The following is a 72089-nucleotide window of genomic DNA, read 5'->3' as shown; positions in this document are numbered from 1 at the left end:
GTATAATTTCCTAAAACAGTGAGGTATGTAATACGGGTTTGATTCCATTATGTGATTTAACATATGTAAATGAAAACTGTTGAATTAAACCTGACACTCTGGCTGGAACTTTTTTCCCCTGCACATTATTTTATTTCATATTCAGCATGCTGGATTAATCCTACAGCAAAAACAACAACAACAACAACAACAAAACAAAAACAAAACAAAAAAAACCTGCATCACTATCCTCATTTCTGGATTTCCTGAAACAATCTGTTTTAATAAGTTTCATTTATGATCATGAACACAACTTACTAGGCAAGACACAGCAAAATCTCCAGTGTTCAGCTCCTTAAAGTGTGTTGACTAAACTTTAATACAGTCCATTTGTCTCCTGTTGGACATTTGTATAAACACTGTAGGTCAGCAAGTGAGTGACGGAGGAATGGTTTTTATATATATTATATATATATATATATAATATTATATATTGGTTTACATCAATAATTTTTCACATCACAGCTCTTCTTCTGATAAACAAAATAGAATGAATACATTTAACAAAACCACTGCTTCGAACAAATGTATGAAATTTAATTGTTTAGTGTTGAACAAAGATGAGCGGAGTAATACACAAAATGAATGTCTCAGTCTTACAGTAAACATACACACTGCTGGAATGCCACTTGGGCAATTATTTTCATTAAACAATTTATTATAAAATACAAAAATAATTTTCTAACTTAAAAAAACAGTCTACTTGTAAGAATGTGAGCTGTCCAATGTATAGCAAAAACTGATTGTTATATCAGTTATTTAAAAATTATCCAGGCGAAGTGTCTTGCCTTATGAACTAACTGCATGTATTCTAAAACATCTGTTTTATTGTTGTTGCCTACATCCGCCGCTGCTTTGAAACACGTGGTAACTTTAAAGCGAAATCCAGCTGCTGCAGCGGTGTAGTGGCTTCTATATTTGGAAACAGTCGTAATACGCGTCGCCCTAACCGGTACAGACTGGTTTGGGAGGGGATGACATTATCAAGATAGAAGCCGTTTGTCTAGGGACAAATGAACTCCTTCCGAACAGGAATATATCTAGAAATTAGAGGATATCCATAAAATTACTGCCGGCTTTTTATTGAGCTTCCCCACAAATGAACAGGCTACCGGGCTAGTGATTCTGAATCAGCAATATTTATAACTGCAGGCATATTTGCTAGATTTTTCAAGCGCATCGTAATTTGTTGAATTGTCGTATATGCTATAATATAGGCTGCAACCTGTGATGAATCGTGCTTGAGCCAAAACATGCCAAATTTACGGATCGATTGTCATTGCTGAAGGTCACCGAGCGCTTTTTGTGAACTCAGGTAAGCTAGCTGTGTGGGAAGGAGAGATAAATACAAATGCGCGACCTAGGGGACTCTCCTTGAAGTTTGTGAGGATGAGAAGAGATGAGCAGATGAGAGGAAGAGTAGAGGGAGACTGGCGGGAGAAGGCGGAACAAACCGGTGCCCGGATACACGCTATAACCGCTCTCCCGCACTGCAGATTAACTCTTGACTCGCCGAGGATGCTCAGTATTGGTAAGTAAAAAAAACAAAACACATCACATCCTCGATTTTACATCTGTGATTGTGGACAGGTGTCTTTTTTGCGTAGCGTTTTTAGTTACTGAGAGTTCAGGTAGACGCAAAGCGGCCGGGGGACGCATGTGTACACTGGGATACGGATAATTGTGGAGGTGAGAGGACTGGTAGCCATCAGTCGGTCTTATTATACAAAACAATATACAAAATGCACTGTGTCAGTCAAAGACTTCCGGATATCATTACGCGCTAAATCCTCGGGAACATGCGGTCCACTTCAGCACCAGCGTTTGGACAGCTCCTGTTATGTCAATCGAAGCGTGACGCGCTACCTGCTCTTCATTCTCATTTTAATTAAATGGTTAAATTTGTTTTCCTGGACAGTGTATGTTCTAGCATGACAACATTGCTCTGAACAACACATCACAAGTTTAGAAATATTAGTGCTTTTAAGCCTATATATTCCTACATTTAATAACACTATACTAACGTTTGGTAATGTTTATTGTTATACTAAATGAACAGGACTAAACTTCTGTGTCTGTAATTATTTTAGATATCTTAATAAAAAGTTACTAATACCAACCAGGGCTAAGTGACAAAACCAGACCAAGAATCCATTCCAGTAGTTTCTGCAGATGTTTTTTTGAGTAATTATAAAACATTTTTAGAAACACAACAATGTTTTTTTAGTGTGTGTGTATGTGTGTGTGTGTGTGTGGGGGGGTGTTTATAAGTTTATATGTGTAGGTATAACAAAAAAAAACATAGAATTAAGATTTGGAAGATAGATAAAAGACAGGTTGTGGCATATGGCATGGTTTCCACCAAAAGTTCTCTAGCTTCATCCCGCCTCCAAAAACATGCCAGTAGGTGGATTGTCTATGTTAAGTTGTGCACACGCATCATGGATGCCTTGCACCCAGTCATTCACAGAATCTACTGTGATACTGTAGTCATGTTTAATTAATAGTAAATACACCTTACTGGGAACTTATTGAAGTAAAATAATGACTAAAGTAAGTGATGTTTAACTACTAGATAGATACTGTGTAACAAGGTATTTGAAACTAGACTTTATGTAAGTTGAAGATCAAAATGTTTATATTAAATAAACACATTTCAATCCCTTAACTACACTATTAAAATGTAGATAAAATGTAGGCATCTAGCTGAAACAGCCTTACCAACACTGTGCAAGTTTAAACTGTGCAACAAGCAGCTAGTTATCTGAGTATCTAATGAAATTTGTCAGCAACAAACATGCAGAAAACTATTGTCAGTTCATAGATCCAGGGTCCTAGTTTGATCCTGAGCCCAGGTTAATGTCTTATGTGATCTTTCCACCTTCCTCTCCCCTATCCAACAAACATCCAAGTAGGTGGAGTGTCTAAGATAACTTGCCTGTGTGTTTGTGTGCTTTGTGCACTATGATGAACTGGCCTCCCTTTTAAGGTGTATTCCCACTTCATGTCCAGTTTTCCTTGTATAGACTCTGGATCCACTGTGACCAGGATAAAGAAGGTACATACATCTGAATAAACATTAAAAACAGTAATATTTGGACACACAATTACACGTCAGAACAGTTATATCTGTTTCTGTCTGTCTTAGACGATAAAGGACAAATTTCCTCTTACCATTTAATCTGTGTGTTCTGTCTTTTACAGATGGAATGTGAGGTGAAGTGACCAAAGGAAACCCAACACAAACTTACACGTGATTTTATGTCATTCTACATGGATTAAGAGCAGCACTGAACATGCATCACGGACAGTATATTTGACCAATACAATGGTTCTACTGTGACTGTGTCCGTATAATAATATACAGCCCTCACGTAACATAACCCTTTAGATTGTGATGGACAAGAGCCTATAAGGTGGCAGTTTTGAGGTTAAACTGGTTAACTGTTCAGCCAGGTGTATCGTGGATTTAGCTGTGGGTGGGTTCCAGTTTCCGGATGCAGAACCTCTTTGAGCAGAACTTAGACATGGCCACCGCTCTGCTTGCTGGGGAAAAGCTGAAGGAGTTGATTCTGCCGGGTTCCACGCAGGATGAGAAGGGTGGTGCACTAGCTGGACTCATGGTGCAGCTCAAACTGGAGCTGCCCTTTGACCGAGTTGTCACCATAGGAACGGTCATCATCCCCATCTTATTAGTTACTCTCGTCTTTACACGGAACTTTGCAGGTTGGTGCTTTGAGCACAACTCAAGTTGTAGGCAATGTCAGCCTGGACGACTGAAATGTAGTATACAGTAACTGAATATGAATAAATCATTCAGAATGAATAAGTTTTTAAATATAGATATAGATATCGTAAACTGGGACTGGGATTTGGCCACACACTAAAAATTATTAAAAATAAGAAATGGAGATTTTTATTTCATGCGATTGAGCGGATAGTTATGAAGTTAACAGTACAAAGTCAGACCAAATTTATTAAACACATACCAGGTTCTAGTAACTGCCTGATCTTTATCATGGTGGTTTAAATAAAAATATAAATATCTTGATATAGATTAAAAAAAGCTTCGGTTGTTTTGTAAATAGCACCAAATAAATTCCTAGGAAACGTTGGAGGCAGGTACACACAAAAATAATAGATATGCAAGTAGGATTTAAAAGAAAAGCATTACTATGCCCATCTCTAGTAGAACTCAAATGTTGTGGCTGACAGAGGTAGTGTCAGAGACAGAAATCACAAACCATTCTGAGAGTGTTGACATTGCTAAATAAAACACTTCTGGTTTAGTCCATGCTCACTTCAAGTTTAAATCCAAATCCAATTTAAGACTCAAGATTCAAACTTTATTTTTTTACATACAAAGAGTAAAGTCAAAAAGTTACTCAGGTGTCTTCTTTGTGAAATACACATTAGAATAAGATATATACTTAACAAGATATGTTCGTGTTATAAGTATAAAGTAATATATATTTGAAAATTTTATATATATATATATATATATATATATATATATATATATATATATATATATATATATATATATATATATATATATGAAGACAAGAAAAGAACAATTTTCTAGACACATGCAAGATACACAATTTTTTTTTTTGAAATATTCTAAGATTGTACAGTGGGAGGTGTAATTATTGCAAGATGTGTAGCATGTGTATGTACAGTATGAGTATGTTCTTCCTTATTTGAAGATATTTAGAGATAGATACATACACAGATACAGTGTCATTGTTTTACACCCCTAGTACAGTAGATATGCAAAGACATAATGTACTTCTTTCACATGGAACTAAACAAAATTTTGCTTATTAATACTCACAGATTTACTGTTTCACCTGATAGGGACACCTGCTGGACAGCACTGGAGGGGTTAAGTACGCAGTGCTGATTTTTGTGTGTTAGAAATCAGCAGCGAGATTTTTTTTAAATGGGGAGGGTAAGAGATGGAGCAAGAGCGTGTGTAAAGAATGTGAGGGAGAGCACAGCAGAAATAGGGACTTTAAGCTAAATGCTGAGTCAGTTTGACTGCATAGCAGTAGAAACCTGCTGTGAGGTAGCACAGAGGCCTGAGAAGAGCATAGATGATTAAATAATCTGAACAGACCTTTGTAATAGTTTAAGATGGCTCCTGCAGTTGTGAAGATTAAAATGACTTTATAATGCGTAAGCTTTAGACTTTAAATTTAAAATATGAAACCTAAAGTTAAATGGCAGATAAAGAAATTACTATACTGGAACCATATAATCTGTAAACACAGGAAAATGTTTTGCTGCTAATGTGGAAATCTTTTCACATTTATTGCATTGAATTGCAAGTATTCTGAATGTCAGGATTGGTTTTCAGATTATCTGCAGCACAATTTAACATTTTAACAAGAAACTCATGGCAAGATACTCCTGGAGATGAATCTGACTGACATAGGATCATTCTGTTAGGATATGATACATTCCAAAAAGCTGCCTATAATACCGTTTTTCTCATATGATTCTGTTTCAGAGGAGTCAATATACTGTTACACGCCACACAATTTCACACGTGACCAGGCCCTCTATGCTAGAGGCTACTGCTGGACAGAGCTGCGTGATGCTATTCCCGGCATCGATCCTGAGCTCAGACCCTCTCTGTTTGAGCATAAGTTTCTGCCCTATGCTCTGCTAGCATTTGCTGGCATCATGTATATTCCAGCACTAGGCTGGGAGTTCCTTGCATCCACACGCCTTACCTCTGAACTCAACTTTCTCCTACAAGAGATTGACAACTGCTACCACCGTGCTGCTGAGGGCAGAGCACCCAAAATTGAGAAGCAGATCCAGTCCAAAGGGCCTGGGATCAGTGAACGTGAGCGGCGAGAAATCATTGAGAATGCTGAGAAGGAGAAAAGCCCGGAGCAGAATCTTTTTGAAAAATACCTAGAGCGGCGAGGGCAAAGTAATTTTTTAGCCAAACTTTATCTAGCCAGACATTTAGCCATCATCTGTCTCAGTTCCATTCCCATCACTTACCTAAGCGCATACTATGCTCGGCAACGACAAAATGAGTTCACATGCATGCTGGGTGAGCCACCTGACATCAGCAGCATCCCTGAGCTGCGCCTTAGTGTGAACTGCAAGCTGTCTGCTGTGCAGCTCCAGCGCATCATGGCTGCTGTAGACATTGCACTGCTCTGCACCATGAACTTCATCATTTTAATTAATCTACTGCATCTGTTTGTGGTGCGCAAATCTAACTTTGTATTCGACAAGTTGCACAAAGTCGGCATTAAGACACGGCGCCGTTGGCAGAAGTCTCAATTTTGTGACATTAACATCCTGGCCATGTTCTGTAATGAAAACAGGGACCACATCAAGTCTCTGAACAGGCTGGACTTCATCACCAATGAGAGTGACCTGATGTATGACAATGTGGTGCGACAGTTATTGGCTGCATTAGCGCAGTCCAACCATGATGCCACACCGACTGTTAGAGACTCTGGAATACAGACAGTTGACCCCAGCATGGATCCGTCTGTTCTGGGGGTTGGAGAAATGGGAGTAGAGACAGTTATCAAAAGACCACGGAAAAAGATGAAGTGGATCCCTTCATCTAACCCTCTACCACAGCCATTTAAAGTAAGCATAATTTTTTTTTTACCTTGCCAATGCTTGCTTTTGACCAAAAATAATGATTTAATTATGCACACGGGAAGATATATTACACTAGATACATCTAAGAATACAAATTTATGTTGTTCCCCCTTGTTCTAGTAAAAGGAAAGATTGCAACACCTCAATAATATGCAGACATTATTTTAATGGTAATGCTCCTGCTTAATTTTCAAGTTTTATTGTAAGCAGTTTTGCACTGCGGACCCAGTGCAGAACTTATCAGAAATAATTTATTAGAAAGGTTTTCAATTACAATGCATAAGCTTAGTCGAAAAATCGTGCTATATTTTTTTCTGTGTCTGGATCTCACTGAATTAAAATTCTGATAATAATATCCATGTTTCTACTTTGACTATAACAAATAAACTGTCTGCTAAATATTTAAATTCAATATTTTTTTTTTGTTTGTTTGTTTGAATGCTTATCCAGGAACCTCTAACTCTGACCCGGTTGGAGAACAGCATGAAAGCAGAAAAACCTAAACCTATGCGAAGGAAAACAGTAGCTGATACCATCATTGCTCCTCTACTGGATACCAAGAGCACACAGCATCCTCCCAGAGGTAAAATGCAAGTAATTAGATGAAACCAGACAAAAGAATGATTATAATAATATTTTACTTTTTTTAAAGATAGAACCCCCCAAAAAAGACACTTACTTGACCAGTTTCTGCTTATTCAATGCAGCCCTTCAAAGCAAAGTAAATTGAATGATGGTTTAATTCAATTTAGATTTATTTGTATAATCATTTATATGGATGTTAATTTAAATGAATGAATATTAATTTATTTATTTGTACAATGGACATTGTCACAAAGCAGTTTTAAAGAAAAGTATAAAAATGTAAAATTTTCATGTTGAATTTATCCCTAAATAAATTTAGGTTTACATGGTTAGTAGTTACTGTTTGGGTTGTTTTAATGTGATATTCTGTTTAATATATGTGAGTCAGCCTGGGAAAACCCATTGTATGCCGAATACAGAAAATACAGCCAAAAAAAGGTTAGGAATCTGAATTTCTACCATAAATGTAGTCAGTATATACATCTAACTAAATATTTCATCGAAAGAAGGTGAAAATGTTGTAAAATGTGAAGAATGTGAAAATGTAATAAACACTGTCGTAGGGTTTTACATGGAACATAGATTCATTATGAGTTCTAGATGTGACTTTTTATTACAGTATTAGGTACTAGTAATGGATAACTGAACTAATTTTCATCTTGTTTGTCATAACTTCTGAAATCCACAGAAACTAACAATGGAACATTGAAAAAGCACACTCGTAATTTCTCCCTGGATGTCCATCCATACATGTCGACCATTCAGAAGAATAAAACCGAAATGAATAATCCACAACCCCCAGCTGCTGACCATCCTCTGGACACTACATACATAGAGGGCACACACACTGTAGTCCATGTCTCTTCAACAATTACTGGTAATTCTATTCTTAGTTAAGTAAAGAATAAAACACAATAAAGCTGCATTCACACATACAGTGATTTTATCACTGCAAGTCTCTGGGCTATAATGTCTCCAGTTGTATAGTAATAATGTTTATCAGTGGATGGTGCAACTAGCCACCAGTGTATATACTGTACTGTATGCCTCATATCATACAAGATGTAGGAGAATCTGAGCGATTTTTTGCCACAGAATCACATTTGCTCTACTGTCTTTAAATCCATTTGTTGTCACTGCACTCATATTTCCATAAAGTTTCCATAAAGTCTTTTCTTAACTTTTTCACCAATGATAGCTGTGACACATGTCAACAGAAGTCACTAGGTCTCACTGAAAATGAATGTTCTCTGTCATTGTATATGTGAATGCAGCATAAGGCATGCTGTGTAAGCAATGTTTAAGAAAATAATCAGCTTCCAAACTAATCAAGTTGATTATTATCTAATGATTGAACGGCCCAAAGAGTTTTTTCCTATTATACAAGAGAATATTCCAATAATTACAGTTTTTATTCACTGAATGATGAAACCTCATACTTGTAATTTGTTTATACTTATGGAATATATCTCTCTCTCTCTCTCTGTTCTGGAAATTAATAAATAAAAAATGCTGCATTGTAATCTGTACAGCATCCACCATGCAAATCCCTGTTTAAGTTGTTTCTGTAGAAGATGTACAAGCACATTATTATCTAGAATCCTTGCACACAGCATTATTGTCACTATTGTTTAGAAAATGAATCAACACCTTTTGACAATTAAGCTTTGAACATTCAAAAACACTATTGAGTAAGAGTGCAAAGCATCAGGGTTACATAAATCACTCATCTAAACACCATTCTATTTATTAGAAATTAGATTATCCTTTGATTTTAAGTCTGTTATTGAAGGCTGTTCTTAAAAATGCAATGGCAGGTCTTGCTGTTAGCATTTAGGACTAAGGTTATGTACATTCAAAGCTATTAATAATATATTTTCTTCTGGTTTCACTCTTTTCTTAACCCCTTTAGAAAAGCCCGACCCTCCTCCTCAATCCACCACCAGTGCATTTTCCACCGTGACCCTAACCACCACCTCTTACATGAATGGAGGAACCTCTAGTCTGCCTCCTTCTGAATCACCCAAAACCAATGAGCCTCTCAAAGCAAACCCAGAACCTGTGAGTCAGTCTGCAGCATACAGCTGTAACCCCTCACATCCTCTGCTCAGCATCCACCATACTCTCTATGAGGAGGAGGAAGAACAAGGCCACAGGGACAAGTTGGTGGAAAGACCTGGTGAGCTCATCGCAGCCGGAGAGTGCTGAAGATGCACACAATAAGACAAGCATATATTCACAACTCTTATTGTTTTACCTCAGCACCAAGACATCAAATGGTAAAATTGTTCTAACCACCTCACATGGAACAGCAACCACACTGTATCACCCACCTACTGTGCTTTAGGTGGAAATGGCGAGGTCAGAGATTTATACTGTCCACCAGAAATGAATTGCACAAACAAAAGTGTTTAGACAAAATCTATAGATTTTTAGACAAAATCTTTCATTACAAGTAGACAACCAGTTACTGTAAAATGAAACATATCAATCAAAAGGTCATTTCCCTGACTAAGTACAAACACTGGTGCTCACTTGAACGGAATGTTTCCCTCTGACATTCCACGGTCATATCAATTAACATTAATCAAAGAAACATGTTGTGCTTTAGACACCTCGGTGTACGTCTTACATCCAACATAACTTTACATGATTTTGTCCTATTGATATATTGTTCTGTGGATTTCAGCAGGTATCCAATGCAATATAGCATATTTAATCCTTAAATTATGCAAATGTTCACAATCCTTGTTGCAATAATATGCATATTTAGAATCTCCATACTGTATATACAAAACATGTAGATATGTCGCATTATTTAAATCATGCCATTCTTCAACCAGAGATTGACTGATGTTTGTCATAGTGAGGTTCATAAATTCTGATCTAAAATGTGAGCATTCTCTGTATAATTAATTGAATTTGTTTTGGGAAATGGGTACTATTACATATCATATGACACAGCGGCGAATACAGCACCTTTATGTAATCTAATATAGACATTTATATGTCCTATCATTAAAAAAAACTGGAGGAAAACTGCAGCCTCTCCAGCAGAAGCACCAGCTGAACTTTCATTAAGAAGGCCACTATACCTTTATGGATAAATGTCGCACTGAATCATTCAAAATCCACTGATTCACCTCTTCCCCTGACACACAGCCCATATTCTGTATTGAACAGTAATACAGAACACTTATAAGCCACTACATTATAAAGCACATCTAATTACTAATGACACCTCACTACAGCATTTCCACAAGGCCAGTGCAATATTTTAATTGCAACTCTGGCAAGAACTCCGGAATTACCAAAATGCACAGAGACACTTTTAATGTGTAGTCTTATTACATGTTTGAATGTTGTCTGAAAAATTGTAAGACTTCATATAATGTTAAAATGTTGTACTTAGAATAGCTAAACAAATATATATGAAAATTAAGTTGCCAGTCCCTAATGAGCAGTCAGTAGTCCATGGAAATCCATTCATCACCCTCTTTGTGTTAAATATTAATCCGACAAAGAAATATTGGAATTTTTATGAAGCACACTGCTGAGTGAGGCATAGTCCCAGTATTGTCAATGATATATAGTTAGGTCCATAAATATTTAGACTTTAGCTAAGCTGTTGTTATCTACAACTCTATATATGAGTTCAGATTAGTTAATGAATTTGCTTAATTCACAGACATTCAGCTTTATTTATGTACCCCTTTTTTCTTTAAAGGGACCAAAAGTAATTAGGAAAAATTAACATAGATCTAAATTGACTATTAAAATTGTAATTTTTAACACAGACATCATCACCAGATACTGTCTGTCTTCCCTAATAATACTCTGCCAGGTTTTTACTGCAGCAGGTGAAATGTTTGCTCAGTTGAATTCAGGTCAGTTGATTGATTTTGCCACTGCACATCATTTCATTTCTTTGCCTTTCTTCTTTTAAGTATGTTTCAAGCCTTTTTTCAATTAGCATTGTGAGGCACCATCCACTCACTCACTCAATCATTTTCTACCGCTTTATCCGAACTACCTTGGGTCACGGGGAGCCTGTGCCTATCTCAGGCGTAGGCACCATCCAGTGAATTTGAAAGTGTTTGGATGAATCTGAGCAGATAATATAGCCTTATACACTTTAAAATTCATCCTGCTGGTTTTGTCAGCTGTCAAATGATCAATAAATACAATTAAATCAGTTCCACTGGTAGATTGGTACACACTATTGTTCAGTATTGTTGAGATCATGAGCAGTTCCTTACCTTCTACAAACTCTTCTTTTCCATCATTTTAGAACAAGTTTCTTTGTCTCATCTGTCCTCAGGATGTCCCGAGGATGTCTCATCTGTCCTTACAGAATTGTATGGGTTTTTTTTAAAAATGATTTTGGCAAACTAAAATCTGAGTTTTATGCTTTTTGGTGGTTAATGTTGAGGTAAACCCACTGTATGTACTCTGGTGAAGACTTCTCCTAATTGTTGACTTCGACTTGTTCTTGATCTGAATCAGAGCTTTTTCTGGCACTGAAGGTTCTGGCACTGAACATTTATGTACTTGTAAGTGAAACTAATTAAGGCATTAACACACACTTGGCCATGGAACAGCTGAGCAGCCAGTCGTCCAGTTACCTTTGGTCAATTAAAAAGGGGAGGTGACAACATAAGTGCAGTGATTCCTACACCATTCACCTGATTTGGATGTTAATACCCTCAAATTATAGCTGAAAGTATGTGTTTTAGCTAAAATCACAATACGTGTGTCAATGTCCAATTATTTATGGATCTGACTTTTTTTTTGGGTGAAGTCTGATTTGAATGTGCCAACAGCGTATCCTCATTTTGCACCTATAGATCTTAGAGAAACTCAGCTTAGCTGTTGCTCATAGTTTGCCAGTTTTTAAGCTGGTAATATTAGAAGCAAAACCAAGTTAAAATGAAATGTATGCTGCATGACATGTTGACCATATTCAGTTACATCAATCAGATATATGATTGATAAAAACCAGCTAGATTTCTTATGTACAAGTCTGCCCATTACTGTATTGAAATTAAACCCACAGACACACACAACTGTGTTTATACAGTAGTATGCATAGTATAATATGTGTTAATGGGTTTAATTGTTGCAGCCTAATTAGAATAGTGTACATAGAGATAAATTGGGTCAGATTATTGCGATTTAATGGGAAAGGTTATCACTGAGAAATGTTCTGAATGTAGCTAATCGGAGAGTTATTTAAAAAAAATAAAAATTAACCAAGTATGACTGACTCTTGATTGTTTCCCTCAGGCCTAACCAACCAAGGCTGCAGGATTGTATAACTTAAACAGACAGCTGATTTTAGTGCCACACATCCATGGTTATGATCTAATATTTAATCAAAATCTTTACAATAAAACTATTAATGCATACAATAGATCGTAATGTGTACAATAAATTGTATTGTGGGCTCTCATCTTTGGCATAATAAAAATGAGGGGCAAACTATTGCAAACACACACACACACACACACACACACACACACACACACACACACACACACACACACACACACACACACAACTGTTTGACCTTTTGTGTAATTTGAACGAAAATGTGTTGACATTATTTGTTCAATGCATTTTAGGAGGCAAATTCACCATTACTTCACGTATCTATTTCACATGTATCTTCTCAGTCACTGTTGATTATGTTTTTTCACCATGTTTATGATGTCTCTACAAAAAAATATTAATTCCAATATGATAAAAATGAAATGGAGCCACAGAAAAAAAGTTTAGCCATGGCTCTCTATATAGCAACAACAACATATTAATGGTAAGGTTAAAATAAATGTTCATTATGCCACACATCACAATGCCTTGGGTAATAAATTATGAATGATTCAACAAGCAACAAAAAAAATTCCTTCAGCCATTTCTCTTATGGGTTTATGCAAATTAATTTCAATGATTTTTAGTTTAATGTTAATTATTCCATGCATTTAACATTGTGATTACTAAACTACACATTTAGTTACCATTGGGACATTATATACATTGCCTCTCGGGCTGTGTAAAAGAAAACTAAAATGAAATATTTTATAATAAGAATAGTGAAATTTATAAATGCTTGTCACAGAGATGCACAAGCATACTATTTGTGTTAAAAAAACATTTCATAAACACACCACTGACATGAAAATATAGGTCCTGGGCAGAGGTTTAGCTAGTGAGCGGATTTTGGATTTGAACCCTGTGAAATATTTTATGAGAATCCAATGCTTACTTTTCATTCATTCATTCATTTTCTACCACTTATCCGAACTTCTCGGGTCACGGGGAGCCTGTGCCTATCTCAGGCGTCATCAGGCATCAAGGCAGGATACACCCTGGACGGAGTGCCAACCCATCGCAGGGCACACACACTCATTCACTCACACAATCACACACTACGGACAATTTTCCAGAGATGCCAATCAACCTACCTCTTTGAACTGTTGCCATCTGGTCGACACAACAGAGCTCTGAGCTCCAGAACGACCAGACATACGAACAGTTTGTTCCCTCAAGCAATCCATCTGTTGAACAATTAACATCGGGGAACACACAACACCTAATATTTGTACTATGTATACCTCAATTGCACATTTCATACTTGCACATCTGTACATACATATTGTCTAATGTTTACTGTTTACTTCAATGCACATTTCACAATTGCTCATGTGTACATACAAATTGTATATATTGTATACTTCAATTGTACATTTCTTACACTTGCAAATTTGTACATACAATTTCGTTTACACTGTATATGTCATTCTGTTACACTGTGGAGCTTATGTCACTAAAACAAATTCCTCGCATGTGAAAACATGCCTAGCAATAAAGCTGATTCTGATTCTGATTCTGATTACTGTAACAGTAATTAGGAGAACGAGCCTTCTCTGTTGCTGCTCCTAAGCTATGGAAACTTGCCTCTGTACATCAGACAGGCACCCACTGTTACATGATATAAAAACCGGTTAAAAACGCATTTCAATTCCCTGTTTTTTATTTAATTGTGATTTATTATTTTATTTTGTTACCATTTAATTATTTTATTATCTGTATTTTATGATGTACAGCACTTTGTGTTCAGCAAACAAAGTATTATTATTATTATTATTATTATTATTATTATTATTATTATTATTATTATTATTATCCTTTCCATGGTCTGTTCCCACCTAATGTCCAGTATTCCCAGTATACCCATCTATGCTCTGGATCCACTGCTTCTCTAACCATTAGGGGAGAGTGGGGTAAGATGAGCCAGATTGTACTTATGTGGATCTCTAAGGCAAGGGAAATTTAGACAGAAGTAAAACGAAGACATCTACTGTTAATTTGGGATGTTGCCCATCAATTGAAAATAAAAGAATGCACCTATGACCTAGATCCTTGAAAATATGACCTCAGAAAAAAAAGTGTTCATGTGACTCAACTTACCCCAGGCTAGGGGTAAGTTGATCCCAGTCAGTGGGTAAATTGAGCCATTTGGGGGTAAATTGACCATCCTATTTTATGCAAGTATAATACAAAAAATTTTTTTTTTAAAAGTTTAACAATACACTTACCCTTCCAAACAATGTCATTTATTAAACTCAAAACAAACCAGTTAAAGTTGAAGTCCAACCTTTCAAGGTTTAGGAAGCTTCTTCAGCACATCATTCAGTGGGATAGATCCTACATAGAGGTGGAGGTTGAAGCCATGGGTTGATCTTCTACAGAAGTAGACAGCACATCAGGGTTTGGTCTGTCTGAAACCATGGATGGTTCAAACTCTGCATCAGAGAAAATATCTCTGTTGTAAGGAAAAATCCCTGTGCACCTGAATCCAGAACAGATACTTCATGGTGTCATTGCTGACATGAAAGCCTCGTTCACACATACAGGGATGTGGTACAGTATATGCTGGCTGTAACTGGTCTTGAATGGACCATAGACACTCTTGTCCAGAAGCTGCAGGCAATGAGATGTGTGGGGTGGAATTGTGAGCATAATAATCCCCTTTCTCTTTGCTTAAATCAAGTAGTAGCACTATGAGATGGTCAGAGGAGCACTTGGTATGCTGAAACAGATGTTCAAAGAACTCTGCAAAGGTGTCTTCATTGATCCAACCACTGGTTCAATTTACCCCACATCATCTGGCTCACTTTGCCCCATAGCCACCATTTTGGTAAAAATGGCCTAGCTTAGCAATTAAAAAAAACTTTTATCTTGATTATTCACATGGTGTTATATGTTGACAAATCACCAAAATGTACCATACACTTTAGACCTAGATAAATTTGCTTTGGCACAAAAGTGTTTTTGTGAAAAAAAAAACTTATCTCTTGTCCCATGTGCTTCTCCTCTTCACAAAAAATTACAAATGATGGAGTCCTTCAGAATGTATGGTCACATTACACCAAATTTGCATAGTTGCCCAGAAACAGGGGGTGGGTCAACTTACCCACTGGGTCATCTTACCCCACTATACAATGCTGACTGAAAGTGAGTGTAGATATGAGTGTGACAGAGTTAGAATAATTCAAAATAGCAATAATAATAATTCATTGGCAGTATTTTTTCAAAAAGTCTTATTAAAATACTTTATTTATGCATCAATATGTACAGGTTTGTATGTTCACTGAGTTTTACCTGAGGTATGGCCACTGAGTTTGGCCACCTGAGCTTACCTGTTTTAGGAATATTTAGGAATAAGTTTAATTTAGGAATAGGTTTAGTAAATATTCTCCATTAAATCATGTTGTAAATCTGACTTATAAACACTACAATACCCAGAAATCACTCAATGGGCGGAACCTAAGACCTGTCTGTCGTAAGTTTATTCGTTTCTCTTTGTTGTGAGTTTATTCACGTTATTGTCACGTTTTGCAGTTTATTGTTGATACTTTCTTGCTGTCGATTTTATAATTATTGATTTACGTGGATATAAAAACTTTGCGTAAACTCTGGGCTAGTCTGATTTAGATGACGTCGGCTAGCTGGGCTGCATTGCTAGCACTTTAGCAGTTACAGCTGCTATGTCAGCACGCTAGCTGGATTATCTCCAAAAAAAAGTGTTTAAACCGAACAGCATGCTGACAGTAATGAAGTATGATGATAATCACGTTTAAATACTCCCCAAAAATTATAGACCAAATGTTCTGGAGTGAACTGACTATTTAGTTAGCTTTCTGGCTTGCTATACCCAAATGCTAGCTAGCTAGCTTAGTTAGTTAGTTAGCTAGCTAAGCTAATGAGCTCTTGTTTTTAAGTATGCAGGCTAATAAAAAGAAAACCCTGGTATGCAAATATCGGTTAAAATATACACTCTAGTCTTGTTTTTTTTCTAATCACATTTTGCCTGATAGATTCAGAAAATGTCAAAGTTGTGTTAACCAGCTAAGTTAATTCTCAGTCTGTGTTTCAAGTGTAATCTGACAGGCTGGTTATAAATGGTAGCAAAGAAAGAAATACATGCTTCTGAATTTTTTATACAAGCTGAAAGAGATGGTTATTAAACCAGACGTTTTTGGTATTGTATTGTATTGTATTTTAAGAGTAGATTTGCTGTTATATATCATGGAGCCTTGTTTGAACACTCACTCATACTTGGATATCAAATGGCTCTAATACTCCCTTGATAATTATACTACATAGTGCATGACATAATACCTCTTGCACACTAACTAGCACACCTGATCTCAAATAGTAAGTGATTTGGAATTTAGCCATCACAAAAGGTATACGTGGTCCTGGGATCCAGGTGGTAGGTTTTCATAGACACTGCTAGCTATAGCTATAAGCTCCCTGTTGCTCAGCTAATCTTATAGATAAGAATCATAGCATATTTTAAAGATATGATTTAGATATGTTTTGTAAACTGGTGACATTTTTTTTTGTTAAATAGCTACAGATTCTTTTTACGTCACCCCATGGACCAAGACAATAATTCAGAGGTAAGACTGAAGGGACATAAAGTCTAGTTTTACTCAATATGTCTTTTGAACTGTCTGTAAATGCCACATTCAATGCTACATATGCTAGAAATTTATCTCTCCTTATTAAATAGCACCACGTGAAGTTCATTAGAAATAAGGCAACAAAATGTTAACAAAATTTGTGTAGAAACGACACAGTTTTGTTCACATTTCATTCAGAACTGCATTGACGGATACCTTCTTCTATGCATTATTATTACTGATGCTGCCTCACACCAAAAACTGTAAAGGCGGTCACTTATAATGTCACTTTTGTTTTCCTGCACTTTATTTTCACTTTGGTTCTACACTGCAGTTCAAAATTCATGTTGGTGTTAATTGCTGTCGAAGGTTTCTGATTAACAAGACAACTTTAGGCATGTGAAATAGAATGATGACAAATAATTTTTATTTAGTAAATGAATGAGTTACACTGTGTCTTTAGGAGTGTTGTAATGTTAAAAATAAGTAATAATCGTTCTGTTGTCTTTATTGATATTCTTCTTTGAATATAGGAGGAATCTGTTGGTATATCAGAGGATGATGCACAGCAACGGTATTCAGTTGAACTCTGTGAGTTTTTGGTTTAAATAACCAAACAAGTTATTTAACAAAGTACTATGCAAAGCACTTGTCTAGGCCAAATACACAATTAATATTTGACTACTGTTTCCTGTACGGAAAACTTACACTTACTCCATGCTCTCTTTCTCTCTTTTGCTCTCTCTCTCTCTCTCTCTCTCTCTCTCTCTCTCTCTCTCTCTCTCTCTCTCTCTCTCTCTCTCTCTCTCTCTCTCTCTCTCTCTCTCTCTCTCTCTCTCTGTGTGTCTGTGTCTCTCTCTGTCTCTCTCTGTAGCCGACATGGAAGCGGTTGAAGTGTTGTGGCAGATGCGGGCTCAACGGAGGCAGACCAACCCTGACCTGCCCAACACTGTGACCCGGCTCTCTACTCCAGAGGGCAGCGTGGTCTACCTGGTGGGCACGGCTCACTTCAGCGATAGCAGCAAGAAAGATGTAACTACGGTGAGGGTCTTAAATCTGCTTGAAGTGTAGAGAAGATAGACTGCTATTCTGCTCTTGGAGTAACTCTTTGCTGTCTAATCAGACAAAGTGTATTTTTTTTAGAATTGTTTTAACAATTAAGCGGTTTGAATATAGTTTATTACACTTTTATTAGAAGCGCACTCAACTTTGAGTGCAAAACAATAGTTATTTTTATTAAGGAAGTTTGAAAACATATATTCACAATATCAGTCACAATAATGTTAATAAAGCAAGGTTTACTGTATTTGTCAGTGCAAATTTGTAGCACCTTGTTGTTTTTACATTTATTTAAATAGAGTTGATCACACACACTAGCAATACTGTACACAGTAATACTGTATAATGCTATTTTGTTTATCACAAGGTAGAATTCGTTTGCACAATTTATTTGCCAGCTTTAGAAAAAAGAAATTAGATATTGGGACTTGCTTGATTTCAACAATTGCAAGAGGAGTTGAAGATACACCTCACCTTCCAGTGAACTGTCCCCAATGGCAGTCAAAGCCTTCCAGTTACCTGCTGCAGAAAACTCTTTCAAAGGGTATAAAATATCAGTATGTTGCCTACTCTATTACACATTATATTGTGCTTGTTTATTTGTTTTAGACAATTCGTGCAGTGCAGCCAGATGTGGTGGTGGTGGAGCTTTGCCAGTATAGAGTGTCCATGTTAAAAATGGACGAAAAGACGCTGCTCAAGGAGGCCAAGGATATCAACCTGGAGAAAGTCCAACAGGCCATCAAACAGGTAAGGTATACAGCAGACTGTGGTGTCCTGTGACTCATAAAATGTCCCTCATTCGCATTTGCTTTCTCTTTGTTTTGCTTCATCAGAATGGCGTGATGTCAGGCCTCATGCAGATCCTGCTGCTAAAAGTCTCTGCACACATCACTGAGCAGCTGGGCATGGCGCCTGGAGGAGAGTTTAGAGAAGCCTACAAAGAGGTTTATATAGACACACTTTTCACACAGTTATAACTCATTCACACAATATAATGTTGTGCCCAAATCAAGGCAAAAAAATATCTTCCCTTACATGCAGGCAGGTAAAGTCCCTTTCTGTAAGTTTCACCTCGGGGACAGACCAATTCCAGTGACATTCAAACGTGCCATTGCTGCTCTGAGTTTGTGGCAGAAAGCTCGGCTTGCTTGGGGCCTTTGCTTCTTGTCTGACCCCATCAGGTACATGCAGCCCAACATCTCTCCTGCTTTCATATAGACAGTTTCTGGTTAAATATCTTTATTTGTGAGTAATGAGATTCTCTTGATGCCTGTTCTGGTTAAACGCCTTTGACAAAGTATTTAACTTGACTGTGTGCGGTGTGTGTTTGTGTGGTCGTTAGTAAAGAGGATGTAGAAAAGTGCAAACAGAAGGATCTGCTGGAACAGACGATGTCAGAGATGATTGGCGAGTTTCCCGCATTGCACCGCACCATTGTTGCAGAGCGAGACATCTACCTCACCCACACACTTAGACAGGCTGCTCGCTGTGTCGAGGCGCCACCTAATGGCCAGAGTAAGTAATGCAGCTTCTATCTCATGACAATTTATTCTCCCCAGAATTTTACGACCAAAAAGGTTTATGCAAAATAAAGAAACTCCGCTATATTTTAGAGAATTTTACAATTTTTTTATTTGCGCAAGAATTATATGATGTCATCAGACTGCACAGTTAAGCAAAGCTCTCTTTGATTCACATACATGGAAATAACACATGTAAAGGAAATTAAATATGCATATTTACAAGTTAAAATTATTTCTCTGATTGCAAGATTGCCAGTTCATAATTTTCCACAAAAAGGCACAAAACACTGCAAATTGCATCCCAAATTATTGCTTATCTGGATTTACTCAAGCAATTCGAGTAACCTGTATGTTAACATTTAAGAACCCAGTAGTAAATTTAACTTTGATGGGTTGTGATTTACACCACTGTAACAAGACTTAAAAATCACAGACCATTAAGCTTTATGAACCCCTGAGACCTCGTTTTGACAGCCATGGTTTAAATTTATGGACGTTTTTATGACTACTGTCATAATTTTTGAGAAGAAAAAATATCCTTGTGCAGAGCAGATAATGATCTTCTGTAATAGCAATAATCTTAGGTTGGTTGCCATATGCATAGCTGTTCATTTGTGTGCGACAAATACCAGCTAATACTCTTCAAATACTGTGCACAGTATTACGTGCCTGTTCATGGTCTGTCTTTTTCTTTTTAGGAGCCATTAAAAAAGCCCTGTGTTACAAAGTATCTTGTACCTGTTGCATATTTTTCACAGAAGTGCCTGCTGTGGTGGTGGGAGTGGTTGGAATGGGCCATGTTCCAGGAATTGAGAAAAACTGGGAAAAAGAACTTAATATTCAGGAGATCATGAGGTGTGTGTGTTTACTTCTGTCAAAACTGTTTCAGGCCTTATTGCATTTTAATATCACTTGCCTCTCACTATATCTTTCTCACAGTGTGGCGCCACCTTCTCGATTCGGCTGGGTGTTACGTACTGTATTGAAAGGGGCCTTGCTTGGTGTTCTGGGATATGCCTGTTACCGTGCTGGAGGGTGTGTAGGGAGGATGTTTCTCTCCCTACCTGCTGTCCAATTTCTGGAGAATACAAGACCGCCTCCCGCCTGACCTAGATCTTCAACAAAGACTTAAATAAACAGTATATTACGCTAAACACCAATTGCCTTAAGATGAGAGATAGGGCAGATGGTATGTTTTGAGTATGATATGGCTCATACTCTCTAAATGACACTGGGATTTTGGAACGGGGGAACTTGATGCAGCCCTCAGTAATCTCCACTGTCTTAACTCTGTGCTCCTGCAAACATGGAGCTGTACTGCCAAAAAAACACAGACAGTAATTTCTGTTCCTTTTCTTTGTTTCCCAATTTTCTTACACTTCAATACATGACAGTACTTTTTCAGTGTAACATATCTACTCCCTTCGGGTTGTGTTCTCACATTTTAAATTATAATGTGCAAAAAGAAAATTGTGAAATTACTAAATGCCTTGGAGTTGTTTAGTCCATCTACATGTTTCATTTAGTTCCATTAGCAGGGCCACATCTTGAATATGCAACATAAAATCCCAATGTTCTATAATTTAGGAGAGAATTGTACAATAATTCTAAGTAATTTTCCAATTCTGCTGTTTGTACCAATGTAATAATTTTATTGAGTACAAAGTAAAAGTAAATACACATTTAATACTGTAAAATTATTTGTATAAAGCATGCCTTAATATTTCTTTTCTTCTTCTTTTTTATTTATTAATTTTTTTATTTTATTTTTATTTTATAAAGTTCAACATATATTCAGAGAAGACTTCAATATTTAGGGGACAGACGTGGCCTAATGGTTAGAGAGTCTGGTTCGTAACCCAAAGGTTGTGGGTTCGAGTCTCGGGCCGGCCACGACTGAGGTGCCCTTGAGCAAGGCACCAACTCCCCCAACTGCTCCCCGGGCGCCGCAGCATAAATGGCTGTCCACTGCTCCGGATGTGTGTTCATGGTGTGTGTGTGTTCATGGTGTGTGTGTGTGTGTGTGTGTGTGTGTGTGTGTGTGTGTGTGTGTGTGTGTGTGTGTGTGTGTGTGTGTGTGTGTGTGTGTGTGTGTGTGCGCACTTTGGATGGGTTAAATGCAGAGAACAAATTCTGAGTATGGGTCACTGTACTTAGCTGTATGTCATGTCATTTTTTTTTTTTTTTTTAAATGAATCTGCTGTAAATGCTGTTTTATTTAAATGTAGGGTGTAAATATAGGGTGAACATCACCTCCTGTAAAGTATGCAAATAATTTTCAGTAATCACAAGATTTTCCCTTTTTCTTTTTTTATGGGAAATTGCATTCTATGTGATTACAAAGCATGCCAACATTACTGATGGAAGAGTCTCAAAAACTAGACCTGTTTGCAAAGATACTAAGGCTGGCACTACTGAAGCACTACTTCTGCAGTACCTGTAGTTATCCTTACATTGTGGTTAAACAAAAGAGGCTGGTGTTCAAGCTTGACAAAATTAAGCCCAGGTCATCTGACAAGTGCCTCCCATCATGTTACTTGAAAAAGGGCTAACAAAGAAGCTGACCAGATCGATATGATCAATGTCCATCAAATCATAATAAATGTTTGGTATTTAATCTTATATAATCTGTTTAATTGATGGTCTTGAGTCATCTGCTTATGCCTTTTGTACTGTAGTATTTCTTGACTTGCAGGCTATATGCAAAATATGACTTTCCATATTCTGTAGTGTACCAGCCTAATATTTAAACATGCTTGGTTGGGGGTTTTTTTTGCATTTGATTTACACAATTTATTCATCTGCCAATTCCCACTTACCAGCCAGCTCTCCCTACCATACAACAGAAGGTAAAGACTAACTCCTGCTTCCTCTGAGACACGTGAAGCTACGTGCAAATTTTTGTACTGCTGCTCATGCTGCATCATAAGGCAGTGTATCAATATTATCTGCATTCTTCCATGTACATCACACATGCCCATGCTTGGTTAGCGTGACTGTCACTGTGAGGAAGTGAAAGTATGTTCAATTACATTTTTTTAGTATCTTGACAGCAATTTAAACACAAGCTTCAGATGATGTGGTGAATACGTATGCAAGGCACTTCGTTACTGAAAAAGCCTTAAAGGACTTCTCATTCATCTAGTTGGAGTTTAGAAACTCTGCTGATCTCATTCTCTGGCTTATTTATTGTACCTTTAACATTAATGTATTAGAACATTATTCACCACCAATTTAAAGAAATCAACTTTTAAAAATAAAGCAATATTACTCACAAATGTGCTTGAAGTTAACTTTTATTTGATTTGATTTGAAATCCTCTTCCAGTACTTAAACCTCTGATTTGCATCACTTTAGGGAAGCAAATAAAATGCAGCAAATGTGAATGTAAACGTGAACAAGAATGTGAATTGTTGCATTGTGTTAGTAAGACCAATGCCCAATAAGAACAAAAGAGCAGCACTTTATGACCGAATTCCCACAATAAAATCGACTCTGTAACTATGGGTTTTTGTTTCTTAAGTGTTTCTTCTCGAGTCCAGGACATGTGAGTACAGCTCCAGTTTTGACTAATCCGAATCAGAAACAGGTTTATTGGCCAAGTGTGTTCACACACACAAGGAATTTGCTTCCAGCTGTTAGTGACTTTTAAAAGTACAAACATAAATAACAATACATTTAATCTTGACTAAAACACATTAAAGATGTGTATCTGTGAACAGTGAACTACTGAAAAATATATTGTGCTAAAGGGATATGGTGCTGAATCAGAATCAGAATCAGAAAGAGCTTTATTGCCAGGCATGTTTTCACATGCGACGAATTTGTTTTAGTGACAGAAATTGAGCATGATGTGGACGTTTCACACTTTCCCCAACATTTTTGAACTTTTCACTATTATTAAAAATGTATTTAAAAGAGATTGAGACACTGATGGTAAATAGTGAGGTGACTAATGTGATTTATTTGCATTTGTCGGTTTTTAGGCTAAATCGGAGTTAAGAAACATTGGTTCCTTCCAGGGGAATCAAAAACAAGACGGACCGGATTTCAGTTGCCCAAATGTCTGTTTACTCCCTTCATCAATGCACTACATCGAGCATTAAATAACAGCATCTGCGCCCTATGTAGTGCACTATGTGCTCATTAACGCATCATTGTGTTATTCAGTCTGAAGTCTGTTTTGTAAGAAGGCAGTCTGTTCATGGCTGGCAATGTTATCCATTTAATACGAGCTTACGTTTATAAATCCAGCCTGCTGAGGTTTTATTCAATGGATGGAATGGGCACGGTGGTCGCGACGCGTCGTTCCCCGTTCGAGCGGCTGGACTTCGATAACGTGGTGCTGAGAAAACTTCCCGTAGAGGAGTCGGAGACCTTCGGAGCGAGGATTGTCCGCGGCGCTTGTTTCTCCAGAGTGAAGCCGCAGCCAGTGCAGAATCCGCGCTTTGTAGCTTTATCCGGTCGCGCCATGGCGCTGCTGGGCCTCAGCGAGGAAGAAGTGATAAATGACCCGCTGGGCGCTGAGTACCTGAGCGGCTCCCGGGTGATGCCAGGCTCCGAGCCCGCTGCGCACTGCTACTGCGGACACCAGTTCGGCAGCTTCGCTGGGCAACTGGGAGACGGAGCTGCCTGCTATCTGGGTGAAGTGAAAGCTCCTGCTGATCAGAGTCCAGAGCTACTAAAGGAAAACCCCAGCAAGCGCTGGGAGATCCAGCTGAAGGGCTCTGGACTCACTCCATACTCCAGGTAGACATCATTTATTCTTTACAAACACACTTCACTAAATTTACATTTCCAGCATTATATTACATTTTATGCAACTAAGCAATTGATGGTTAAGGGCCTTGCTCAGGGGCCCAGCAGTGGCAGCCTGGTGGATGTGGGATTCAAACTCACAACCGTCTGATCGGTAGCCCAACACCTTAACCACCAGGCTACAACATCCCATGTGTTCAGGTTCTCTGTGCAATACATACTGATCCGCATTATAAGTGTTGTCACTTTATACGATGTGCAATATATTCAGTTCAATAACCAAGGCAAATTATAAATTGTATATAAAAGAGTACTCTGATTATTTATTCTTAATTCTTATTTTTTTAACTCCTTATTTGATTCCTTATATAATGTTCTTGATGCTGACTGAGAGTTGGCACATTACATTTCATTTGTATTGTATACGAATACGATAAAGGCCCTAAACTTTCCTTATTCAGTGTAAAAAGTCTCATACCAGACCGATCTTTCTTCAGGCAAGCAGATGGACGTAAAGTTCTGCGCTCCAGCATCCGTGAGTTTCTGTGCAGCGAAGCCGTTTCTGCACTTGGGATCCCTACCACACGTGCTGGCTCTGTAGTCACCTCAGATTCACGGGTCATGAGAGATGTGCTTTACAACGGCAATCCATGCATGGAGAGATGCTCAGTGGTGTTGCGCATTGCTCCCACCTTTATCAGGTCAGCACTGATATCAGGTCTTATGCTGAAAGTATTTACACCTATAAATATATAAAGATTTCTTATTATTTTAAGTGCTAGATGGTGTCCAATTTTTATTAAAATCAGAGACTTTGGTGTCTTGTTTTCCTTGTGTAGGTTTGGTTCGTTTGAGATTTTCAAAGAGGAGGACAAAGTCACCGGTCGGAAGGGACCCAGTTATGGATATAATGAGATACGAACCCAGATGCTGGATTATGTCATTGAAACTTTCTATCCAGAGATCCAACAGAGCCATTTGGACCCAGTGGAAAGGAACACTGCATTCTTTAGGGAGGTATGCTTTACCTAAAAACCTTCATCAAGAGTGGAGTAATAATAAATGCATTAGCTAGTCCACTGGACAAGTAAAAGCTCCAATCCAATTAAATATTAGACATGCTTAATTGACTAGGACTAGTAAATGGTAGCTACACAATTTTATAATTACCGTAAATATGGCAAAACATTGTCTTTCTCATTAACAAGAAGTCAGTACATGTCTTTATTTGATTATAACTTTTTTATTTATTCTCAGTATGTTTAACTGTGATGAGGTTTTTTGCATGGTGTACTAGTTAGAGAGTTAGACAGTATTGTGCAGATCTTTATGTTGCATGGTTTCAACAGTTTTTCTATATGTTCATTGTTCTTGGAAAAAAAAAACACTTACTCCATGTCCACGCTAGTTAATCCAAGTAATAATAAAAACACCTTGCCATCAACTAGATCACATCTTGGCTGAAATAGGAATGTTGTGGGCTTCAGAATGAGTAGTGTGTGCTACTTCCTGTTGTAAGTACTTATTAGTCATATAACAACGTTATTATGAATTGGTGACAATTAACATCAATTGCGGTGCGAATAAAGAAACAACGAGCATTCCTTCACTGGGGCAGCAACGTGTCTGGTATACAGTGGTTTTGTGCCCATACATTTCTCCTATTACTACCACACCAATGAGTTTGACTTAGAGCAGAGGTATTCAACTAAAATTTAAAGAGGTCCAAGTAAGAGAAAATTTCTTGAAGCAAAGGTTCGGAAGATATAATTTCTAACTAGTTAGTGTGATATATATTTCAGTAGCCTAGTGGTTGTTTCAACATCTGCAAGCAATCAATACCTGACTGTCAAATCAAATAAATTCAGTACAATTCAAAAACCTTTTGACAATATTTATTGTCACGTAACATAGAACTGAACATATGTTTGATTGTAGACATAATGTTCTCTCATTAAATAAATTAAAGTAAGGCTACATTTCAAAGTAAGAGAAAATAAATAAAATGTGAAAATTGTGTTTAAAGTGCTTTTATATCCCATTCCCCCACTAAACTTTCCATCTCACTCGTCTGTTTCTCTCCCTTTGTTTTCTACATGTATCGCTATCTTTCTTTCATATGTAACTTTACTCTAATTTTCTCTCATCTGTCTTGCACTGTTGAGTCACAATGTTTACTTCAGGAATGCACAGACTTGATTGGCTGAGTGGTATCACATGGGATGGCTTAACTCGCATGCAATTGTTCTGTGCGTTTCCGCTACCACTGCCGTAAAGATTGCAAAACCTGCGCCGGTTAAAATAGAAGCACCCCGTCAAGTTTTAAAGCATAACCTTTTGTTTTGGCTGTAGGCCCGGGTCCGTATTGGACAGCTTCTGGGTCTGGACTGCGGTCCGCCTGTCAGTGACCTATGGCTTAGACTTTAAGCCTTAGAGCTTTTAAGTGGACGGTGACTGCATTTCAGGGTGGCACAAATAAATTCAGTGCACTGGGGAATGACAGTCACTTCTGATGTGAAGGCACCATTAACTTGTTTAAATAAAAGCGATCAAATTATTATTATTATTTTTAATGGAAAATCTAAAAGGACATACTAGCAGTGCAGTTATTGTGACTCTACTGTGACTTTATTGTGTTCTCATGAAAAGCAATACAGTCTGCAGCTTGCATGTGTATGTGGTTTAACCTGTGTGATTGTGGGATTGTACAAAATCTCCTCAACAAAATCTCCTTAATAATTCATAGTAGTTTCTATATAATTTGCTTTGGAACAAAGCACATAATACTAAGCTGAGACTTTTAAGGTTTATTCTTTATTTTTAAATCTTTATTTACATTATTTTTAATGATTAGGTATTATTTGTGCTTATTCATGGTTTTCTCTCTCTTGTAGCTGATGATGAGAACAGCCAGACTTGTGGCCCAATGGCAGTGTGTGGGATTCTGTCATGGAGTTCTCAATACTGATAATATGAGTATACTGGGGCTTACACTGGACTATGGACCATTTGGCTTCATGGACCGGTACGGTCTTACACACAGTCAGTGCTATCAGTGCTACATGAAAGTCTTTGAAATCATCATTTTAAATAAACTTTTTTATTAGATAAGATTCTGAAGATTTTGTTCAGGGTTTCTGATGGCTGTTTGTCACAGAAAAAACCCTGAAAATAATCTGGTGAATTTGACAATAATTCGACTTAGTTTCCTTAAGCTTGTTCTGGGCACATGCATTCTGTTGATCGGGATCCATGCAGCCTGCAGCAGAATGTTAATGTCATTCTCTGTTTTTTCTTCTAAAGCTTTGACCCAGAGTTCATATGCAACGCCTCTGATAATTCTGGCCGTTACTCATATCAATCTCAGCCAGAAATCTGTCGCTGGAACCTGGCTCGGCTAGCAGAAGCTTTGAACCCAGATCTGCCTTCGGACCGGGCACAGGCTGTGTTGGAGGAGTACACGCCCCTCTTCAACATGTTCTACTTGTGCAACATGAGAAGGAAACTGGGCTTGCTGAGGAAAGAGGAACCAGAGGATGAAATGCTCATCACAAACCTAATGCAGACAATGCACAACACGGGTACAAGGCTTAAACTTCTTTTATCACGAGATTCCAAAAGACCTGGATGACTTTAAGCTATGTATTTTTAGAAGCAGAATATCCTGGACTGTTTTCTATACCGAACGACTTTCCGTTGTTCTGTGTAAATTTTCAGGTGCCGACTTCACCAACACCTTTCGCTGTTTGAGTCAGATCTCAAGCCCCACAGAAGGAGAGGCAGCGGGCGACGATGACGCTGTCAAACAGGCCACAGAGCTTCTCCTGCAGCAATGTGCCTCTCTAGAGGAGCTAAAGTTTGCCAGCAAACCTAGTATGGACCCACGGTAAGGCAGTTTTCATCTTCTATATTCTCTATATATTTCTGTTTTTCACCTTGTATTATGTATTGAGACATTTTCTGCCCAAAGCTTTGTTTCAATAATGACTTTTAGGAAATTACTATTGAGTAAGTAATATTTTAAAATAGTATGGTCAAAAGTTTTATTTTTGATCCTCCAGCAGAAATCGAAGCAGCACTCACTTTATAGCCAAGTGGCTAGCTGGTTAGCTAACTTATATTGATTTATATGTTACTGTTAAAGGTGCTTCAGGTAAATTGGTGTCTTCTCTTCCTTTTCATCTTCTGATGATGTCACTAACTACTAAATATTAGCACTCTTGCAATTGCTCACTGTTTGACCAATCAAATTAGTTGAACCAGAAATAAACATTATATAATTAGTTATAATTTGTACATTAGAAACATTAGAAACATTTTTAAGGAAAGTGTCAGATTTTAAGAAGAATTCTAAATCTGATTTTAACCCCGATTTACAAACCAAAGTAAACTTTTAGGCTGTATAAAAATGCATTTGCAGCAGTGATCTGAGTACAAACTGTGTTAATTTATGGATATGTGACTGATTTTACAGTTTATTTTTTCTTCTGTCACAAACTTAAGTTTTGATTCCCTAGTCTAGAGAGGGTGCTTATATTTCTGTGGAATAATTGGACTAAGTAAGTGGAGCTAGATTTATATTTAATATGGTGTTTCCTCCCTGTTTTAGAAAGGAATAGTAAGTACAAGTATAGTATGTGATCTTTGTTTGTTTTTTTCTTCTTTTGTTTACTTTTATTCATATCCTCATTTGAAGGATTCATTTTAGAAGCATTATGTGGTTTCACTTAGCTGTTATTTTCCCACAGTGAGCTCTCTATGCTGCTCTCCTTGGCTCAGAGTAACTCTGCGCTGTTCGGCATGTTGTCAGATCGGAGGACATTGGCCCGGGAGCTGGAGAAGCTGTCTAGGTTAAAGGATCTGCTGGAAAGCACAGAAACAGACCTGAAGGCAAAGCAGACAGAGGCATGGACCTGCTGGATTAAACAGTACAGGTGCGGATAGGGATGAGGCGTTCAGTATGCAATCATACAGAGCCACTGTGCTAGGCAACGACAGGTTCCTTGGAAACCTAAGTGATAAAGCACTCCGGGGTTTTATTAGGTTCAACAGATGGTAGAAAGCTAGAACAAACATGATGGAAGTGTTTGTAGTCCCTTGAGAACATTTGTCAAAACACCCTCTTAGAGACTGTATTATTATTATTATTATTATTATTATTATTATTATTATTATTATTATTATTATATTTCCCAGAAATAAGGATTTTTTTTTTGCTATAAACAGACTAGAATTTAGGAATAGCCTCTGCATTTAATAATGATGCTTTTGCTTGTCCACAGGCAGCGTCTTGCTCGTGAGTGTGAGGGAGAGTGTGATGTAAAGGCAGTGCAGGAGGAGAGAGTGCGTGTGATGGACAGCACCAATCCTCGTGTTGTGCTTCGAAATTACATCGCCCAGAATGCAATAGAAGCAGCTGAGAATGGCGACTTCTCTGAGGTTAATTTGTGACTACATTCAATTTTACACGATCAAGTCTTAAATAAGTGTATTCTTCCAAACTGAAAAAAAAATCCTCTGATGTTCTGTCATCAGGTTCAGAGAGTACTGAAAGTGCTGGAGAAGCCGTTTTGCATGCAGGAGGGCTTGGAGCTGCCAGGCCGCACGGTAGGACGACGGTCAGAGGAGGCACAAGAGAGCGATGAAGACGAGGGGCAAAGAGAGGCTGAGGGGGGTGTTACAGGAGCAGAGAGCAAAGTTATTGTGTCTTATGACAGTAAGCCCCCAGCATGGGCTACTAAAATCTGTGTCACATGATCATCCTAAAACCTTCAGGACAAGTAGCCCAGAGATTCCCTCTCTGGGTGTCTGTCTGTGAAGGCTATTTGAGGTACTAAACTCGTGTTAACCAGTTTAAGAATATATAGAATATATTTTTAAAAAAAAACAAAGGTTAATTTCCTATGAAACTGAAAATGCGATTTTGCATATTTTTATTTTCTATATATTTTACTGGTTATAAATGATGACTTAGACCACCAGTCTAAGTGACCGGTCTTAGTCGGAAAGACGGGTTTTAGTGCAGTTTAAACCAAAAATTATGTGGACTAATGTGAGAGAGATTCTATTTTCATATGTAATTTGTGTGTGCATGTGTGTGTGAGTGAGAGAGCAAGTGAGCAAAAGTCTAAACGCACAAATAAGTGAGCAGATATGATTCAAAATATAAGCGCACAATTAAGTGCAACTAATGCTTACAACAAATTACGTCTGTAGTATTCGAATGCAATCAAGTTATTAATAAATAATAATACGCAAATCATCATATGCTGGAATAAAAGGTTTGTGGTGTCATACATTAAACAAATTTAGCATATGCCAGAATGTTGTTCTTATGGTTTCAGGACTGATGGAAACTGATGAAAATGGTGTAATAAGTATGTATTATAAGTATGTAGCATTTAGATTTAATAAACTGTATTAAAAAAAATCATTTGCCAAAGACAATGGTGTTCATGTTCTTTGTATTATTTTATGAGCTATCAAATTAGTTTCATCTGTGATTCTTCAACGGTTTATACTTCTGAGGTTTACCTGATATGTGCAGGAACTACGACATTTACTAAATTGTACTAAATAAATAAAATGTCATTGTGTCACGGTCAGTGCAGTAGTGTTTTCTGCATGTTTGTAGTGTTGCTCTTTGTACATGTGTAAATTAACAGGATCATTGTACATGCATCTGTACCTCAACCGAGCATCTGAAAACATGTCCTGTTTGATTCAAATATTTCTTTTCTTAATTTATGGTATACAAAAATGTAATTTAATGATTTAAGTATTAAGTATCTTTTGTTAAAAGAAAGGAATAATATTACAGATGATGACTTTTGAACACAATCAACGTGTGAACACATTATGTTTCAGTGCAAAAAAAAAAAAAGGAATGTCTGTGCCTCAAGGTCTGCAGGTTGGAGCCTGTTACCAAAGGCCTGCTTTTTTGTACACAACCTACAAAGCTAGACAAGGAGAAAGTGCTTTAAACAGTTACAGAGAAAGAGATTTCTTCCTTTTTTTTAACTGATTGAACCGGGGTCTCCAATGACATGGGGTTATATCATTTAATAACTATTCTCCATATATTACAATGCAATGTAAAAATAAAAAAAAATATATGATAAAAAATCTACAAAAAATGAACAAAATTAAAGTTCTGCTGATCGTAAATAAATAAATACATTTCATGTCAATTATTATTATTATTATTATTATTAATTTATTTATTTATTTATTTATTTATTTATTTATTTTCCATTCAGTAAAAACTCAGTATAATTAATTTTACCTAGAAAAAGTGTAAGTAGCGCAGTTTTATGGATGAATCTAAATCTATGGTCCAATGGTACAGGACATTTTGTTGATGGCATGACACCAGAGAAAAGGAACAGTGCTGACGTAGTGTACACGTTATACACGTGCTGTGTAGGACGCCAGTGTGGATGTTGGCCACGGGGACGCGCACAGTGGGCGGGTTCCTGTACCTGCTCACGGCGCAGGCGCGGCTCGGCTTTTCCCAGGTATTCTCACTCATAGGTGTGTCGAAGAACTTGCCAATAACTGTGGCTGTATGTGAAAGAAACAATAACCTTTTTATTTTAATTATTAAAACATTTTCAGCAAACTATGACCCAACGCTCGAGACCTGGTTATTATCGTCAGGAAGTGAACAAAACCATTTGGGAAGTACCTGAAAGATACAAAGATTTAAAACCGGTTGGGACTGGGGCTTATGGTACAGTATGGTGAGTGGGTTTCAGCTTCAACATCACATTATTCGAACCCAATGTATTACCTTTATTGACCTGTTTCAAGTGTGTTCGAAGGATTGTACGCGTTAGCGCTGTTAAAGTACACAATGGCTTTGCTGTCTGGTACAACATGGTTTCAGAGTTTTCATAGCATGGTATAAAAGAGGTCCTCATTTCCTGTTTCGATACTGTGTTCAAAGCCAATCACCCACTTCTGTCCTGTCCTGTCCTGGCCTGTCCTGGCCTGTAAGAAATGCCAGTGAAATTAAATACCACACAGTCTATTAATAAAACTATTCTTTAACCTATTTTGTGTTTTACAACCTTAAAAAACCTCCCACACACCTTATATAATGTTAATATATAATTCACAGTACAGTCCTGATTGCTGACTTTGATGAGAAACAAAATGACTTGTTTGGGTTTCCAGAGAGCTCCTTATTTATTTATTTATTTATTTATTTATTTATTTATAAATAACACGCCCTTTCTTTTAAAATGCATGCACACCTTTAATTGAATGAATAAAAATGTATTTTATGATCCTAGCTCTGCTCAGGACCGCAGAACTGGGACAAAGGTAGCTATCAAGAAGCTCCTTCGGCCTTTCCAGTCAGAGCTTTTTGCTAAGAGGGCTTACCGGGAACTCAGACTTCTTAAACACATGAAACATGACAATGTGAGTAACCCAAGTATCCGTATTGTATAGTGTGCCTGTTTTGCTTTCATATGAACTCGCAACTCTGCTTTATTTTGTAGGTTATTGGACTGCTGAATGTTTTCACCGCAGACCTGTCACTGGACCGATTCCAAGACTTGTAAGCTTATTTAATCCTTCCTTCAATCTGTTTTTTTTTTTTTTTTAATCTGATGTATGATTATGAGTGCATTGTCTCATTGCTGCTTGTTTTTTTTAAATTCATTTTGTTTTGAGCTTGATTTCTCAAGAACTCATTCAAGCATTTTATTTTCCAAGTACAACTTGACGTGACATACAGCTAAGTACGGTGACCCATACTCAGAATTCGTTCTCTGCATTTGACCCATCTATGTGCACACACATAGCAGTGAACACACACACCGTGAACACACACCCGGAGCAGTGGGCAGATATTTATGCTGCGGCGCCTGGGGAGCAGTTGGGGAGTTCGGTGCCTTGCTCAAGGGCACCTCAGTCGTGGCCGGCCCGAGACTCGAACCCAAACCTTAGGATTACGAGTCAGACTCTCTAACCATTAGGCCATGACTTGCCCCCCCCCCCCCCCCTTTAAACTTTAATACAACTGTAGAAAATATCCAAATATTTGTCTGTTTCTTTCTTTCTCTTTCATGCTCAGTTACCTCGTGATGCCCTTTATGGGTACTGATCTTGGAAAACTTATGAAAACAGAGAAGCTTTCAGAAGACAGAGTTCAATATCTTGTCTACCAGATTCTGAGAGGACTAAAGGTGTGTCTTATATATATTTTTCCCTTTCTTTTACACACACCTAGACAAACAGACTTGTACATTATCTTCTCTCATTCACAGTATATCCATGCTGCTGGTATCATTCATAGGGTAAGCTGCATATATTTCCATATACTGCTACATACCAGTGAAGTAATAATGCATGGTTGCTCAATGATTATTGTTGTAACGTACAGGATCTCAAGCCAGGCAATTTAGCCATCAATGAAGAATGTGAACTCAAGGTAACACAGCATATCACATGCGCTTCGTGTCTGATCTACATTACAGCAGATGGTAATGATCCTTATATATTTCTATGCATTTTTTCATACATTAGATCCTGGATTTTGGTTTGGCGCGTCAGGCGGATATTGAGATGACAGGATATGTTGTAACTCGCTGGTACAGAGCCCCTGAGGTCATCCTCAGCTGGATGCATTACACACAGACTGGTGAGTCATGTATTTATGAAGGTATGGTGCTTTTCTTAGGTCAGCCTTTTAATTGATTTTATGATCTTCAGTCTGAGATCACAGACTTTCAGACTGGATATGAATCATGCAAACCTTATCCAAGTGCATTCAACTTACCATAGAATTGGGAAGTTGAAATGCAGAATTAAGGAATTTACATCTTCTCTGCTTTCAAGCTACAAATTAGGGGGGGAAACGTATACCCTCATATACCAAGCTTGTCAGCTAAGTATATTCTCCTCCTTAAAACAGTGTACTATGTTGTCAGTGTTGTAGCATTAACGAGTGAATATATCACATACTAGTATATACAGAAGAACTCCTTTAAAGTTAGGATGTGTTGCTTTGTTTACAGTTCATGCTGATTTGACCTTAATTGAATCCAGAGATGTTCCCATGCCAGCTGTGAGATATAATCTCTCTAGCAGGTCCTACTTGATCCTCTGGTACAGTGGGAAGTGCCAGGTACAGCAATAACAGGAGCTGAAGCACATGAAAAGCACTTGTTTATGCTCCAGCCCTTCCGGCTGTCCTTTAAACCTTAATTAAATCAGTTCTATACATCTTGATTAAATTACTGTTGGAGTCTACCAGCAAATGCTCAGACATAGTATGTCAAATTGTTTTATCAATCATACTTCACTTTATTTATATATCTTGCACCTTGTGTTTTCTTGACAGGCACACAAACAAACCAATAATTATCAAGAGTATGAGGCTCCGTAGATTACGTTTCTTCTTACATGTCACATACACACAAACACAGAGTATCTGGCATGTTAAATTTCAATCAGTTATCTAAAAGAAAATCAGGTATCTGGAACTGATTGCTTTTACACAACTAATATGGCACAAACTATGGTTGCAAGATTGTCACATTTGGACGAAACACAACAAACTTGTTTAACTACCAAGAATGGTTTCTATCAACACCTCTGCAATCAATAACAAATACATCTGTTTGTAATGAGTAAACCAAACACTTTACCTTGACATTTTACCTTGCCAATAATATAATACCTGCCAAAACAATGAAAAATGTAGGATTAAAATGTCATTTCTGAGGTTATGTTTACTTTTAGTTATATTTCAAACAATAAGGTATTGGTTTGCTGAGTTTTAGTGAAAACCAACAGGAAAAATCATGATATTTTGTAAACCGTGTTCCAGCATGAACAAATTGTACAAAGCCAATATTTGGGCCAGGACCCACCTACCATTAGCCCACAATGCATCACACTCGCTCTAATCATCTATCTGTGCTCAAGCACTACATCTTTTAGGTAATACAGAAGGCACGTATCAAGGCTCTTTTCTGTTTTGGCACCTCACTGGTGGAATGAAGACAACTGAGTCACTGCTGTCTTCATATAATGACTAAAGACTAACCTTTTCTTGTTTAGGAAATCTATGGGTGTGTTTGTTTGTTTGTTTGTTTTCCCGAAACCATACTAACATCCCTAAATTGGGATTTTAGTCTGACAGTACATAGTCTCTGACCTGGTGGAAATTTATGGAGGCTATAAATTGTTAAAGCATATCTCTTGCTTTCTTTTCAGTGGACATCTGGTCTGTTGGCTGTATCATGGCAGAGATGCTTATTGGAAAACCGCTGTTCAAAGGACATGATCGTATCCTTCCCTCCTACATACAGTACAGTGTATATACTGTAACACTGTCAGACATCACTACAGAATGCCTCTGGAAGGGCTTTATTAGATATATTACTAGAAGATACAAGTAGCTATTGTGCTTAAATGTGTTGATCCTGTGCACCATATTTCCTTGTCACATGATGTTTTATTTTTGACCCTTGACCGTGTTGCCTCAGACCTGGATCAACTGACTGAGATAATGAAAATCACTGGAACTCCTACACAAGAATTCATCTCCAAATTACAATCCCAGGATGTGAGATACATTTCATTCAGTAATTCCATGTAGGATCAGCAGAAAATGCCTTTTATTCCTGAGTTGCATATTTACAGAGAAACCCCATATTTCATATATTTTAGGCTAAAAACTACATTCAGAAGATGCCCAAACTTAGGAAGAGAGATCTTCAGATTTTAATGCCTGACACCAACCCTCAAGGTACAAGCTCTGATTTATTTATTTTTTTTACATATCCAGACACTGTTCATTTCTCCACCGCTTTTTAATAAGTAGCGTTTATTTCTGGCAAGCTAGGAACGCCTGTTTGATGTTACTGTGGTTAGATGCTGGCAAACAGACAAAAAACACAATTACTATACTTGTCTCTACTATAGAACATGTAGAATACTATGGCATCATTCCAAGCTAATAACATAGTTAAAATAAAAGATTTTAGGAATAATTCAAGGAAGATTTAAATTTTATTTGTTGTTTTCAAAAGAAAAAATGATGGATGGGTAAGACAGTCTGTAAGCTTCTGTAAACTTAGACAGTTTTTCTGCACATTTATTATTTAATAAATATATAAACATTATATTTTACATATTAAATTTAAGGCAAATTAAAGAAAGATTATTTGCCTTTGGTCACTCAATGTGTGGTTTTTGTGTGTGTGTGTGTGTGTGTATTTGGAATGTAATCTTTAAATGCTGTTTTTTACTTTTTCAGTTTGTAACCAGATTTAAAATGCTTTTCTTGTGATTTAGATATGTACTAAACATCATGGCCACCACACTTAAATTTGTATATTCTTTAAGCTCTCTAGATGAAGATTTTATTGTTGTCATAACGTAAATATATGTGATTATATTACCTGCAGCAATTGCTGTGTTAGAGTCCATGTTGTTGCTGGACCCAGAAAGCAGAGTGACAGCAGCTCAGGGTTTGGCGCTGCCCTACTTCTCTGAGTTTCGTGAGCCTGAGGAGGAGACTGAAGCTCCACCATATGATCACTCACTGGACAATGCTGAGCAGTCCCTTGAGCAATGGAAAAGTAAGTGGACTTTAATTTAATGCATGGGGTATCCTTTGTTAACAGTGAAGCCAGTTCACTGCTTACAACTTGCACAGTGCCTTTGATTTAGTATACTTTCATACTGTATAAATAATCAATTATTTATACAGCATGAAAGTAATCATTAGGACATACTGTAGGTACTTCACTATACATGAAGCATGAAAGATAAAATTCACCTTCACTGGTGACTGTTAAATCTAACTGATTTAAAAAAAATAAATAATACAGGCTCAGATCGTAGTGTCTAAAAGCAGACAGTAGAGGTGGCAGAGATGGGTTGATATAGTAGAGGTGGCAGAGATGGGACGATTCCAGAAAAAATGGTGGATCGGATATTATGGAAGACGATATGTTGAATATCGGATCGTGTAACAAATGGGAAACATTAGAATTGGATTTGGAAAAAAATTGGATTTGTTTTACTGGAAAGCAGAAATGTAAACATTCAAAGAGACTTGACTTGTTTATACTTTATTAAAATGGATTATATTTATATTGTATTATGTGATTTTGTGTTAAAGTTAAAGGTAGTTTTTCAAGTAAACAATAATGAATGGGTATCGGTATCAACTGCTACTCAAGTTTTCAGTATTGTTATTGCAAAAGAAAGAGTGGTATCATGAATTCTCTACTGTTCATTGTATGTTGGAATCATGCTATAGTTCACAGATTTTAAGGCCCATTATCAATCTTTATTCAGTAGTTTACTTTTTAAATTATAAACCTCTGTTATTGTAGATGTTAAAATTATATGTAGTAACTTACTAATACCCGATAATTCATATTACATTTTTTTTACATCTGTCTCTCTCTGATCCATTCCATCCTTCTGTTCAGGACTCACTTTTAGCGAGATTCTTACCTTCCACCCTCCGCCACTGGGGCCAGTGCCAAAAGAGACATCACTCTGAGCAGAACCTTTCCGCATTAAACATCTCAAACCAAGTGTGCCATAGCTTGATTTATGTGACCTATGGTATTGTGTGTTTGTATACAGTATATAAATTATATATAATTATTCGGTATATAAAATATACTTTATGAACTTTACATTATGTGTTTCAGTTAGTACTGCTGTGTTGGTGGTCAGTCATAAACAATTCCAATCACATGCCTTTATTAGGACACAACGTATTCATGTATATAATGGAACACGAAGATTATATATAATCATTTCTTTTAGCAAGTGTCTATAATTCTGTGGTCTGCTGTGGTCCGTGGACACATTTGAGTCCAGTGATATTTGAGTCTATGCATATGTTAAACTAAATATCTTTTTTATGAATATAATTATTTTTGAAAATACATTTGCTACAGCTGATTGTAACCAAACTTCTGCTTTTTTGCAATAAAGACAATTTGGTTTATGTAAATTATTTATTTTTTATATCCTTGTTTTGAGTTTATATGAGTGCACATCATCTTCTTTCGGCTTTTCCCTTCAGGGGTCACCAGAGCGAATCATCTTTCCCCACCTATCCCTAACTTCTGCATCCTCAACACTAGCACCCACTAGCTTCATATCCTCATTAATTACATCCATATACCTCCTCTTTGGCCTTCCTCTTTGCCTCCTGCCTGGCAGCTCCATGTCCGACATTCTCCTACTCACTCTTCCTCCTCTGAACATGTCCAAACCATCTTAATCTGGCCTCCCTAACCTTGTCCCCCAATAAATAATAAATCGTTAGTTTTAATCACGTTGATGCCACAGCTGTCCATGGCCGGGGGTCTAAAGGAGCAAAACTGGCCATAATCTGTCATAGGGAGGGGATGTTTTGCAGATACGGATATTTGGTGCACTAAACAGATACCGACTGTGTAGATCTGTTATACAGCTACAGTAGAGATGGCAGTGTAGATTTGTGGAAATAAAATCCTGTGCTGGTCTTTAAATCACCAACAGAGGGCAGCACTGGTTTTCTTTCACACAGACTTTGGACTTCTTTACATTCTTCTCTTTTAGATGGTTTTAGCAAGTAGCCACCAGTGTAATGTAAATATTCTGAAAATAACAATTAAACATGTTAATTATGAAATTCGAATTCTGAATTTCAATTTTGCACATTGCCATGTGCACTTTTTGGTTTTCATGATTTAACTTTGAAGCAATTCTTGTAATCTTCATTAGTTGTAGATTTGGATGTTTAGTTTCTTTTCTTTTTTTAAGGACTGCTCTGGCTCTTGTTGCAAATTTGCACAGTGACTAGCAGGATAGACATTTGCATGACTTCAGGATCAAAGAGGCACCCTCCCCATCTCTACTGTGTGTGTGTGTGTGTGTGTGTGTGTGTGTGTGTGTGTGTGTGTGTGTGTGTGTCCGTCCTCTATGGGACATCCGCATAGTTCATATCCATGTCAGACTGTTCTGTCCTGAGGAATACATGGGGAGGAAAATACATTTGCTATCCAATACTGAATTCAGCTCTGAAATGTCTGATGTTATACTAGAGAGAAGCAGACAGCACAGTGGTCCATTCTCTATCCTTCATCCTCAATCCTCAACCAGCTGCCGATGTGTGTACCTGTTGACTCCTAGCAGGGAAATGTTTTTCCATGCGCTCCTACAGTTTTTTTGCATGTGAAACCAGCCTGTTTACAATATTATAACAATAAGGAGTTGAAGCCCAAGTAAATCAGGATCAAGTGGATTTTTAAGAAGAAATGAATTATGTAATTAAGATGTCATTAGAGCAATTAATGAACTTGCTTTTATATTTTCTAAATATAGAAACTAAATGAGACTAAATGATCTACCAGACTGGATCAGATTTTGTTCTAGAAATACTCAACCTCTGAACATTACGTAACCAAATTACAGGTGTGCATTAATTAAGTCTATATCAGAAAACCTGTTAGAATGTATATGTATTGCTGAGTCCTCACAATTTCACATGCTAAATAACATCTGGTTCCATATTTGTGGCTTTATCATGGCTCAGTCTTCTTAGAGAACACTCTGTTCTGCGGTCAGACTGTTAAACTGCCCATTTTTCCAACATCTGCATACTGTATCCTCTATGTTGCATAACAGTCGTGAACAGTGGTAATAAATTGCTCAGGGTTTGCTCGTGTTTACATAGTTTGCATAGTGTTGAATAGTTCATGCTCCTGTACTGAAAAATAAGTTGTTGTTTTGTTTTTATTGCTGATGGGATTCAGTCTAGTGTAAAGCCTAGAGAAAAGGAAGATCTATTTTAATGTGGGAATCATGATTACAAGAGTTTAATGAGCTGTTGATAAAATTCATGTAATAATAATAAAAAAATATAATAAGGTTGCTTATAAGTAGAGAATGAAATAGAAAAACCTGTAGAAAAATAACCGACGTGATACTGCGATACTACCTGTCAACCTGTCAACCTTATCATTACAACAATCCAGACTTGTTTCATTCCTCTTATATCACAATATATATCCCAATATTCCAATTTTCATTTTCATTTATTAATTATAAGATTTTCATTATTAACTAGTGCATGTTAACCATTTATCATTATATTTAATATTGTTAAATAGCTGCAAAACAAGATAGGTACCGTTATGTCTTATAAAAGAGCTGCTATAAACATCCTTACCACCACCCTCTTTTTCATCTCTTTCTTAAAGTTAATAAGACAAAGAACACAGCTTATCATGTCACCAGAAAACTGGAGAATATTTTGGTTTAAATATTATTTGATTTATAATAAAAGGATAAGCGAATTAATATAAACCCCTAAACTGTCCTTGTACTTGTCTCTGCCAGGACCCAATTGATAACAGCTGGCACTGAAAAAGTGAATACTTGTTTTAATTTATTAAGTGCATAATTTATTAAGTGCATAATTGAACTTTTTTGTCTTTAAATATATTATCATTTTCTATAAATATACAGTATGTACACAAATCTATCTCATATGACATCTTATGTTTTGGTACATACTCCTCCTGCATAGCTTCCTCTATGTTTACATTCTGTCTTTCTTTTCTTAAAAAGACACACATGCGTTCAGACCGTTGAACTGATCTGAAAGAGCACACAGACTTCACAGACAGCTCTAGAGGAAATTCCACAGGCTTATGTGTTCCTGCTAAACGTCCCAGCATAAGTCAAAGAACCTGGATCTGACCAGTCACTTGGTGAGACAGAAAAAACAGTATAGATGGTAATTCCAAGACCATGCTAGGTTCCTCTCAGACTTGGGCTAGAGACCAAACATGGTAAAAGAGGCATTTTAAGTACCATGGTTGGAAAAACAAACTTGTTCCAGAAAGTTACACACTTTAAAATTACTTTGCAACAGTCTAACACAAGATAATTTGACTCTTTCCTCTACTCTGTAATGTGTCATCTCAGAACTATGAATTTATCCTACTGTACCTGATCACAAACCAATTTATATGGAGCTTCAGCACATATACTGTATAGTATTCTTCTGATATACATTTTCTTAACTTTCTTCATCTACAAAGATCACACAGAAGCTCTGCAATGAATGAAGGTTAATCAAAATAATCTGCTCTATATTAACTCTGGTAGACGGTGAGTGTCCAGTAGCACAGACCTGGCAGAAATGGCAAGTCTCAGCAGGCCTTCCAACTGCAGGGGGTTTTAAGATCCTAGTCTCACTTGCAAGAGTGTGAGAATGTTAAGGGGCTTTCCATTGCAGACTGTAGAACACTGGCAGTTCTACAGTCTGTTCTAAAGTAGTTTCCTGGCTTTATAATTTTTAACAATTGATAACAATGGTCTTATGACCAGAACGTTCTAGATATAGGAGTTTTAATGTCAACAAAATTGCAGCCCACTCCCTGTAAAGGAGTTTGGAAAGGTCTTAGATTTTGGGCAGCTATTAAAAAGCCAGCCATTGTTTTTTTTCCCTTTAAAAAAATAAAACAGATTTTTATTACATAATAAAAGCAATACCACACTACAACAGGTACAAATGTATATGACCTGCCCAATAGTAATTCATAAATTGGATAGATGATTAATGATTATTGAACCTCTTAACCAGTAGTGTGCTATTGTAAAAGGGATGCCAGGTCTCAGTAGAACAACCAATACATTGGCCAATACAAAAAAATTCAATTGTATGCTCTATTTGAATGAAGGTGTCTTACCATGCAGTCTTCAATGTCCAAAATAAAGAATACAAATGAGCAATGAGCAAACCATTCACTTATGCACAAAAAAAACACATTCATACAGTATATGTTGTGTACTGTTTTACTATAATTCATTTATTAAATAATCCAATCATCTTCAGTAATCACTTTAACCTAGTTAAGGTCACAGTGGATATAGAGTCCATCCCAGTAACCCTGAGTACAAAGCAAGGATACACCATGCAAGGATGCCATTCACATAACAGTGCATCAAAAACACTGTTTGCACAGTCATTAACACTTAGATAGAATTTAGAGAAGTCAAGCTACCTAATGTCATACTTTTGAGAGATGGAGGAAGGAAGCCCACACAAACACAATACACTTTAATGTAATTACAATAGCTTATTTTTACTACAACACCATTGTACCTATGTAACCATAAGCACAGTCCAGGTAAGTTTAAAATAGTCTGTGAGTTGGCAAAATCCACCGACTTACCTATTTGGTTTGCAAAACAGTGACATAATTAATGTGATGTATGCAAAAAATTCAACCCCCAACCTGTGGACAAAAAACAACGTGCATTAGCTATACAAAAGAAGCCCAACGTGCAGACTTGGCAAACCGGTACTGCCATGACACAAATGTCAGTTTGTCTTCTCAAACAGATTTTGTCAGGATGAGTGTGTGAAATGCCTTTTCTAACTATTTTAGCCAAAGCAACTGACATGTGAGGTAAATTGGAATACTGCACATGGAAAAGGAAAATTTAACATTGAACAACTTGCTAGTTATCTTGAGAATTATCATTTTATTTCTTTTTTTAATTGAAATTTAGTTTTGACTACCTCCTGTTACTACCAATTGAATTTATCCTTAACCTTTATGCTAATACTGCCACCAACACCATCATGCTAGTCATATCAAAGATCATTTGCTAGCTGAGCTGTCAGTTATTTAACTTAACTTCCATAACATTGAATGTTGCTCTAAACTGGAGATTAAGAAATGAAGATTTTGCTCCACTGTTTTTAGGAACTAACGGTGAAACCTGACCATTACCACTTATACCTGAAATGATGAAATATTGAAATTGTTTCTATTAAACACCTTTGTAACTGTTCTAGCAATGTTCCCATGTGACAACAAAGAGGCGCACAAATGTTTTGTCACAAGAATAATGAAAATACTGCACCCACAAGCAAATTAGCACCAGAATGACTAAGCACATAACAAAAAAAATCAGTCACAATATAATGGACTTTTCCCCAAAATGACTTTTGAGCTGACAACCTTGCGGTCAATAGCACTAGAAAAAGCTACATGTAGTGATGCAAGTAAATCCAAGCACTGCACAAATAAACACAAGAATTTATCTGCAATGCATACTGTAATACAAAATGGGACAGAAAGCAGCATTTTAGAATAAGCTTGATAGGTTTCCCAGCATATAACCTGAACTCAGTTCAAGTACACATTTGAATACATGCAGTAAATAAAGACTTTTAGGGGCCATGGAGAATGACTAGCTTTGCTTAGCATGTGTTTTACAGTCCTTCGTAATCTGTATGGTGTAAGTGTGTGCAGATAGCAGACCAAAGCCTCCATATGGTTCATATGGAATGCAGAGCAGGTGAGGAGACAACATGTATCACTGTGCCCTTTTCTTATTTATGCCTGCAGTGTAGAGGCCATGGCCTGGTCAAAGCTCAAAAGACACAGTATTTTATTAAATAAAGTATTTTTTAAGTATAAAGTAATAAAATATAGTTGGTTTAAACATTTGGAATGTGCATTAAATATTATATATTATACACAAGCGTATTGGACAGATAGACAAACAATTAGCATGATTGAAATAATATGAAAAGATTAGACATTGGGTTACTGTTTGTACCTTATCCTAATTCATCCATAAGTAATCCATTGATATAAATGAGTAATCCATTGATCATCATGAATTTGAATTTTTAAGGGTTTTGCATGAGATCAAGCGGAAAGAAATTGACCTATGCGATAACCCGCTGAATTAGTTTATACGTAGGTTAATAAGTAAAGAATAAAATGCTATAAAAAAAATAACCAATCATAGAGAAATATTTAGTGACTCTGAAGTAATTTTTCATTCAATAGCAGCCCATCCTGAAGAGTTTTACTACTAAGATAACACAACAAAGTGGCAACATTTTAAAATTTAGATTTATTAATGAACACCAGGCCATAATTTTAAACTTTTGTAATCAGATATAGCAATTATAAACATTATTTCATTTCTTCACCTTCCTCTCATTACATTTCTTTTATTAAATAGCACATTTTTATCCATTGTCCACCATATAAGTGAATGAACTGAACAATTCACATTAATATAAACTTCTGATTTGGATTGCAGCTGGCACTACAGTCAGAGGTGTGCTGGAACAGAAAAATAATCAACAATTTCTGACAGGTAAGATATATATCATGGTATACAATGGTTCATGGAAAAAAGAAACAACACAAACAACTCACAAACCAAATTTATAGGATTAGCCATCTGGAGGCTTTGGGATGGGGGCAACTGGAGGCTTTAGGGTGTTTATTTGAAATCTTATCACAGATAAAACTGCTTAATGCTTTATACCTATTAGCGTGTGCTAAAAAAGTTATTTGAACAGGAAGTCATTTTCAAACAAAGGATTTCTCACATTTTCTCCCCAAAGGGTTTTGTTTGGCGAGGACAGAAAAAAAACCCCTCTCACTACCTCTATCGACACACTGAACGCCAGCTGTGCCATTAACATCATCCCTGACGTGAACAAAAGCACTTTCTTGTGAGAATACTTCACGAACAGAGAAGCGGCGTTCAATTGTCCTTGTCCCAAACAAAACCAACTTACCATATGTCCACCATGAAAATCCCTCCCTTCCAGGTTGCCAGATTCTCTTTAATCCCTAACTTCTTTATTCGGTTAATTTAACAATAAACGACTACAGCTTTTGAGGTATAACTTCGACTTTAGGTTTAGACGATATTTGGTTTTAATCTGAGCACGTTACAGCGACCTGGGAGGAACTGGAACTGTTATTGATCTGCAGAAATGAGTCTCAATCTGGCAACTCTATGGTTCTAAATAGGAGGACCAGTCCAAGTCTCGGATTTCAGATGCTTCATCTCGCAGTTCTGGGTTCATACTGATAGGAGCGTTTCTTGTTGCCTCTGCAGTGGATTTAAGAGCAAGTGTAATACTATGACAAAGCACTCAGTCAGTGCGTGTCCTTTCTTTTAGCCTTGACTGGGGGGTTGGGAGGGCAAAGCAAATCATTTAACCCCAGCCACCATCCTCTGACAAACCACAGCTCTTTCTCTTCAAAATCGAAATATCTCAGCGCATTTCAACCCAAATGATAGCTATGTGACGAGCCGATTCCTGCAGGTTCCTGAGATCAGTCTATAGGAGTCGAGTCTCGTGTGTTTTTATCGCTCAGTCCTTCAGCGCTCGGCGCGCGGCTTTGGCAACATGGAGAGTGTGGAGAAGGAGTGCGGTGCGCTGGGTGGATTATTCCAAGCGATCGTCAACGACATGAAGGTAAAACAACGCTCAGATTAGATATAACGCACTAAAAAACACTGGTCGTGGTTTTATTGCCTTTGTCTTGTTTGGGCTCCAGCTGCCTGGACCATTGATGCTGAGATTAATGATAACAGGGGCGCAGCGTCCAAGCAGGCGCTTTGTTATGAACCTCTGGGTTCATCAAAATCCTGTACACACATGGAACTAAATTATGTTTTTTAAAACCATATAATTGATCGAAAGCATGTCCAGTTGACTACCATACACTGCCTGTGTGTATGTGTGTAGGTAGATGGTTATTGCCTGTTATGATACCATGTGGGTGCTATAATTACTGATGGCAGCATTTATTCAATGACGGTTCAATATATGGTCAATGGTTTGATGGTTTGACCATTACTGAGTCAAACACACACACACACACACACACACACACACACACACACACACACACACACACACACACACACACACACACACACACACACAGAGTCTCAGCCTTTCCAGCCAAATAAGAAGAAAAGCCAAAACATACCTCTGATGAATAAAAAATATATAGACTAATTTGTTACAACCTAATAACACACAAATTGTGTTAAGATTACTCTTTTAAACCAGAGCTCTTGCGTCTAAAGGGTCTGGCATCATTTGTTAATAAACATGGTAAAAACATTGCTTACATTGACAGAAAGATGCGATTTAACTGACAAACTGGCAAAAACCTTTGTCTGTGTCCTGTTAGCAAACACACAAGGATCTTGATTTCTCACCTTGAAGTGCTTCAGACAACTCTTTCATAAATAAAATTGAGTATGTTAACCTTTTTTATAAAAAAAAAAAAAAAATACTATATGTTGCACTATTGTCTCATTAGACAAAATTTGTTTTCCCACTTGAAAACAAAAAAGGGTTGGATCGAAGAGAGCCAATCAGATAGTAGATCATGGAGTTTGTGGCCAGAAATGTACACAAAAAATATATATACAGTATGAGATACTTATTATTCTGTGGGCGGAGTGTCTGAGCCAGAGATTAGTTAGACAGTAGTGTAACTAGTTTAACCTGCTCTATAGGGAGGTATTTGATTAGGTGTTAGAGGTTAGAAGGGCTCATATTAATTTACTGCATTGCCAGGAAGGAGGAAAATATTTCTCCAGGTAGTAATTAATTTATCGGTATCATACAAATATTTGCTGTTCTTTCCTATAAACAAAATGTGAACAGTATTATTTTAATGCTTGCGCAACCATGTGATAAGAAAAATATTAACAGGGTATGTAGGCTTGAGGCTACTGAGGGCTTATAATAACTGCTCTCAAAAATGCAGACAGCTGCATATCCTCCTTACTCTCCTCCTACTCTCATATTACATACTTGATGTGTTATATTTAGTCATCCCTCCCACATCCTTGACTTTCCTGGATACTTTCTGAAGTCTTGAATTGCTGTCCTATGGAGAGTTCACTGTAAAAGTCTTGAAATACTTAGATCTTTCAGAGCTTGGATCTCATACCCTACGGTAGTTTTGGGTAATCTGCCAAGTCAATGCTTTGTTGGAACAGAACACAGTAGCTGTGTGAAGCATTTGATACATGGCAACTTTGATCTCACACTGCTTTTGCACTGTCAGGAGTCACTGTTATTGCCACTTTAAATGCCATCATATAGTGAACTTCCTGGGCCTGAAGCCAGCACAGATGACCACACAATATAAACGGCCTGGCTTTGGCAGAGGCTCAGGATTGGTAATGTGATGTTTTGATGTGTGGCACATTAACATCCTGAGAGAAATGGCGTGAGCGGGGAGTGACCGGTGTTGTTAGAGATGCCAAGATATTGAAGGCCTTCTCCTTTTTTGATAGTAAGAAATGTCCAGTACGCCATAGTTATGACACTATCCTATTTGTGTTTAGGGCAGGGATGTTCTATTTTCACTTGCAATTTCCAAATGGGACTCAATGGAGAGTTTATTATTTTATTGCATTTGTTGGTATGCAACATATGAAAGAAATTGGAGGTTACTTAGAGATCTGCAGACAGGCTGGACCTTGACCTTCATGTGTAAACAAAATGTAATCAATTTAAAGAATTTCCTTTGGGATTAATAAATTTCTATCTTATCTTATCTTATCTTATCTTATCTTATCTTATCTTATCTTATCTTATCTTATTTCACCCTATCTCAGTCATTGAAACAGATTGCTTTAGAAAAGAATACTTTTTTCCTATTATACTGTAATGATTTTAACCACGGTATAGTAGTATTTTACATTACATGAAAACTATATTTTATATTTGCATTTTAATGTTGAGGAATGTCCAAAATATGTTAGTTTTCAAAGTTTTTTTTTACTTATTAAGACAAATAAACAGGTTGTTTGACTTCTCTATGGCAGAAAACCTAAAGTAATATCTTTACCTCTGACGGTTACAGCTCACTGACATTGACACGTTTTCCAAAAAATCTTAAAGAAAACATCTCATAACAAAGTTTCATCATATCAGTAAAGGGATATTTTTCTTTAAAATGAAATAAATTAGTTTATTACAAAATCCTATATACTGTTCCTATATAGTATAGCAATAAATAGTATTAGATATTATTAATAAATATTACTCAAATAAATAATAAGTGACGTGACATACGGCTAAGTATGGTGACCCATACTCAGAATTCGTTCTCTGCATTTGACCCATCCAAAGTGCACACACACAGCAGTGAACACACACCCGGAGCAGTGGGCAGCCATTTATGCTGCGGCGCCTGGGGAGCAGTTGGGGGGTTCGGTGCCTCGCTCAAGGGCACCTCAGTCGTGGCCAGCTCGAGACTCGAACCCACAATGTTAGGATTAGGAGTCAGACTCTCTAACCATTAGGCCACGACTTGCCCCATATGGATTTGGTATAAGAAATTCCACATAAATAACTATTAAAAATATTCTTAAAACATAATGTTAAAGGCTGGGATTAGTATTTGTTGTTTTTGTAATCTTGTGATATGCTTCAGATCATTATTATCCAAATGCTTCAGCAAAATAAATGAACAGGAATGTGGTATATATTTCCTTCTAAAACAGTCTTTGATTTTGGGGGACTATGGACAATACTAAAACTGCAACATCCTCTCTTCTCGATCTGCTTCAGTCTGGATGGTTATTAGCTCCACACGACAGGAAAGCTAATTAGCCACCTGTGGCTGTGACTATGGACCTGTCCATAGATGCAGCAGGAAATGTGTTCAGCATGGCTGTAAAATGACATGTTAAACTAATGTCTAATTCAAGACCTTCTCAGGACCAAACATACTGGGATTGCATAAGCAAACATCTGACAAAATGCAATGGTTTTTGCTTAATTCTTTAAACATGCTTTTGTTTTTTTCTAAATATTTTTGGCTTACAACTAAATACCAATCCATGCTAATCCAAAGAAAATATGAATTAGCTGTGCAATCACATCCAAACCCTTCTCCAAGTCTGGATTAGGTTAATAAAACAGTTCGAATGTGTCAGTTAATCAGGTGTTTGCTTAAACATCGCTTGAAGCTGAATTGCTAAGTCTGTATGACATTTATTTAATAAAAAAGTAATTTTCCACTATTTATTCATCTTTTTCCATGGTAGCCTTATTAAATAAATGTGTGTGAAGGTTTATCTATTTAACACAACCAGTTTGTTCTGGATCCTAAGATAATACCAGAACAATACAAGAAAGTCACTTTTGTATATAATTCAACCAGGAAAAGGGTGTGTTCAGATAGTTTCCTTTCAGTCGCCTCCAGGACAGAGATCATATGAAACGTATAGAAGATGTGGCCGATTGTTCATGGCTATTAGAGTCGATTACTTCTCTACACAAGTTACACTATTTACAGTCATGTGGCAATACAGTCATGCTCAATACACCTAAATTTAATAAAGACATTTATTTTTGGGAATGATTTTAGTATCTGTTTTAGGCTTGGACATTGCGTTCAGAAAGCTTTAATATAGATAACTGCTTGTTTTACCGTTTTCTTGCTTTCTGTCTGAAGAGCATCTGCTAAACAAAGCAGATCTGTTTTTCATTGGAATCGTAAAATTGTTGTACATTGCCCACAGGCTGTGATTTTGAGAAAAATAACCGTAAACAGACGATGCATTTTCTCAGAAAGACTCTTCAGGGACATTTTGCTGAGCTTCAATCTATTAAACAGATATTAGTGTGTAATATGTGTGAATGAAGTCTGTTTGTGTTTGGCTAAGTTTTTCATCAGAGCTATTTTTTGTTTTTTCTTATTTGAATGAAAAGGCTGAGACTCTGTGTCTGTGTGTGTGTGTGTGTGTGTGTGTGTGTGTGTGTGTGTGTGTGTGTGTGTGTGTGTGTGTGTGTGTGTGTGTGTGTGTGTGTGTGTGTGTGTGTGTGTGTGTGTGTGTGTGTGTGTGTGTGTGTGTGTGTGTGTGTAAGTGCTTGTATACCTGTTTGGATAACAAGAATACAGCTCTGATTTGATTTGATCATAGATTTAATGTCACTGTCAATTCTTTAACATGGCATTGCTACTCTTTCACTAGAACTCATACCCAGTGTGGGAGGACTTCAGTGCAAAGGCCACAAAACTCCACTCGCAACTCAGGTGTGTCCTGAATGATGTACATCACACAATTGTCTATGATTTCAGAATAAAAATTATATCCTGATATAACTGAAAAACAATGAATTAAAAATATAAAAGGTCAAAGTGGATACTTTGAGAAGAAATTAGTATGCTTTCTACTGTTTTCTCTAGAAGTTATTAAAACAAAGACATGGCTTGTTGGCTTTTGTGGGTGAAAAACTTTAAGGACCATCTTTAATGATTGTTAGAACGTTTTGACACTGGAGACTCCTTCCATAAATATTAAACAAATGTCTCTGAACAAAAAAAACTTCATAGCGATGGTTAGATATTGATATTTTTTATTAGGTTACTATGTTTGTTGTTATTCTTAGATTAATTTGAACGTAGATGTTTCAGTAAATTACCTGTTACTATAGGAACTATAACATATTACAATGTGCATATTATGTGCATACAATGTGATTTGCTTTACAGCTGGCACTACTGTAAGAGTCTGACTAATCAGAGTTCTACAGTGCTGTGTGATTAATAAAATATATGATGAATATATTATGACGAATATGATATAATCTAAATATACAAATTTAGATGTTAGGATACAAATCTGGGCTTGTCTTAATAAACTGATAATATAACACTAATGGTTCTCCGTGCTGTGTTCACTTCTCTGTGCACTATACAGGACCAGTGTACTGGCAATGGCTGCTTTCCTAGATGCCTTTCAGAAGGTGGCAGACATGGCAACAAACACAAGAGGTAACATTCCTTAAAAAACTGAAACAAAGAAAGTTTTTTGTGCTATGTACTGTATATGAATGAAGCTATTTCTGTTACTCTTGCTTTGAAGCTTTGAACAGGTTTATAGTCTCCATATACCATTATCAAGAATAGTACATTATACAGAGTTTAATGTTTAAAATGCTCTTGAAATACATTGAGCGTATAAAAGTATGTTCAAAGGCTTTGCTTGTTTTTATGTTTGCTTTGTAGGACAATCAAAATGGCTTCTGGCCATTTGCAGTGTAATTAACAGGCCAGTCATTCTGTTTGATTGCAATGAATCACCTACAATTAAACTTTCCACTATGCCGATGGGGTGTTTTAGACTCCACAAGGTCAAATAAATTTGGTCTTTATTGGCACAGTTTCAAGATGTGGGTCAGACACAGCTGTGGCCATGGAAACAGTTTAGCCTTTGCAGCATCAACCGACCTTAGCATCTGCTTACCAGATCCTATTAGCTTATTTAACATCCTGCATAAGGGATCATAATCGTTGAACTCCAGAAATTGTGTAGTGACAGCATGAGGCAGCTGTATTTATCATGCATTCAGAGGCAGTTGCTAGGCAGTTGCTCTTGTATGGTTACAAGAGCTTTCATGACTATAACCTGAATGTAGTGGCCAGAATAAACTCAAGGAATTCAATTGATAACAGTCAAAGCACAGACATCGCTTAAGAGCAGATTATACAGTATATATAAGTACATGAAAATGAGTTTGATAACTTATGGTCTGCAGTTGAAGATGTTTAATCACTGATGTACAGTGCCTTGCATAAGTATTCACTCTGTCTTTAAATGTTCTACACTGTGTAATGTTACAACCTGGAACTGAAATAGACTTAATTGGAATTAATCAGCTATTGGGTTGCTGCTCTGTCTAATGCCTTCCTGGTCACTAAATTTAGTTGGACATCCTCCTCTAGGCAGGGTTGTTGTTGTGTAATAATGTATTTAGTGGAACTTTGCAGAATGTATGCCTTTTTTATAACTATGCTGTGATACTGTGATACCGTGATAGATATTTTCTTACTTTTTGTCCGAGACCGGTTTTGATAGCATCTTGGTTTTGATCTAGCTGTTTGTGTAGGTATGTTCTCTAAAAAACTGTGCTTTTCTAAGAACTTTAATTACACTTATTTTTGACTCCATTGAACACTTTTGTCACTTCTGTTGGCAACTTGATATACTGGGACTAATTTATGGGATTTACTGCGATGGGGGTGAATACTTATGCAATCCCATCTTTTACACTTGTGATTTAAAATATTAATATTTTGAGTTTTTGTGTTTGGATTTATGACATAAATTTAGTCCAGGTTCATGCTAGAACACTTGTGAAGACTGTACGTTTTTCAGCAATATAGTGGAAGGCTTCTTCTATGTTCTAATTTTGGTCCTAAATCCACTGGAGTTAATCTTGTTTTCATATCTGCTTGCTTTCATACTCAAATGCTCTCTCTAATCATTTTGTCATCATTAAAATTAAAAATGACAATCAACTCCAAGGGCTGCAGTTTAACTCTCCTTTTATCACACTAGAATTATGCTTCACATATGCTGTTAGATGTTTAGAACCTGCCTTCCAGCCCACTCTTTGCTCTCTATGTAATGATTACAATGTCAATGAACTAGTTTAATTTTCCTTGTCCTCTGGGAATGTGGCAGTCCACACTGGCCTCTAAACCTAGAAATTATTTCTTAGTCACATCAGTGCACTTGGTCGATGGATGGATGGCATTGAAGTTGTTTTTTTCTTAAATAATCTATATATTACAAAATGTGCAGAATTAGATATATTATTCCAAGACATAAAAATATCAATTTAATCCATGCAATTGATGATGACTGTATTCCTTGTTTAATTTTTATGCATGCTTGAGCCAGAAATGTGTTCCTGTATGTAGTGGACTTATTTTTGATATGCAGCAAAAAATCACAGAAAATATTGGCCTATTTCTTTTGCCCTCCAATAGGAATCAAGCTGATAATCCCTGCCATTAAGTGTTAGCAATTTGTCCTTTTTTGAACCGGGGCAGGCTGGGAGGCAGGCAAAGCTGGTTCTTTTACTAAAACGCTAGCATCAAGCCTCAGGTTTGCATTACATAGCTCTCTACTGACACACAATAAACATTGCAATTAGTCACCATTGCTGATGGCATAAAGTAATTTCTTGTTGCTTCTTTGCAAATTGAATAGATTTATATGTTTGTGTATTCTGGTAGAAAACTAAATCTATTTGTCAGTCTGCCTGTCTTTCTCACTCTGACATAATCAGTAACAATAGCCAGAGCAACAATAATAACATTAAAATAAAAACGCTGTCTGCAGTAAACAACAAGAAGGATAATAGCAATAACAGAAGGGAATGTGGGGTGTGATTCGGAGAGGGAGGGTGTTGGGAACGGGGACGTGTCACTCATTGTGTCTCAGGAGGGACATGTGGTCATGTACTTTGAGGAGAGTGTTGCTGTGTGCCCTCTCCAAAGGAAGATCTCTAATCTTTCTACTGGGGTCATGTCTCTGAAGTTTGGGATCAGAGTTTGGAATTTTGGGGTTAAAAGAAGTGCACTTCTCTCTCGACCTTACTCATCATGCAGTGTGCAGACAACCTCTTCTCTCCGGGCAGCCAGATGTTTCTCAGTTTCTGGGCACTGTGCCTATGTCTGGTCAGGATCTGTCTCTGATTTGTATCCCTGATTTTTTTTTAATTGAGTATTTGTATGTCTGAGAAAATAATCATACAATTTGTGCTCTCTGTGTAAGACCTGATAAAACTAGAGTTTACTCTGACTTGCAGTTTTACATTGCTAGTGTTCCAGATATTGAGTTTGACTTTGCTGAGCTGATTGGTATTGATGTTGGGTTTTAAAGCAGTGCTGAGCTGGCCTCTGAGTTGTGTTAGTGTTTGTTATATTGAGTGAACCTCTGGATAATGAAACTCTTTTCAAGGTTCAGCTGTTGACCTCATAATCAAAAGTATTTACTGGTGTAGAACATTCAGAAAACCAAAACAGGCCCTTTGGTCTTTAAAGGTTTGAAGTATATGTGAGAGGTTCAAATGCTATACATAATAATTAGTACTTAGTAACTGTCTAGAACAATATATGCCCATGAAAATTGAGACACAGTGATAGTTTGTTTAGTCAGTTGCTGACAAAGTGTCATTTGGTGGAAGGCTGCTCCCACTATTTACATTTATATTGTATCATGTAGACATGACACATTAATCTCTGAGGATGCCCCGAGTGAGCACAGGATACATGTGACAATCATCTAAGACTAAGTTAAACCTAGATTTTATTGACAATTAAAATTGGCTTAAAGCTTCTCGCGCTGGTTGTGCTGTATGTACTGGTTGTGCTGTATGTACTGGTTGTGCTGTATGTACTGGTTGTGCTGTATGTGCTGCTTTTGATTTTCTAAATGTATCCGAATTCTCTCAGAATACAGGTTCTGTCTAGTCCCATCTAGGGTAGCTGAGATTACTAAGCGGATCTTAGGCCCCAGCTCCATAGAGTGCAATAGGATGGATTATGCTATGAAGTAATTTGTACCATGTTGGAACAGGTATGGTTATTTGTCAGTGTTGTGAAATTCCCATGAGCTTTGTTCTTTATTTGAAACTTCCTGACTTTGAACCAATGAGGCTGAGATAAGTGTATTGCCATGTGTCCTTTAGAGCGCAAAGGTGAACTGGTGTCTGAGTATCTAATGTTAGGGTTTCGTCATTTTTAGTTTATTTTTTTCAAAATCAAGATAAAGGGATCGATTAAAAGCATATCTGTTATTTGTCTGTTTTTCTGTCTGACTGTCAGCCCATGTAGTGAGGCTGATATTTATGGACATGGCGTGATGGTTGGTGTTTATGTATGAGTTTGAAAGCAGTGCATTAGAGCTTGAGCTACACAACGATTGATGTCTCTCTGACCGCCTCATGTTTGGGAGCCTAACCTCTAAGAATAGCTGCATTTGTTTACATTTGTAAGACAGGACAAATGTTCAAATGTTTCAGGGGGCTATTTACACAAAACTGCTTTGTACTGAATGCCTTTGTTCCTCCTGCTCTTTGAGTACACTCTCAAAATGTTCTGTGCTTTTATACCATGAGCCAGGTTCAGATTCTCATGTTTGTGGGTAAACATTGTTTTGCCTCTGTCTGATCTTATATATACATATACATATATATATATAAATGTATTGTTACACTGAATGTGGCTCTGGGGCTTTTTATTCTATGTGGTATGGGATTTGGGAGAAAGTCTCAGACCTCTCTGCATGATGATAGTTTTAATGATGGCTCTGGGGGCTGTTAGTATCTTTTAAGTTTGTGCTTATACATTGCTTGAGGTGTGGATGAGGGTGTAAGAGTTTTGGTGTCTTGGTGGGGACTAAATGTCTACAAAAGGATGGGAATATCTGACGGTTCTGATCTTTTGGGGGCATTTGTTTTTATTTCAAAAATAAGAAATTTGATTGTTGTCTTTCGCTAATTAAGATTTGAGATTGAGAGTTAGATTAAGGCTTCACTATAGAATTACTAGGCTATAATTCTTTCATAATTGTATCAGTGCAATGTCCTCACAAGGATAGTAAGACTCACGTGTGTATGACTGTAAGGCGCTTCAGTGTACTTTTGCAGTAGTGATGCAGAGACATGTAATCCTCTTCACCTTGCTCTAACACTCTGTCAGACTTTCTGCACATTAGTGTCAGTGTGTATGTGTGTGTATGTGCTGCTTATCTTCCCGGTGCTCTGGACTGGCAGATGGCACATATCTGTAGCAGCCATCTGGAGTGTAGAGCATGGGTGAGAATTGGCATAGAACATTAAGCATCACACTTATCATGCTTCAGTCACTTCTAGCACATCACAAAACATGTACAAGGAATAACCTGTTTAAAATGCACAGAGATGCATGTACCATTTCGACAACGTTATGTTTGGCTACCTCACACCCCGAGAAATGTAGTCTCAGGATCCTTCAGTAAACCCAGACTAACAATCCAAAATCTCATAACGACATACGTTTTGCTGTTAGTGTCTCTGTAATAAATGACTATTTAATAGAAGTTAATAATTAATCTGCTTTATTATTAAAAACTTAATAAACTGAAACATTACAGGCTTTCTGTGTTTCTATTGATACAGAATGCAGTGATGAAATCATATTAGTATTATTACTAAGATAGTAATATTATTATTATTAATTATATTATTAATATTTAGAAATTAAAAAAGGCTTATTGTACTTTTTATAGTTTCTTTTATTGGAATGTCCACAAAACAAGTTTCTGTTTGTTCCTGTTACAACACATTATTGTATGTATTATTTACATATTATTTACTTATTACAACATATTCTAACATATTAGCTATAAACTGTCAACCACTCACCAACGTATTTTTAAATCCTTATGCAAATTTAAAAAACATGTTAATAAAAAAAGCACTGTTTACTGAGAAACCAGAAAGACTTTTATGATTATGGATACGATTATGAAAGGTGATTTGCTTTACACATTTTACACATGCTTTACACAGCACATTTTTTCAGAGTCATTTTGTTAAAGGCAATTCCAAAATTTTCTTCACCAAACTAATGAATTTATGAAATCAGATGTATTTATTGTTATATTAGGTTTAGGCATTGTTGTTTCATGATTAATGATCACAGTATTTCTACAAATTCCTATAAACATAGTATGCTGTTATGACAAACATGAACATATCAGCAAAGATGCACAAACTGAACTGTTCTAATTGGGCTAATGTGTAAACAAGACTAGGATCAAACCAGAGTAACATTACAACCAAGGATTCACAAAGTCTATGTAAGAGCCTCAGTTATTTAAATCTTTGTGTAGTTTGGGAACAGGTGTGTGTATAATCAGGGCTCTGGTGACTGCTGGTGGACTCCAGTTAGTGTTTTGGTCAATTGTCTATGTGTTAAACCCTGAGTGACTACAGGTGCTAACATGACATACTGTATATATCTAGTTTACATCAAGTGAATGGTGGAACAGAGGAAAATGACAGTATGGCATGTGTATCCAGACCATGGAAATAGAAGAGAGGTTGAGAAAAGGAGAATCAATAAGAGTTAGGAAAAGGAAGTAGACATGCTATAGGTCACTTCCTTTCACAGTGTGCTAATAGAACATCTACATTTTCCCTAGAACATCAGCTGGAAGGAATAGAAGAGACAACAAATATCCAGTGGTCTAATAATATTACTGTCTGAAAAGTCCTTTTAATGTGTGTGTGTGTGTGTGTGTGTGTGTGTGTGTGTGTGTGTGTGTGTGTGTGTGTGTGTGTGTGTGTGTGTCTCGAGGTAACACAAAACACATCTGGAGAGTGACACGAGGTGTAAGGGATATTTTTAGCAGCACTTCTTGATCCCCTTTGTAGGAAGTCTCAGAATAAACATTTTCTACACATACACATAGACCTTACATTTCTTTCTTGCTTAAAGACAGTCCTGAGTAATTTAGAGCAGACGGCCCATATGATTCCAGTCTGCTCTGTTTTCTTTCCCTGCCCCCGTCCACTTATCCTGCTCACATTTGGTCTTGTTGTGTGAGAGAGTACATAGTGTCTGACATGTTAAGTCTCACTGTTTAGAATATTTTTGTGTATATATCCAGCAAACTTCACACACAACCTTATTCACACCATGCAGAAATGTGAATATTAGAACTTGACAGCATCTGTGTAGAATCTGACAGGGTACGTCTGTCTGACCAGTCGGCTATTTAAACCCTGAAGGAAGCCATTAATCGGTTTGGAATTTAGCTTCTGATTCATTATGATGTCATTTTTACCAGTTTTATATTAGCATATATCAGTTACATCATGATTTATACATCCCCCTAACCAACAAGATTAAATCATTGCAATTTTTCATCACACTAATACTACATTTTTGTACTAAGCATTCTAAAACAGCTTGTTTTTTGTTTTGTTTTTTGTCGTGTTTGGGTTTCAATCGCAGAGGAATAACTCCCCACCATGCTCCAATGGCAAAACTGTACCTGCCAGCTGAGACCTTGCTTCTGGAGCACAGAGGTGGGGTCTCCCACAGGGATGAATCCAAGCTGGAACTCCGTTGTGCTACATGTCCTGTATATCTGTATGTTCATAAGAGTATGATCAGTAACACTCTGACTGGATTGAAGTGCTCCTTCTAGGGTTTCCCAAAATGCAATTTGTTGACCATTATTACAGTTTGGTCCTTTTTAATACCAATCCAGAATTTTGCAAGTGAACCTTCTAACAGAAAATATTGTTAGGTGCTCTGAAGATGGGTGGATAATCAGCTGCATTTTGCCATGGCATTGGTGGGATCAATTGAAAATAATTATTTTGGTCAAATTACAGCAGGCCAGTGTTTTGGTATTAGCCAGGTATTGTGGGATCATGATGCTATTCAACTAAGCAGTTCTTGTTTCTTAATGTAACTCATACTCCAGCTAATCTGTGACACAGCGCTTTTCCAGTAGCTACTGAGCTAGGGTTACTACATCATTTCCTGAACTTTATACAGAGTATATACTTAACACTTTATAAATTATATACACAGGGTTTTATGGAGCTTGTGGCTGATTTTAGTCTTCATAACAAACACTAACAACGAAGAAGATTCCTAGGTCCAATTTACCCTAGTTTACACTAGTACACTAGCAAACAACAGACAATCACTCATTTTTATGTGTGTGTGCACCACAGAGCAATTGACAAGAAGTGAGCATGACAATACATCATAACAAGTGACATTTATTTTGAGGTTTCTGTTTGTTTTGTTATTCTGAGGATCTGTTCCTGGCTCCACCCATATATTTAGTACTATTGATGGTGTTACCAGAAAAGCAAAATGTACAGTTTAGATCATTTGGCAGAGAAAAAACAACCCAATTTACAATTACTATAATTATTATTTTTATTTTTTACCTAAATATTATTTTTAAAATAAATGTTAGATATTTATGTATATATAATATACCGTGATGGAAAGTGTAGTGCAAAATTTCTACTAGTGAATGTATTCCTGTTCACATATGAACAGTATGGTGTACAGAATGGAATTTCCTCAGGAGTGTGTACATATTGGCTAAGGTTTCATAATTGATCTGTCATAATCATACCCTTGTGCTGCTCTTACTAGGCGGTGTGGATATGTAAATGTGTATATTTTGGACCTATCTGCAAGTGAGTGAGACTGACCCAAGACGTTCCATGAATAATTTGGTTGGACTTGCTTACACTGGCATGCTGTTACAGTGCCAGGCATTGATTCACTCCTCAGCAGGCTATGTAGAGAAACCATGGCGACTGCAGCCTTCCATGCGTAGCCCCAGAGCGGCTGGCAGTCTCGGCTGCACCTGCACACGTAGACACGTCTGTGATGGAGAGAATGAGCCAGGGAAACAGAGAACAAATTGGGGTACTTTAGAAACAGAAAGTTTTGGTAAAGAAGAAAATGATTCCAGCTTTTCTGTATTCCATGGAGGAGAGATTCTGACAGGGTCATCATCATTTCAGACACTTGTGTGCCATTTTTTTAAATGGGGGTTTGTTCCAGTGCTAAAATGGAGTGTGTTTGTGTGTGTGTTTGTGTGTTTGTGTGTGTGTGCACGCTTTTGTCAGCAAAATGTCTCCCGCCTGGATTAGCTGAAATCACACCAGCTTGTAATTACATAAATTGGGTCAAGTTTGGATTAGAAACAGGTCAGCTTTGAAATGGTGCATTGTGAGTGAGGTTTGGGAAATGTCTTGGTTATTAGAGCTTCCTTTTACACTGTGAATCCCTCCTACTTACAGACAGACATATAAAACAGATGTCTCAGAACCTCTTCTCCAAATTGCAGACACTTGAGTGTTATAATAGTGAAGTAGCGCCTGTCCTATTTATTATAGATTTTCCATATGCTTTCATAGCTGCCACAAGTGGCAGAACATGAGCTTTCACATGAGTTGTCCCTCAGGGAACCCCTTTGCCTCCCCACTGTTGCTCGACAAAATGCTTCCTTAAGCGTGGGCAGGTGCTGGATGGACATGGCAGAATGCTGAATGGAGCATCTCAGGTTCGGGAAAAGCTGTGGGAGTCGCACGCGTCCGGTTAGGGCAGAAGGCCAGGGGACTGTTGTATGCAGGAAGAAGCTGAGCTCTTTCAGGATGGAGCTGTCAGCCGTTCCCTCAAGGGAGGGGAAGGGAAAAAGAAGCTGGCAGGTGTGAGTGTATGAGTGAGTGAGTGTCTGTGTGTGTGTGCATGTGTGTGTGTTTCAGTGTTTGAGTGAGTGAGTGAGTGTCTCTGTGTGTGGGGTTGTCATTAGAGTATGAAGACAGAAATTTGTAAGAAGACAGAAATTTGTAATTTAATTAATCAGTAATCAAAGTAAGTAAGTAAGAGATAAAAACTAAACATTATCTGTCTAGTTCTGTACTGTTTATCCTACACAGCGTTAATTGGAACCTGGATCCTAGTTCAGCACACTCCCTACAGAGGACTCCCTGGACTGGGTGCCAGTTTAACACAGGGCACATTCACACACTACAGACATATTAGATGTGCCAATTAGCTGAAAACACATGCCTTTGGTTTAGGGAGGAAACCGATCTCAAGGAAACCCAGAGAGCACAGAGAGGACATGCAAACTCCATGTACACAGGGTGGAGGCCCGACTCCCCACTTCTGGAAGTGTGAGACAAACAATAACAATAGTGTTAAGCAATAAGCCACTATACCCTCTCCATTTTAGAGCTGGAACATTGGCGTGTCTGTACATTACCTGAGCAAATCTTTGTATTTCTATGTTTGTTCAGGACAATTGGTAGGTGTGGGTCATTTTTCCATATCCTGACCTGTTCAGCTGTCTGACCTTTTACATTTCCTTCCTCTTAATGTTACCTGTAGCACTGCACTCACTGTCCCTCCCAGTGAGTCAGAGCACAAAATAGATTACAACACTGTGCTTTTTTATTTCTGACAGTGCTAAATAACATAAACCAGACATTTCATCATTATTTAGAGATTAGACAATTTAGACAATTTTTGTTCAGTTTGGATGATGATTCAGGCTGTGGAATCAATGATTTTAATTAATTCTCCTGTTTTATATTGTATAAGCCTCACCCACTATAAAATTTATATTTAATTTATATAAATATATATATAAATTTATATGAAATTTATATTAGCTGATGCATTTTCTTTAACATGCATTTGATGCAGCCCTATGCAGCCCAGAGTAACTATTACCAAATGTATTATTGATTATTTTCCGATAAGAACATTCCCAAAATTGTATTATTTTCTTATGTATGTATTTATAAAGTTATTTCCTCTCTCTCTCTCTTTTACCTCTCTTAACTCCAAGTTAACTTAAACAAACAACAACAAAAAAAAAACAAACAAACCCACACACAGGAAACCAAGAAACCAGGAATCACAAAGCCACTATTCTGAGAACCTATCTGACATTAGAAAGCACTGACACTAAAGTAAATAAATGTCTTCTCACAGAAATAAAATAGTCATATCAGCAATTGGATTATGTTGTGTTTACCCCATACAAATCCTTGTTAATGACCTGTATAGCATCTTTACTAATACACATATTTACCAGTTACTTTAGCAAAATATTTTCAGGAAGCGAACTAAACTTTTGGATTGGTTTTGCAGATCTGTGTGTATGTTTTGTGCTTTGGGTGTATCCCATAATCAGAGTTAAATGTAGTACAAAAAAAAGCTGTATTTTAGGTGCATGTGGTGTAATAAAGCCGATCGTGCTTTTCACCATGTGCTACTGCAGTAGACCAGATTAGCACAGGCCTCTCCCATTCTCTCCTGCAATAATGATCTTTAGGAAACAAAGCGGACAGGAAAGGCAGACACCGTGAGGAAGAATAGAGGGATATCCCTTTACCAGACTCCCTCCTTTTTCCTTTAGACCTGGCTGGAGAGAGGGAAAAGGCAGAATGGGAGGACCTGCCTGAAACTTTCATATATCACCTTATGAAAGCTATTAGACGTTCTAAAAAGTTTATAGTTACAGACTAATTACATAAGGTTGAGCAAACATATGTGTGTACGCATGCAAGCATGATTCTACCAGATATATCAACCTTACATTAAGATCATATTTCAGTCATTTGTTTCAGTCACAGGAAACACTTAATAGTTTCTTAAATCGTCAGATGTTGCTAGTAATCCTTATCTTACATTGTTTTATTTGTATTGGACTCACATAGATGAGTGTGTTTTTTCAGCTTTGCATTATTTTCAAATGTGTGTTGTACTGAACTTGATATGAAAAGCTGTGTTGTAGTTCACATCAGTCACATAGAACATGGGCTGATATTGAACTAAAGATCTCTCTCTTTCACGAGATACCATTTTCTTTTTCAGATTTGTTCACTATTGTTCACAATTTAAATTAAACATGAACATCTGATTTGACCTCAAATAACCTTTTGTTTGCTTAGTGACCTCTTCACTTTGAACTCTGCCTTACTTTCTAGCTAGTGCCTTGTTGTGGTTATATGCTCCTGACTTCAGTGTTTGATTCTTGTTTGCCTAATGGTCGGTTATGCCTGTTTTTCTAGGTGCTACCAGGGACATTGGTTCTGCTCTGACCCGAATGTGCATGCGCCACCGCAGCATCGAGGCCAAACTGCGACACTTCACCAAGTGAGTGATCGATGCAATCATGGTCCCATATTACATTTAGCTCTGCCTTCCCTTCAATTAAGAGTGAGAAAAAAGTAGCTGACCATGCCAGGCATTGATTTTCCACTGTGCAGATAACCTTACATTCTCATCGATCAATCCACTGCTTAAAGGGCCTGATGGGTTATTTTCTGCAGTGAGTGAATTTACACTCAAATTATAACTAAAGGCCTAATAAACACTGGAAATGCTTTTATATCCACATTGCTTATGCAATCGCTTTTTTATTGATGCGTTGATATTCCACCACACTCAGTGCTCTAATGGAGAAACTGGTCACACCACTCCAAGACAAGATAGAGGAGTGGAAAAAGACAGCTGCTCTTCTTGATAAAGACCACGCCAAAGGTATGGCTGATGTCTGAATTTAGTCTTTCTTTAATTTGTACTTTGTAATGATGCTGGGTCTCTCATTATTTCTGTCTTTATTTCGGGTTACAGAATACAAACGGTCTCGACAGGAGATCAAGAAGAAATCCTCTGATACTTTGAAGCTACAGAAAAAAGCCAGGAAAGGTGTGTTACACTTTATTCATTTTTACCATCATAACAGTTTGTTTGACATTCTACAGCATTTTACATTACATTGTGCTAAGACTGACATGGGCATCATGCCACTCATATTACACTCATATAGGGCAGTGGCAGCTCATTGGTAAAGATGTTGAACTACTAATCGGATGGTTGCGAGTTCAAATCCCAACATCACAAAACTCCCACAATCTTGAATGAGCAAGAACCTAAATACTCATTTACAACTGCTTAGTTGTGTAAAAAAAAGAGTATAAAAGTAAATTGCACTAAATAAGGATATATGCCAACTGCAAATATAAATCATGTTTAGCACTCAATAGTGATATAAGTGATAAAACACATACAATATAAAACAAATTATGTGGATCATCCTCGATTCAAGTCCCTGAAAATAAACTATAGAAGCCACAGTAGTGCATTAGAGCAAGCGTATTAATATAAACCTGCGATTAGGATTACTGCATGCACTACTCTCAGAACTGCTGATCTAGAAAATTAACCCACATCCTCACATTCATACAACAATGTGATAAACAGTGCAGCCCAGTAGCACCCTCTGGTGGAGACACGATGCAAAAGCATGTTGTCTGTCAGCTTTAAGTGTTTAATATCTATGCTGTGTTTGTTCTTCCTTGACATTCTCACAATTTTTAAACACAATTGCAAACACAATTCTGTTGCATTCTTCCTCACTTCTGCAATCCTTTGTCTCTGATGTTCTTTATCTCACCTGCTTTTTTTCTCTATCTTCCTCGTGCTTTTGCTTGCTTGACCTGTGCACCATAAAAACTTTAGACCTCCCAGGTATGTATTTAAACACAAGATATTATGTATTGCATTTAGCTTGTAGACCATTTCGTTTAGCTTGATAGAATTTGTCTCGACTCCATTCTTATTTTTTTGCATGCTGTGCTGTCATTGAAGGATGCTAGTAGTGCATGTGTCTTTGTGTGTTTAAGACACACCATGCTTCTGTTTCTGAATGTATTCGATCTCTTTTACAATCTGGGTGTATAAAGATCCACCAACTTGCCTCTGATTATTTCTTTAACTGTCCAGATTCTCATTTCAGTTAATGTTGACATTCTACATTTGAATATCCTCATATTGTTTATTAACATCTTCAGACGTCTTATATCATGTTCTCATCATAAACACTGCTTGCCTGTCATCATTGCAGTTTCATGGATCTCTCTATGCACAGTATCTCTCTATTACTATTCCACAATCTATTTACTCTATTTTGTTAGGTCTCACCTGCCCTTTTGTTTCTTCTTTACCTGTTTATATCTCACAGGTCGAGGAGGGTTGCAGCCTCAGTTGGACAGTGCTATGCAGGATGTGAGCGACATGTACTTGCTGATGGAAGAGACGGAGAAGCAAGCTGTGCGCCGAGCTCTCCTTGAAGAGCGTGGTCGCTACTGCACTTTCATTAGCTTCCTGCAGCCTGTAGTGGTGAGTCTAGTGAATACTCTGTGGCGTAATCATGACTTGATGGCTCGATGACTGGGGTGAATGTAAAGAATCTGAACTGATTGTGTGGGTTTTTGTTTTTCAGAATGGAGAGGTTTCTATGCTGGGAGAAGTAACTCACCTCCAGGCCATTATGGATGATCTTTCTGTGCTGATCACTGATCCACATAAACTGCCAGAGGCCAGTGAACAGGTGCTTTTCTAATGAAGACTTACTATAGATCACATGCAACATACATCGGAAAACATACATGTACATACATAAAATAAGCTTACAGCCGACCATCAAGGCACAACCTCTTTTAGATTCTTTAGTAGATACTTCCAGCACTTATTGCCTGTGTTTAGATGGATAGATGATGAAACATTTTAATTACCAAACATGAACTGTATTGTCCATCAATGGCTGGGAAATATTTGATCTGTTGGCATATCCATGCATTGCACACATCTGTCAAATGGCAGGAAAAGGAGCATTAAAGGCTGTGGTTGAAGCAAGGATTGTACATTTGATATTTTTCTTTACCAGGTTATCCTGGACTTGAAGGGTTCTGACTACAGCTGGTCCTACCAGACACCCCCATCCTCCCCCAGCAGTACTGGCTCCAGGAAGAGCAGCATGTGCAGGTGTTTCCCACATCAGTTGTTTTACACTGTTAATGTGATGTATACCCCGGCTGTAGAATACATTCATTGGTGTTATATTTTACTGCACAGCAATGCTTGTTTTCTTCCAGATATAGTTGTTACTTCATCTATTAATGGAGCAGATTATTATTGTTAGAATACTCTTTGAAATGAACTAATGAAAATTAAGTCTTCACCTCTTCACACCTACAGTAATCCCATTATTTTAGCTGAAACTAAACATGCCTCCTGAGTTTAAGTTATGAAATGGTAACAGGTGCCTGAAACAAAGAAAACAAGCAAGATTTACAGCATAGGATATTTTTTTATTTTTAAGATAACTTTTTGGTTGATTTGGTGTAAATTTGATGATTTTTAAATGGCATTTAATAAATTACATACTGATTATTTAAATCTTACACAATTATTTTTTATTTTAAATAATTATTTAAAACCCAACACAAAAATGAGTCATTCTTATCCCTAATTTACTGAAAGCTTTGATTTTTAATCTCTCTCTCTTTTTTTTTAGTTTGGTGCATCTACCACCAGGTGGCGCTCATCGCCTGAGCAGCGTCTCCTCTCATGATTCTGGATTCATCTCCCATGATGCCAACATGCACTCCAAACCTCCTTCTCCCATGCCATCAGACATTATAAGCCAGGTGATTCATCAATCCATGGGTGACGGGCACAAAGTCTGGCACAATACAATAACAAAACAAAACCATAAACTAAAGCTATTTATATTTAAAACATATTTACATCAATAATCCGAAGGTAGAATTAGATGTTTCAAGGTAGAAGAAGGGTTTATAGAAATGATTTAACTTTATTAGTTTATTCCATATATTTAAGTTTATTATGCATTTTTGTCTATATGTCTATCTATAAAAATATGAGATCTTATAGTAACTTTGAGAAAGAGATCTCAAAAAGAGCAAGAACATTTTTAAGTGTTCTTTGTTTTTGCTTTCATGATTTTTTTTTTCCATAAGTATCTGCAAAATCACTGGAGTAACTCCGTTTTGAGTCAGTTATTCAATCACGTTTACCACCAATGCCTGAAATGATTCCGAATTGTTTTAGACACAGTTCTGATTTGCATCCAGTGCAACAGAATTAACCTTTTAAAGATTTAACCAATGCTTCCACTCAGCATTTCACTCTTGTAAGATATGAGCCCACTCAAACCAGGGTCTGCGAGGAATTTTAGATATTGCTGCTCTAATGTGAAGAAGTTGAGCAGTAGGTATTAATGTGCCATTTCAGTGTTTCATTTTTATCTTGAGATGGACAATTGTGTAGTAATCTAATAATGACTGCATACTTCTAGGAATGTGTTTCTATTTAACATAATGAAAGTAAAGCATCATTAACACACTATCTTTTTTCTTAAAAGAAGTCATCCAGCTCTGCATCCTCTGAAGCTTCAGAGACATGTCAGTCTGTAAGCGAGTGTGGCTCTCCCATAGCAGTGAGTATTACACCCTACACCTTAATCTGTAACTCAGGAACATTGCAAACTTCACATAATATGTGTTACAATATGCTTCCTCGCTCACACTTTTGCCATTTTTGCTTCTTTTGTGTTTTTCTCAAATATATATTTTGTTGGGTCTGATTTTGTGTTATGGCCTGGATGGGGTTCTATGTTCAGCTCTATAATCTTTAGGGAGTTAAAAATTCATTTATTTCCAGACCTGGAAATGTATAAAAATTCAGAAAACAATTAGGAAAATGTAGGAATACTCTGGATTCCTTCGTAGGGATATTCTCTAAAGTAGAATGAAAATTAAAAAGTTATGAAAATAAAATGTGTTGCTTTTACACATTTCCTGATTTTCTGCATTAACAGTTAACATTTCACTTTTTCCTCTTTCTTGATTCAGCTTATGATTTGTAAGAAAACAATGAAAAGATAGAAAGTCCAAAAAATAATTACTTCTACTACACTGCCTTATTAAGCGTAGTGGAGTCTGTCCTCCATAAACATTCTGACATTCTGACCAAATGTCATTCCGTCTCCACAGTTTGGCTCGTCCTTCACTACTTTCCACCTTGCTCACACTTACAATGGCACCATCAGATCTCTTCCCTTTATACCCTATAATCATTCCCTTGGATCACACTCCCCCTCACCCACAACCAAAGTTCATCACTGGAAGGTTTGTTTTTATTTTGGCCAGTTGGTCATGTTTCATATTAATTTATGCATTCTGTTTTCTTGCTTTTCATTCTTTAATTCATTTAGTTTTATGTACACTTTTTCTTTTAATTTATCGCTTGCCACCTATATAACGCACACTTGATTTCCCTATTTAATATTTGCAATTACAAGTACATAACTACAAATATTCTTCTATAGACAGGTAAGTGTGTATTTTGCTCTTATTTTCGTTGCGTTGATTTTACTTGCTTTTTCCCCCCCAGCAACAGGACTGGTCTAAAATACCTCACTATGAGCAGCAGGGGGTGGCAATGCAACGCAGGAGTGAAGTTTTGGAGTCCCCTAATGGAGCGAGAGGGTCTCTACACCCTGAGGATCCTTACAGGACTAGAGTGAATCCACCAAACATCAGTGTCAAGGTGAATAGAAAATGACTATCTAGACAAGATTTTCTAACTCTGTATGAATCCTTATGGAAGGATATGTATCCTTGTCTCTCATCACCTTCTTTTTTCTCCTCTTCAAGCATGGGAAACCAATGATGTCAGCAGCTAGTGAGCTTGCCATGGTTCTGACACGTGGTCTGAGTATGGAGCAGCAAAAGAGCAGCTGTGACTCCCTGCAATATTCGAGTGGATACAGCACACAGAACACCACCCCGTCATGCTCTGAGGATACCATCCCCTCACATGGTAACCCTACTTCCAACATACACACACATATTACAGGCATTTACCACACATGCGCCAATGATCATGCTTCACATCAACTTTTCAATGGAAATGCAAGGAAAACCCACACATGTTAATGTTTATTTAAAAAAAAACACAATTATAAGCAGCCAAAAACAAACAAAATGCAAAATCAAATGAAAAACATCTAAAGAAAAGAAGCATTGTCTTTACTATCTTGGTCTCTGTTTGTGATTTGATTCTGGATTAATATGAGATGTTTCAGGAGAATGTATAGAGATGGGAGAACTAAAACTTCTCAGAGGATAGGAGGCATTTATAAACATGCAAACACAAGCGTGTTCATATACAAGGTATCTAAGGAATAAAACTAGATAGGGAGTGCTCTTAGAGGAAAGAAATAAAGAACAGCACGTGTTAGGGTTTTACACCGATTACAACACTTCTAATTTAATTTAATAATGAAAATGCTGTACAGCTGATAACAGAAGTTACAAGAATGATACTAAGAAATCAGAAAGTGCAAGACTATCAATGGCAGAACATACTGACTTACAAAGGTCTGACAATGGACAGAACATCTGAAAAACCTGAAAAACCATCTCAACAGTTAATGTCTTTCTTGGTTGAATAACACATTTATAATGTTTATAATTTGAATTAGACTATCTGTTTTTCCCCTCCAAATTTTTTATGAAATATTTTTATATTTTTTTTAAACTTTACATTCTTTGGTAAAGAACTTTTCAACAGAAATTCACACTGGCAGTAGTTTAAAAAAAATGAACTGAACAAAAACTGGAATATACTTACATTTAATTAGGTTCACCTCAAAATATGACATTTTGACACAAACAAAACATAATCTGTAAAAGAAAAACTGGCTACATTTATCACGCATAATGACCCCTCAAATCTTTTTACAGCTTCCGACTATGACAGCTACTCAATGAATGGCGATGTTGACTGCGATGCTCAGTCAGACTTTGACAAATCTTCTACTGTCCCTCGGAACAGCAATCTGGCCCAGAATTACCGTCGCATGATCCAGACCAAGAGACCTGCAAGCACTGCAGGGCTTCCTGGAGGTGTGGGTGGTCATGGTGCACTTGGATCCAATGGCAAAGGAGGAGGTGGAGGAGCTGTCATATCTTCTGGTACAGCGACCATTCGTCGGACCCCATCCTCCAAAGCTGGCGTGAGACGCACCCCTTCTAATGTAGGTCCGATTCCCATCCGTCCTCCCATTGTCCCAGTGAAGACACCAACTGTGCCAGACTCACCTGGCTTCCCCAGTCCTCCCCCGGAGCACAATGGCAGTGAGGAAAGCTTGTACAATGAGGAATCTTTGGAGAACCTGGAATTTAAAGCTTCACCAAAACGAATGAGCCTGCCGAACCCAGTGGCTTGGGGCACAGGCACTGGGATTCGCAGTCATGTCCAACAGCCTGGAGCTATGCCTTTCAGCACAGAGGAGGACCAGCTTTTGGCTGCCAACCGCCACAGCCTGGTGGAGAAGATTGGTGAGCTGGTGGCTAGCGCTCATGCTCTTGGAGATGGCCAGTTCCCATTTCCTGCAGATCCCCAGGCTATTGTAGGATGCCAGGAGTACCCAGCACCCCTATCAGAAAGTGATGACGTTTTGAAGTCCATCCGTAGAGGAGTGCGTCTCAGGAAAACTGTCTCTAATGACAGGTCAGCACCCAGGATCATGCGATAGCTTCACAAAGAAATTGCTAAAAAGAATTGTGCAAATTAAACTAAAAAGGCAGGCCATTGTCATGTGTTGTATAAATGGACATAATTATTGTCTGGACTATTGAAATTGGTAGGAATACTACCATATATTGGAAAGACTAAATATAACGAAATTACAGCTTAAGAGATGAGAATACGTTTAAAGTACATATTAACATTCTAGTTATGTCTTGTATACTTTGAGCTTTGATTTGTAATTACTATGTAAATCATATGTTATTCAAGTGTAACTGACGTAAAGTGAGTTTGACTAATTTCCTTTCTCCTTAGGTAATGGCTTTGTAAAAAAATCCCAAAGTGTCTTCATGTTGATCAAAAAGGTGTTTGTGTTGAACAGCACCAACGTAACTTAGTCACACTCAGAAGGGACCACATGAACAAAGTACTGTATATACTGTAAACTGCCAAATAAAACATCCCAAGTGTACCACATGTTATAGTAGAAATGTGGGTTTTTACTGTGGGTTTTAATGTGGCTAATACTTCTCTTGATTCTAGGAGTCCACATAATGTGTGGTGGTATGGGAAACAAATGTATTTGGACACCTGATCATCATAGTCATATGTGGGTCTTTCCTAACATGTTGCCAGAATTTTAGAAGCACACACTTGAATAGGATCTTTAACCTTAGGAAGACAGTGCCACTGTATGCAAAGTTAGGTCCATAAAGAGATAGTTGCTAAGGTTGGTATGGAGGAACCCTGCACAAAGCCTTGATCTCCCTTTGGGATAACAGAAACTCAGACTGTGCTTCCAGGCCTCCTCACTAATCAGTGCCTGACTTCACTAAATCTCTTACGGCTGAATGCAAATCCTCACAACCTTGCACCAAAAGCTAGTGGAAATCCTTCAAAGAAGAGTGGAGGATATGATAACAGCAACATGTGACTAAATCTCACTCACTCACTCACTCATCTTCTACCGCTTATCCGAAATTCTCGGGTCACGGGGAGCCTGTGCCTACCTCAGGCGTCATCGGGCATTGAGGCAGGATACACCCTGGACGGAGTGCCAACCCATCACAGGGCACACACACACACACTCATTCACTCACACACTACGGACAATTTTTCCAGAGATGCCAATCAACCTACCATGCATGTCTTTGGACCGGGGGAGGAAACCGGGGTACCCGGAGGAAACCCCCAAGGCACGGGGAGAACATGCAAACTCCCCACACACAAGGCGGACGCGGGAATTGAACCCCCGACCCTGGATGTGTGAGGCGAACGTGCTAACCACTAAGCCACCGTGTCCCCCGGATATTCCATAGCCACCGGATATTCCATAAACACATATAGATTTGGTGTCTAAAAGCCACAATGTCCATGATCAAAATGAAATGTTTAAATGGATTATTTCTGGGTAAGATACATGCAAAAGAGCAACACATTTCAGGTCAGAAAAAAAATATATAGTACAAAATGTCAACATTTCCACCCAATTTTTCTTTTGGTGCTCAATCAAAATTCGGGTTACCTACAATCTATAAGGTTTTTGTGTGGGTAACATTTCTAAAATAAAAAGAAAAAAAGAAAAGAAAGGGAATTTGATCTGAAGCATTTTCTGAACAGGATTAGCGGTAGAAGATGGATGGATGGATGGATGGATGGATGGATGGATGGATGGATGGACTTTATCACAAGTTTAAAAAGAAAAAACCTTGGACCAGGGATATATTTTAACCAGTAGAGAGCGCCAGAGATATCTATCTATCTATCTATCTATCTATCTATCTATCTATCTATCTATCTATCTATCTATCTATCTATCTATCTATCTATCTATCTATCTATTCATGGAAGCGCGTTCACACAAATTGCAAATTAAAGCGCATTGAATATTGTCATTTAGCCTTCATTTTCATTTT

The 72089-nt window shown here is 37.3% G+C and overlaps 6 protein-coding genes across 17 annotated transcripts in view; all 6 read left to right on the top strand.

The window, feature by feature from the left end:
* Positions 1-97, top strand: part of mlc1 (modulator of VRAC current 1) — a 9081-nt gene extending 8984 nt beyond the window's left edge. Inside the window, exon 12 of the mRNA XM_047822038.1 lies at positions 1-97. This exon is cut by the window's left edge and continues 1177 nt beyond it. The gene's annotated coding sequence lies outside the window, so the exon portion shown is untranslated.
* Positions 98-946: 849 nt separating this feature from the next.
* Positions 947-11532, top strand: panx2 (pannexin 2). 2 transcript variants are annotated; one of them, XM_047821991.1, is made up of 7 exons: positions 947-1570; positions 3052-3097; positions 3244-3765; positions 5555-6666; positions 7132-7264; positions 7955-8143; positions 9179-11532. In XM_047821991.1, the coding sequence occupies exons 3-7, from the start codon at positions 3537-3539 to the stop codon at positions 9472-9474; spliced, it is 1959 nt and encodes a 652-aa protein (XP_047677947.1). In that variant the 5' UTR covers positions 947-1570; positions 3052-3097; positions 3244-3536; the 3' UTR covers positions 9475-11532. The 2 variants fall into 2 exon arrangements, with proteins under 2 accessions (XP_047677947.1, XP_027017067.1); XM_027161266.2 differs by lacking the exon at positions 3052-3097.
* Positions 11533-15750: 4218 nt separating this feature from the next.
* trabd (TraB domain containing) lies at positions 15751-21548 on the top strand. Of its 6 annotated transcripts, none has more exons than XM_027161212.2 (10): positions 15751-15783; positions 17186-17234; positions 17771-17828; positions 18112-18278; positions 18906-19046; positions 19133-19243; positions 19341-19480; positions 19642-19814; positions 20581-20677; positions 20762-21548. In XM_027161212.2, exons 2-10 carry the CDS (start codon positions 17211-17213, stop codon positions 20928-20930), a joined length of 1080 nt encoding a protein of 359 aa, XP_027017013.1. In that variant the 5' UTR covers positions 15751-15783; positions 17186-17210; the 3' UTR covers positions 20931-21548. The 6 variants fall into 6 exon arrangements, with proteins under 6 accessions (XP_027017013.1, XP_047678685.1, XP_027017011.1 ...); XM_047822729.1 differs by lacking the exon at positions 15751-15783 and adding an exon at positions 15884-15906; XM_027161210.2 differs by lacking the exon at positions 15751-15783 and adding an exon at positions 16014-16111.
* A 2220-nt stretch (positions 21549-23768) lies between these two features.
* Positions 23769-31027, top strand: selenoo1 (selenoprotein O1). Its single transcript, XM_027161831.2, has 9 exons — positions 23769-24571; positions 25078-25281; positions 25420-25597; positions 27475-27605; positions 27884-28161; positions 28298-28466; positions 29329-29514; positions 29863-30019; positions 30116-31027. The coding sequence occupies exons 1-9, from the start codon at positions 24027-24029 to the stop codon at positions 30344-30346; spliced, it is 2079 nt and encodes a 692-aa protein (XP_027017632.2). The 5' UTR covers positions 23769-24026; the 3' UTR covers positions 30347-31027.
* Positions 31028-31940: 913 nt separating this feature from the next.
* On the top strand, positions 31941-38582 carry mapk12a (mitogen-activated protein kinase 12a). Its single transcript, XM_027162064.2, has 13 exons — positions 31941-32097; positions 32198-32322; positions 32878-33007; positions 33088-33146; positions 33666-33777; positions 33859-33888; positions 33975-34022; positions 34118-34232; positions 35813-35884; positions 36085-36164; positions 36269-36347; positions 37009-37182; positions 38044-38582. Exons 1-13 carry the CDS (start codon positions 32020-32022, stop codon positions 38115-38117), a joined length of 1176 nt encoding a protein of 391 aa, XP_027017865.2. The 5' UTR covers positions 31941-32019; the 3' UTR covers positions 38118-38582.
* A 6847-nt stretch (positions 38583-45429) lies between these two features.
* On the top strand, positions 45430-70650 carry mtss1la (MTSS I-BAR domain containing 2a). Of its 6 annotated transcripts, none has more exons than XM_047822603.1 (16): positions 45431-45869; positions 50408-50469; positions 51137-51210; positions 62841-62925; positions 63221-63312; positions 63406-63480; positions 64294-64302; positions 64796-64953; positions 65057-65164; positions 65501-65598; positions 66131-66263; positions 67004-67075; positions 67632-67766; positions 68032-68187; positions 68295-68460; positions 69387-70650. In XM_047822603.1, the coding sequence occupies exons 1-16, from the start codon at positions 45801-45803 to the stop codon at positions 70178-70180; spliced, it is 2286 nt and encodes a 761-aa protein (XP_047678559.1). In that variant the 5' UTR covers positions 45431-45800; the 3' UTR covers positions 70181-70650. The 6 variants fall into 6 exon arrangements, with proteins under 6 accessions (XP_047678560.1, XP_047678559.1, XP_027017804.2 ...); XM_027162003.2 differs by having other exon boundaries at positions 67001-67075; XM_047822604.1 differs by lacking the exon at positions 67632-67766 and having other exon boundaries at positions 45430-45869.
* The last annotated feature ends 1439 nt before the right edge of the window (positions 70651-72089 follow it).

The sequence above is a fragment of the Tachysurus fulvidraco genome, chromosome 13 (genome assembly GCF_022655615.1).
Source record: "Tachysurus fulvidraco isolate hzauxx_2018 chromosome 13, HZAU_PFXX_2.0, whole genome shotgun sequence".
Classification (NCBI taxonomy): domain Eukaryota; kingdom Metazoa; phylum Chordata; class Actinopteri; order Siluriformes; family Bagridae; genus Tachysurus; species Tachysurus fulvidraco.
Note: the sequence above shows the minus strand (reverse complement) of the source record. Positions and strands in the feature narration are given on the sequence as shown.

Coding starts and splice junctions, on each gene's coding strand:
- trabd (XM_027161209.2), top strand. Junction 18,279..18,905: donor GCAAGAAAGATGTAACTACG/GTGAGGGTCTTA, acceptor TATTTGTTTTAG/ACAATTCGTGCAGTGCAGCC. Junction 19,815..20,580: donor GGCGCCACCTAATGGCCAGA/GTAAGTAATGCA, acceptor TATTTTTCACAG/AAGTGCCTGCTGTGGTGGTG.
- mtss1la (XM_027162003.2), top strand. CDS start 45,801: ATGGAGAGTGTGGAGAAGGAGTGCGGTGCGCTGGGTGGATTATTCCAA. Junction 51,211..62,840: donor CATGGCAACAAACACAAGAG/GTAACATTCCTT, acceptor CTGTTTTTCTAG/GTGCTACCAGGGACATTGGT. Junction 62,926..63,220: donor AAACTGCGACACTTCACCAA/GTGAGTGATCGA, acceptor CACCACACTCAG/TGCTCTAATGGAGAAACTGG.
- panx2 (XM_027161266.2), top strand. CDS start 3,537: ATGCAGAACCTCTTTGAGCAGAACTTAGACATGGCCACCGCTCTGCTT. Junction 7,265..7,954: donor CACACAGCATCCTCCCAGAG/GTAAAATGCAAG, acceptor TGAAATCCACAG/AAACTAACAATGGAACATTG. Junction 8,144..9,178: donor TGTCTCTTCAACAATTACTG/GTAATTCTATTC, acceptor TAACCCCTTTAG/AAAAGCCCGACCCTCCTCCT.
- mapk12a (XM_027162064.2), top strand. CDS start 32,020: ATGTTGGCCACGGGGACGCGCACAGTGGGCGGGTTCCTGTACCTGCTC. Junction 33,008..33,087: donor AACACATGAAACATGACAAT/GTGAGTAACCCA, acceptor TTTATTTTGTAG/GTTATTGGACTGCTGAATGT. Junction 33,889..33,974: donor CTGCTGGTATCATTCATAGG/GTAAGCTGCATA, acceptor TGTAACGTACAG/GATCTCAAGCCAGGCAATTT.